Here is a 72,089-nt window from a genome sequence, read left to right as displayed (position 1 = left end):
CCTAAATGTCGGATCGAATCTTTTGCAATCTTGAACGAGTCTTGAATGTGGACGACTTCCCGCTGCGTGAGCGATATGTTCAAAATTTCGGATTTTTGAATGTTTACTTTGAAGTTGCTTAACCTCCCAAATATCTCAAAGGACCGAAGAGAGTCCAATCCTCGGGGAGGAGAGATAAAGGAGCAGGTCGTCCGCAAAAAGGGAAAGTTTATGTTCTACTGAGCCAACAGTGACTCCTTTTATAGACTGATTATTCCTCAGGGCATTAGCGAGGGATTCCATAGTTAGGATATAAAGGAAGGGGGAGAGCCCCTGGCGTGTTCCGTTTTTTATGACAAAGGACTGCGACAAAAGGCCATTGACACGGACCTGGGCTGAGGGAGAGGAATATAAGGCCATAATGCGGTCAAGCATTTTAGGGCCCAGACCTATGTGTTCTAGAGTCAAAGCCAGGAATCTCCAGTTGACTCTATCAAAGGCCTTCTCTGCGTCCACTGAAAGTAGACACAAAGGAGATCCGGTAGACCTAGCTCTGGCCACAATGGCGATAGATTTCAGGGTACTATCTCTTGCCTCCCTGCTGGGGACAAAACCCGCCTGTTCTTGGTGGATACATTTCGTAATGTGGGGGTTTAATCGCAGGGCTATTAGCTTAGCGTAGATTTTTAAGTCCACATTTAGGAGGGATATTGGTCTGTAATTGGCACAATGGGAGAGATCTTTGTCGGGTTTAGGTATTACTGCTATGTGTGCCTGCAGGGATTGAGGCGGGAACGGAACATCCGATGTGATGGAATTAAAAGCCCGGAGTAGGACAGGGGATAATTCCTCAATGAGAAGCTTGTAGAACCTGACTGTCAGACCATCCGGGCCCGGGCTTTTCCCATTCATGAGATTATTTACAACACATATGAGTTCCGATTTAGAGAAGTCATCTTCCAATTCTGATAACGCCTCGGCAGGGAGGCGCGTAGGGCCAAACTGATGGATATAGTCACGGGTGTCTGACACCAGCTGATCAGAGGCAGGGTCACTCCCTGTGTTAAGGTGATGGAGGGCTCCATAGTAGGATTGAAATTCTGACGATATGTCAGAGGGAGAATGTACAAGGCCTTTACTGGGGGAATTAATCGAGGGCACATGGGTCTGTGGGAGACGAGGGTGGAGCGCCCTAGCTAACCATTTTCCACTCTTATCCCCATACTCGAAAAAACCATATTTAATTTTGTCTCTGAGACACAGGGTTCTCTGGTCTAGAATTTGAAGTATCTGTTGGCGGAGAAGAGAGATATCAGCTTTCAATTGGTGTGATGGGGTGAGCTTGTTCAGTGCTTCTTTATCGTCGAGAGGAGAGCAGAGAGCTTTGCAGAGCGCGCCTTCTTAAGCCTAGTGCCATGGCATATGAAAAGCCCCCTTAGGATGCATTTCAGGGCTTCCCATTTAATAGGAGGTGAGGACGAGTCGGTCTGGTGGTTATTGATAAAGTCTGCAATGGTGGTACGAACGTCCGCCAGGTCATTTAGGAGGTTGTCATTTAGCCTCCACGTTAAGGGGCGGGGGAGTGGTGGACGGGTTCGGAGGCGGCCATATACAGGAGAGTGGTCAGACCAGAGAAACCAATCCATCGAGCAATGGGGATCAAGGTCTAACAAATTGTGGGAAACAAAGAGATGATCTAGCCTAGCGTAGCTGTTGTGGGCCAGGGAATGGAAGCTGAAGTCCCTGACTCCTGGATGCAATACCCTCAAAAGATCAACTAGGCAAAGGGAGGAAAGGTCTTTTCTGAATCGGTGTTGGGATGCCGGGGAGATAGAGGACTTATCGAAGAGTCTACAGTGGGATCCATCACCATGTTGAAGTCACCACCCAGTATGATGGAAGAGCCGTCCGCAAAGCGGGCCAGATTCCTCAGGATCTTGGAAGCGAAAGGTATCTGCCCCTGGTTGGGAAAATTAGACATTAGCGATTGTGAAAATGTTTTGGCCCTCTGATAGCTTAAGAAAGATATAACGCCCCCTAGTGTCGGTCTCCGAAGATAGGACAGTGGGGTGAAAGGCTATAGACACACCACCAGCTTTTTTGTCCGGGTGGGGGCTGTGGAACCAAGTGGTGTAATACCCACGATCACACTTAGGAACTGAGGATGCTTTAAAATTAGTTTCCTGGAACATGGCCAGCATGACACGTTTCTTGTGAAGGCGATACATAATCTGGCTACGCTTTTCAGGTTCGTTAAGGCCTCTAGCATTGTAGGTACAGAAAGACAGAGAGGTCATCACGTGCGAGGAGTGAGACCTTTATGTGTATAAGGGATGGGGTAGGAGCAAGAAGGGTAAGGACAGGAGGGAGGAGGTAAGACACGGGACAAGACAAACAAACAGTTAACAAATAAACACAAGTAAACTCCTAAAGGAGAGAGCCAGAAGCCGGCCCAATAGTAGACTAAAGTGTGACAACAATCACTATTAACACTAAGTGTCGCAATCCCTATGGGGGGAGTGGAGAGGTTAAGGACGAAAGCGGCAACCTTACTGACCCCCGACACAGAAACAAACTGAGAACAATAAAACACAAATAGCGTGTAACACATGAACAAATAAGAGAACAATTGCTGAACACTTAAAAGAGGAGAAGATCCCGAGTCAGCTAAACGGGTTTAGGCAGTCGGTCTCGGATGGCGTCTGGAGGGTTTCTGGGGTTTCGGTGCCGTTGTCTGCCACTCTTCACGGTTCCCAGGGGGAGGAACTAGTAGGGGTTTGGGCCAGTCCGGGAGATCCACATTGGGCAGGTCAAACGTGGCCAAGAACTTGGAGAGATCGTCCATTGATCTGATGGTAGCTGACTTCCCATCTTTCCTTGCGGTGAGTTGAAAATCATAGCCCTATCTATATACAATGGCGTTGTCCCTTAGTATGGACAGGAGGGGTTTCAGGGCCTTCCTGAGTTGTAGAGAGGTCCGGGAGGATCTGGATAGGGTTAGGATCCATTTCAGTGCCAGCTGCCTCCCGAGCTGCTTTAAGGATAGATTCTTTTTCCCTATAAAAATTATGTCTCTAGGGCGATTCGGGTCCGACTGCTTTAGACCAAGCGCCCTATCAATGCGATCAATTTCAATTGTGTTGGAAGGATCCGTATGTAGGAGCGCTGAAAAATGGGCCTGTGCCCAAACGGCCAGATCGACGACGGTTTCAGGGACCCCTCTGACGCGGAGGTTGTTCCGCCGGTTCCTATTTTCTATGTCATCAATATGGACCAAAATGTCCTGCAACTGAGCAGCGTGCGCGTTTATGATCTTAGAATGGCAGTCCAGGGAGGTGAGGATCTGTTCTTCCTTGCTTTCAATGTCCTCTACTCTCTGCCCCACATGCTTGATATCCTGATGCAAAACCGCCATGTCCTGTTTATGGGAAGCCTCCATTTTGCTTAACAGGGCCCCCACTTCAGCGGTGGTAGGGAGAGATTTAAGGTGCTGCTTCCAGTCCCAGTCATCCAGCTGGGCTGGCAGAGGGAGAGATCAGCCAGAGGAGGCCGATAGGGCTGGGGAGCCACGCAGGCTGAGCTGTGGATCCGGAGACTCAGCAGGGCTTCTAGATAAGGGGGGAGGATGCCGCCATAGATGCTGGACTCACCACTGCTGCATAAGTGACAGGGAGTCCTCCGGTGTATGTGTCCCCCTGGACATGTGCGCTGGAGACTGCCAACTTCCCTCTGGTCACCGGCGGCGAGGCGCCGGAATCTTGTACTGCCTCCGCCATCTTGGATGCTGCGGTTCCCGCGCCTGAGGCCCCCGGCTGGCTGGAGGGACCAAAGAAGCGCGATATATCGCCCGGCTCACGTGCTGCAGGTGCCTTTCCTGCGGCCCATGCTAGGATTAGCGTTCAGCCTTGCGCTATGGTGGCGATTATTGAGTCGGTGGTGGTCAGGAGCGCAGGCCGTGTGCTGCTTACTCCGCCATCGGCAAGCTACATAAGACTTTTTGATTGATTTGATATGTTTGTGAGGTGACAAAAAAAAAACTGTTTTTTTTACACCGTTCACTTGATGGTGTAGGTAATGTGATATTTTTGTGGAGCCAATTGTTATGGTTGCGGTGTTATGAAATATGTCTCTTTTTTTTTTTTTTACATTTTACACAATAAGAGCATATTTAGAAAAAAAAAATCATGTTTTTGTGTTGCAATTTTCATAGAGCCATATTTTTTTACTTTTCTGGCTATGGTCTTGTGTGGGGGCTCATTTTTGTGGGATGAGGTGATGTTTTTATTGCTACCATTTTGGAGATACATAAGACTTTTTGATTAATTAACATTATGTTTTTTGGGAGGTGAGCTCACCAAAAAAAATCTGTTTTGGCGCAATGTTTACTTTTTTTTGGCGTTCACCTGATGGGGTAGATCATATGATATTATTATAGAGCTGGTCGTTGCAGACGCGGTGATACCAAAACTAATATTTTTCTTCAATTTTTTTACATTTTTTTTAAATGACTGATTTTGGGGGAAATATTTTAAATTTTTTTATTTTTTTAAATGTGAAAGTTTTTTTTTTTTTTTTCAAAACACTTTATTTATTAATTATATTTTTTTTTTTCATTTTTTTTTTTTCATTTTTTTTTTTACACTTTGTAAGGTCATACAAGACCTCTGGGGGACAATTTACCAGGGGAAATACACCTGCCAGAGAGGCTGTACAGCATAATACAGACCTGCACAGCCTCAGTGCAGGGCTGATCGAGGTCCAGGAAGACCCAACAGCTCCTGTACTCACCCGGCCCCAGCGATCACATGACCACCAGGCCGGGACAGGAAGCAGCATAGTGCTTCCTGATCTGTATACACAGTGCTCATTGTGCGCTGTGTATACAGCGATCTAGAAGGCAGGGACACCCAGGAACAGTGCCTGTCTTCTCTCTGGGTTGCCCTGCTGTCACTGACAGTGGACCCCCCGCTCGGCAGATGCACGATTAGCATGCTGCTGCCATCTCTGAATGGACGTTTCAAAATGTCCATTCAGAGATAAACCGACCGCCCAAGGATGTTTATAGTCAATGGGCGGTCGGGAAATGGATAAAGAAGCATTCTCTACCAAGAAATGCCTATGATTAGGGATGAGCGAACCCAAAATTTACAGGTTCTGGTTCGGTGTTTGGGTGGTGTAGGGATTCCGTTATAAGGAATTCGTAGAATGCAAAATGGAAGCCTTTAAGAGGCATTCCGTTTTGAGCCGCCATATTAGAAGTCTACGGTCAAGCACAACGGATCTGTCTGGTTTTCGTTATGCAGGACTGAAAACAAAGTCCTGAATAACGAAACCAGACGGATCCGTTATCCTTGGCCATAGACTTCTATTATGATGGATCAAAACGGAATGCCTCTTAAAGGCTTCCGTTTTTTCATTCCGTTATAACTGAATCCCTACACCACCCAAACACCGAACCCTACCTGTAAAGTTTGGGTTCGCTCATCCCTACCTATGATATATCTTAAGGATAAGATTTGTTGGTGTATTACAGATATGCAAAAATTACATGGCTGTACACAGACAGTCTACTGCCATTTGGGATACTGCTTGGTTTCCCAATTGCCTAGCCTTTTGGGATTTAAGGATTGGAAGAGGTCTGGTTTGCTCCACATTCAGTCTGCAAATGATTAAACTGTTTAACACCTTGAGAGTCACTCTCAAGGTGTTAAACAGTTTAATAATTTGCAGACTGAATATGCCTAGCCTCATGCCCAATTCTATAACTATATGACCTTAACAGCATGGCACACTTTCAAGACTACGACCCAAGATATGACATGTGGTCAAGCCACATTCTTCTGCAATAGCCAATGGCTACATCATTTTGCCACAAACCCGTGTGGCCATTGGTTTCAGAGGGTGGTTGCGGCAGGCTGGACCCTTATTGGTCCAAACAGGAATACTGATTTCACCTCAGGGCTGTCTTAAGTCTTCTGGTGAAATTTCTTGACAACCTCTCCCTTATCATAAGGCCTCCTGCATACGACCGTATCTATTTTACAGTCCGTGTGCATCCTGCAATTTTCGAGGGACCCACGGATGCTGTTCTTTTTTATTTTTTTTTGGGGGGGGGGGGGACCCATAGAAACAAAATACAGACCAAAAATGCTGCATGAGGCATAACAGGGAAGTGTGGTTGAGATTTGAGCCCGATTGAGGACCACTGGAAGGATATTCTGCAAAGGGGAGCAAAACTTTCAGTAAGTGAAGCACATAAAAATTTTTTTTTGCCATACAGGGTGTGTAAAACTCATGTTTTCTTGCATGATATTACAGATGGGGACAAACGACTCTGTCCTAGATGTAAAGGTAATGTATGGCTTTTACTGGATATGATGTGGGACTAGCCTGACATTCAAGACTGCTGATGGGCAGAGAAACACAATTGACCCCATGTTCACTGATTTAGTGCATTCTGCATGTGGAAGATGTATCTACTTGAGAACATGCTCTAATAGCTTTGGCTAGAAGGGCAAATTAAATAATTATCCTGCCGCACACTTTAAAGGGGTTATCGGACCGGGCCGGACCCCTCACACCAATTGTACTTACCTCGCTCTCCGACACCCAGGTCACTTCTGATGCCGGCACGGCTGCCGCAGAATTGTGCGGATCAAAACATCTGTGTGTGAGGGGGGCAGCGGCAGCCAATAGCAGGCCACAAAAGGAACAAGTCTCTTTAGCGTCACCCTAGATCAGGGGTGGGGAACCTTTTTGCTGCTGAGATATTTGTGACATCGTTTGGGGGCCATGCAAAATTCTCAACGTCTAAATTCGACTGCTATATTTGGTCAAACCTCTAAATAACTTAGGGGTAAGTTCCAGAAATTGCGCTTACATTGAAAAAAAAAATCTAGACCGCTGTATTTTTGAAGCACAAAATGGCGCTTGCACTATAGATTACAAATAGTACAGGTGCCATTTTGACCACATATAGCAGTCTAATTTTTAAGTTGAGAATGTTATATATTTAGTTCTTTATTTGGCATTAATGGCAGCCAAGCTAAACTCAGAGGGGTCCACCCAGATTTCACTCTCCCTGCCTTTGTCCCTTTCTCAGCCTCAGATCTGCCCCCCACCTCCATCAGCCTTCTATCAGACCCCCCAGCCTACATCAGCCTCAGATCAGACCCTCCCCAGCCTTAGATCAGACCCCCATCAAACCTTTCCTAGCCTCAGATCAGACCCCCATCAGACCTTTCCTAGCCTCAGATGAGACCCTCAATAGGCCCCCAGCCTCAGATCAGACCCCATCAGAACCCCAGCCTTAGATCAGACCCTCTCCACTCTCAGATCAGACATTTAAAATAAATAAATAAACGTACCTCTCCAGCTCTGGACAGCGCTGCCACTTGGCAGATTCACTTACCCTCCCTGGTCTTCTTCCTGCCGCGCTGTACTGTGACCTGACAGCGCACAGCGTCAGGTCATAGTGTGCGTCTACTTGCACTATGTACTGACACTGTACGTATCAGGACTTAGTGTGGGGCCGGAAGAAAACCAGGGAAGATGGGTACAGCTAGCAATGTGCTGTTCTCACCTTCTTGTACCTCCCGCATGCTAATCGATATGACAGGCGGTGTTTCTCTAAGAAAAACCTAGACAGGTGCACGATAGGGTAATAACGTCAGACAGAAGGTATATTAATGACTCCAAATTGGAGGCTCACCTTATCAGGTTTTGCAAGTGATAGGCACAACTCTAGTGTAGGCTTAGCAGAGGGTGTGAAAACCCAAAGGTTTGATGGTCATGCAGCCATGGATACAAACGCTTCGATGTAGGGATGCCTGGAGTCCCCAAGGAGGCAAATAAATCCAAAGGATAAGGAGATGATACCACGGCACAAAGAACCAGTCTATGGGGACGTGGCCAGCCATGCAGGAGTGAAGACGCTCGTGCAGCGAGCTCCTCCACAGCCCCAGAGAAAACACTGTCCAGCCACCCACCACCGATGGGCAAAACATTGAAAAAGGGCAGAGCCTGCTCCGTGGCTCCCCTGGCATCCTCCCAAGGGGACTTACCGAGGCTCTTTGCCAAACAGCCAGCTGTGCTGGGTCCCGACACGAATGAGTGCACCAAGCGCCTGCAAGATGATGCTGCTGGCCCTGCCGCGTGCTCGCCTGAAGTGCCTCCAGCTGCTCCCGGGTCTTCTTACCCCTCACCTGACTAGCGCAGATCCCGGTCTGCATCTGTACTGACCCTGTGCACCTCTCTCGATCAAGGCCAGCAGCGCCGGACCCCGGAAGATGCCATCCCTGAATCTCCTTACTGGCGGGAATCCCTGACAGCCGCTGCGCTCGCCATCCCCACGTCCTTCAGCACTCCAGGTCAGTGCAGGGGGATCTTCCCCTACCACAGAGGTCTCCTCAGCCGCTCTCTCACCCACCCTGTCATTCTGGGACCCAAAGCCCTCAGGCCATCCGCAGCATCATTTTACCCCGTGGCAGGGACACTCACCAGACCCCCCCCCCCCCTCCCCTGGTTATGCGCTCCAGATAGTTAGGTTGTGCCCTCCTGGGAGCACCCCTTCTCACATGAGACCTCCCTCACCTGGATTAGCGCCGGAGTGATCACCGGGGGACCCCGATTGAACCACAGAATGTGGCCTCTTCACACCTGTCGCAGGAGCCCCTTTGCCCCCTTCCCACTCCCCTGGGCCATCCCTGGCGGCGTCCCTGCACTGGTCCACGGGCTCCTCATGGGACAGATCCCATCCATACCTGTATGGCACCGCTTCACCTGGCCCACAGGCCCCAGTCGTCTCTGTAGCTGCAGCCCTTCAGGGATCTCTACAGTCCTTTCAGAGGCTTCCATCCCTGCCCCTCTGTTTGATGAGGACTCTTGGCCACCCACTATGGTGGACTTATGCAACCTGATATGTTCGCTACCTTCCAAGGCGGACCTCTCCAGCTTTGCTGCCAACATCTTACAAGAATGTAAAAGAGAGTTTACTCAAGTACGCTCTGAGATGGCCCTACTCGATACAAAGGTGAACTCAGTTAAACAGGACCATGCTTCCTTGTCCGCAGCTGTTCAAACCTTGTAAGACAAAGTACAGTCCTATGATGCACAACTGCACGCTCTGCAACATCATCTGGATGACATTGAAAATCAAAACCGTCGCAACAATCTGCGGATCAGAGGCCTCCCAGAGTCAATAACACAGGCGTTCCTCCTACCCACAATTGTAAAAATCTTCACTAGTCTCTTGGGACAACCGCCAAGCTCCAACATTGAAATCGACAGGGCTCACAGAGCTCTGAGACCCCCCCCAACCCTCACCCCTTGAAACCAAGGGATGTCATTTGCAGAATTCACTTCTATGCCACCAAGGAACAGACCCTGCTTAAAGCTTGACAGATGTCCCCTCTGTCTTAAGAAGGGACCCCCTTTGTTTTGCTACAGGACCTTTCCCATCACACCTTGGCGCAACGTGCTGCCCTGTGCCCGCTCTTGAACCTCCTCAAAGATCGTGGCATTCCTTACTGTTGGGGTTATCCTTTTGCTCTACTTGCAGGTCCCAAGGAGCAGGTTGTCACCCTCCGTGACCCTTCAGATCTACCCCACTTCCTACAACAGCTGGCCCTGCCACCAGTCGATTTGGGACCCTGGCCATCTTTCCTTCCACCTGCTCCTGCGTCATCGGGACGACCCCGTCCACCACCTACTGACGGCGCTTTTAGATCTTCTGCACCGACCCCACAGGGAAGACGACAGAAAAGACCAAGCAGCCCAAAACATGGATACCCATCCCACCTCGTCACCTGAAGAGCTTCCTGTGATACCTTTGGGACTTCTAACGCCTATACATATTAGTCTCTCCCCTTTACTTACTTGATATTTGCCTATCCTCTTCACCGGTTCTCCTGCTCTCAAATAGCTGGTGATCTTAATTTTCTTTTAGCTGTAGCTGTTGGGGCTGTGGTAGGCCATCTCCTGTCTGGCTACTACTTTCCCCAAATAACCAGAGACTCTCACTTGGGGTGATATAGTCCCGAGTGCTAGCCTCTTTAGACCTCTTGGTCACTCTAACTACCTTATCTCTCTTCATCTGTTTTTCGCTTTCCCTTTATCCTTCTTACTCTTCGTAATCGTTTCCTTTTAGTTTTTTGTCGACCGTCCTCCCTTCTCCTCTTGTGTTTTTTCCTCTCCCCGCAGTAATGGCGTCACTGAAGGTTGCATCATTTAACACGAAAGGCCTTAACACCCCCCGAAAAGAGGGCCCAGGTACTCCATCACTTTCATCGCCAAAAGGTACATGTTGTTTGTTTTCAGGAAACGCACTTTAAGGAGGGTAGCGCCCTGAATATACGCCATCAGCACTACACAACCTGGCACTTTGCAAACAATTCGGTGAACAAGACAAAAGGAGTCGGCATAGGGATCCACAAGTCTTTACCTCACCAGGTGCTGGGATGTACTGTCGATGTACTGTCGAACAAAATACCTGGTCCTTGTACTACTTATTGGAGGACAAGAATTCACCTTCCTTAACTTGTATGTCCCCAATCAGAACCAAGCATCCTTCATCGTAGACCTAACTGACAAAATCGCACCCCTGAACCGGGGGACTATTATACTTTGTGGTCACCTTAACTTGACCCTTGACCCTACACTTGACAATTCAACCGGGCACGCTTCCCTCACATACTCCACTATTAAAAAGGTCAAATGGGCATTACTTCAGCTGCAATTACGAGACCCCTGGCGTCACCAACACCCAGCTGATAAATATTACACCCTTTTTTTTTTTTATTCGCTTTATTGAACACACAAATCAAATAATAATGGCAGTCTCAGTACAAGATCCAATATATAAAAAGAACATCAGGGGAAGCGGGCAAAGCTGTTTTGCGAGGGAAAATCATGGCATTTATGGCATCTCTAAAAAAGAGGACGATGGGGGCACTAGATAAATGTAGCCACAAACTAAAAGAGACATACACATTATTCCAAACTCTCCCAACTGAACAGCATAAAAAGGCTTAGACACAGGCGAAATTAGAATATGAGGAGTGGGTAAACAAAAGGGAAGCACTGTTCCAGTCAAAGTTTGAAGCCCAGCTATTTAAGTATGGGAATAAAGCGGGAAAATTGATGGCGAGATTGGTAAAAGGCCCATATAAGAATAACCCAATATTAGCACTAAAGGATAACAAGACATTCATACGTTGCCCTCTAAAATTAACGAGTTCCTAAAGGATTTCTACGTAGATTTGTACTCAGATAGACCAAGAAGCGAGCCGTTACTAGAGAAGTGGTTAAATAATGTACACCTACCAACGATCAATAGGGAGGATCTAGAGTCCTGAATAAACCAATCACGCAGGAAGAAGTAATAGAGACCATAAGTCACTTAGCAACGAATAAAGCCCCTGGACCAGACGGTTATATTGCTGAATTTTACAAATTAATGAAAGAAAAGATAGCGCCAACCCTGGTAAAGTTATCAAATGACTATATGACAGGTAAGCAGATGTCAGAGTCGGCCAAAACTGCATACATTAAAGTTCTCCCAAAACCAGGGAAAGATTTGCTCTCCCCAGCTTCATACAGACCAATCTCCTTGATAAACGTGGATATTAAAATAATATCAAAAATCATGGCCAGTAGGCTGGCGAGATTAATGCCAGGACTTCTGTCAACCGCACAGGCAGGATTCACACAGAACAGAGCAGCGGTAACAAACATTCGTAAGGTGTTGGCGGTACTCGATGGGTTGAAAATGAGACCTAGGTTGGGCCAGTCCCCGGCCATTGTGACAATAGATGCTGAGAAAGCGTTTGATAATGTGGCCTGGGACTGGCTAAACCGGGTCCTAGACTCAATAAAACTAAAGGGCCCTTTTAGGCAATTCCTCTCAGCGTTATATCAGTCACCAGTAGCGCAAGTATATACACCAGGCTATCTGTCATCTAAAATTGCCCTACAAAAAGGAACGCGTCAGGGATGTCAGTTATCCCCTTTATTATTCAATCTAGCCATTGAACCAATATCTAGAGCCATAGCTAGCAATGAAGATTTAAGAGGGATTGGAATAGGCAATGAAACGGTTAAGCACGCCCTGTTTGCAGATGACCTGCTAATCTTCATGGCCCACCCCCATAATGATTTGCCCAAACTTTTTGAGATGTTAAGCAGCTTCGGCTCAGTGTCAGGCTTCAAAGTCAATGTGTCGAAGTGTGAAATGCTATACCTTACAAATAATGGGCACTCGAGACTTAAGAATGATCCAGTGAAAATTGTACCAACTTCGATCAAATATCTGGGAATTCACATAGGAAAGACGGCAGAATCCTTATACGCGCTAAACTACCCAACTTTAATCAGACGCATTAAAACAGATTTAGAAAGGTGGTCACACCTTCCGTTGTCGCTGATGGGCAGGTGTCACCTGATAAAAATGATAAGCTTCCCGCAACTATTATACCAATTACAGACAATACCTGTTCTATTAAAGCACTCGGATGTCAATGTCTTACATAGCGCTTTCCGAAAGTTTATATGGGCCGGAAAAAAATCTAGAATAGTACTGAAAACACTTATGTTTACTAAGGAAGAGGGAGGCCTAGGTTTCCCTGATATAAGGCATTATAACGTGACTAGCCTAATGAGATATGGGGTAGACTGGATTAGAGGAACCTCTTATTTCTCCAACTTCTCACTGGAATCGCAGTTAGCAAAGCCATGGAGCCTTAATGCTCTACTACACGCTAAATATTCGGCTTTTCCCTCGCAGATCAAGCACAGTGTGCTTATTAAGGATACAGTAGCGGCGTGGAAGGTAGTCAGGAAACTGTATAAACTTCCTTTCCTGTTATCCAAATATTTGTCACCATGGAGACATCCGGAATTTCAGCCAGGGTCATTGAACAGACAATTTATAGAATGGGAAAGTAGAGGGATAACTAAGGTCTCGGATTTGTGGGACAAACAGAAAAAACAATACTATTCATTCATTGATTTGCAATCAATATATGGGCTACCCTCGAAGCACTTCTTGGCATATCATCAGGTCATGGGTTTCTTGAAAGAAAGGCTCAAGAATACTGTGAGCGAATTTTCACTAAATGATTTTTATGGCATACTGTCTCCCAACTATGGCAAACCTTCCATTGCCTCCCTTTATCAGAGGGTGAGGAAATCACTCTCATCTGGCATAGTGGACACCCTCTTTAAAAAGTGGTCAAGGGAACCAAGCATTAAAGTAAAAACCGAAGATGTATTGCGAGGGTGGGAGAATGTGCGGAAAGCGGTGTCTAGCGAAATATGGAGAGAGACACATTTTAAATTGATGCATAGAGTAATATATGGATTTGATTTCAGAGGCAGCACTACTGTAGACACTAGCGAGAGGTTGAAAGCTTGCCCTAAATGCATGTTTCCGGAAGCAAACATGTATCATTGTATTTGGGAATGCAGGGACATTGCGGAATTATGGCAAAAGGTAGTCACTTGAACTGAACAGTAAACTAAAAACGCATCTATCCATGGATCCGAAAGAGTTATTGTTCCAGGATACAGGCCTTCGAGTCCCCTTAGCAGTGCAAGTAGTTTTGCTAGCCACAAAAAGATGTATCTTAAGACATTGGCTGCAGCCGACAACAGATAAATGGGCGGCGGACAGGGAGGGACAAAAGGCTATAAAAAGATATCCGGCAAAATGGCTTACGTTCATACTTACAGCCCTAGAAGGGGAGGACACTAGGGATTTAATATGACAAGACGTAGAGGGTAGGACAGCTCAATGAATATATATACAACACAAATTTTCTAAGCACAAGTGAGGACAGGCTCGTAAGTCTAGGTTCCCAACTTAGTTGGGTGAATATGTGATGCAGGCTCAGCAGTTAGGGAGGGGGGAGGGTCGGGATTGTTATGTTATACACTTAAGTGATATGTAATACATGATTGTACTGATCGCATGACTATTTGTAATATTGTACAAGATGTGTATGACAGATAATATTTGGAAAATTAATAAAAATTTATGTACAAAAAAAAAGTACATCAGTGGCATCTAGAAGAGACGTACATAGGACGTGTACATTGTAAATGCATAAAACAAACAATAAACACTTGTGCTGTATCTTCACATTTGCGTTTGTACATTAAGCAAAAGGTCCCCCGGAATACAGGAACTACACAGACATGGTATACCGGCCCTAGCTGGGCCAATTCAATATGATCAGCTTCGATCCCCCTCACACATCAGAATCACTGCTGTTCAGCCTGTTCTGCCCTTAATGCCTCAGATAATCGATGAGCTGAGTAAGCAGTACTCGGAGAAGCACACCATATCCCTCATACCTTTTGAAATTTAGGCATACAACCCCTATTTTGTTCTCATATGGTATGATAGAGTTGACTAGTTGTTTCCATTGCGCCAAGGTGGGAGGTCTATAACCCATCCACCTCATGGTGATCGCCTTCCGCGCCAGGAACAATACTTCCCTCAGGAATATCCTAACATGATATGAATAAATAGTCTCATCCAATATTCCAAAGAGACATATCTTCGGGTGTAATAGCACTACACAACCGAGGAGATCAGTGAGGAGATCCAGGAAAGCATGAACATAGGGGCATTCCCAAATAAGGTGCCAAAAGTCAGCATCCACTGACGCACATCTATGACACTCAGAGTGGGTAAGACTACCCATTCTATGCAGCCGTAGCGGGGTCAGGTAGCTCTGATTTATTATGCAAACTTGGATAAACTTATTGTTTATGGCAGGTGACACTAGTGTGGGGGATTCTAGGATATCCTCCTCATCTTCATTAGTTAAGTCTGAGATTTTAGCCTTCCATCTACCTAATGCTTGAATTGGGGCACCTTTTAGCCTAACAACAAGGAGGTGGGTATAAAATACTGAAATGAAACCACGTGGTCCCTGGGAGCGAATAACTCCAATCATTGGAAAGTTAGACAGTAAGATTGGGGTATCCCTGTAGTGGGTCTGTAGGGCATGTCTCAACTGTAGAAATCTATAAAACGCCTGTCTAGGTAAATCATGTCTACGGCTCATGGATTCATAATCATTAAATACATTATTGCTGTATAAATTGCCCAGTGTGACAACCCCATGTTCCTTCCAGAACGTCCCTTCTCGCATCTATAGTAGATCAGGAAACATGGGGTTATCCCAAATAGGAGTTTCCAGCAAATCCAACTCTATATTATGCAGTCTCTTACTAGCTTTCCAAACCTGTACGGCCACCCTATGAATTGGTAGTAGCTTACGAGAGAATAGGCCAGGTTGTTCTAACACAGGCCATAAGTTGGCTATACCCAGACAATCGGCCAGCTGCCTCTCTTGCCTACAGAGGCTGCCTCCCGTTGACAACCAAGTTTTGATGTTCCTCAACTGCCCAGCTAAATAATATAGATACACATCGGGCAAGGACATGCCCCCTTCCTTCTTAAAATGGGTTAGATTAGTTATCGAAAGCTTGGGCCTATTTGCGCCCCAAGGGTGACATCAGAGAGGTGAGATTCTGAAAGAACTTTTTTGGAACTGCATACGATGCATGCTGTAGAATATATAGGCATTTTGGCAGGACAATCAATTTTATCAGATTGAGCCTCCCTGGTACAGACAGGGGCAGGTTCTGCCATATCCTGAATTTCTCCTTACAATACGTTAAGAGAGGCTGGATGTTTAGTGTATGGAAGGACGCAACATCTTTGGTGATATAGACACCTAAATACTTATAGCTATGCACAATGGGCAACTCTCCTGAGTTGAACGTGTCCTCCAGTTGGTATAAAGGACATAGAGTGGATTTGGACCAGTTTATCCGCAGTTCCGAGAATTCAATTGTGGCGATGGCTCTGGGGAGTGTGCACTCTGTTCGTGACATAAAAAGCACCATATCATCGGCGTATAACCCCACCCTATCCTCCTGTTCTCCTATTTGGGTGCCGTGATATTGTGGGTCTGCCCTAATACGCATGGCAAGTGGCTCTATGGCTAAAGCAAACAGTAAGGGTGACAGGGGGCAACCCTGCCTAGTTCCTCTCCTCAGGCAAAAGCTGTCTGACAGCAACCCATTCACCAATACACCTGCTTTGGGACTTTTATACAATAATTCCACCCAGCGTCTGAACTTGGGTCCAAAACCAAACTTCCTGAGGACCTGGAATAAATATGGCCATTCAACCGAATCGAATGCCTTCGCCGTGTCTAATGACGCCAAAGCCCATTTCTCCTGTTTCTGAAGACCAAACTGGGTCACCACCTGCACCCTCCTAATATTGTCAGTGGTGGACCTGCCAGGCATAAATCCAGATTGATCCGGATGTACCAAGGAGGTGACCACTCTGCCAAGACATACGGCCAATATCTTTGCTACAACCTTATAGTCTATGTTTAGTAAGGATATCGGACGATATGACCCGCACTCGTCCGGCTCCTTGCCAGGTTTCAAGAGCACTACTATGGTTGCGTCATACATCGATGGCGGGAAGCATCCATCCCGGATAAGTAAGTATCTGTCCATCCAAAGCTTTAATGCGTAGTATAGCGGGGGGTGCCTGGCTCTGCCTAACGATGTGAGCTAGCAGTTTACTGGACTGATTGCCCAACTCAAAATACGTTTGCTTGGAGAAAAACATCTTCCTTTGAGCTTTTTCCTTAAGCAGAGTCAGATATTGTCTCCCTTTAGACAACCACGCCTCCTTATTCAGATCATTGGGATCGGCAACATATGCCGCCTCCAATCTAGAGCAATCTGCCGCTAGGCCTTCCTCCTGCCTAGCCGCTGACTTTTTAATGTATGATATAGTAGATCTGAGGCAGCCTCTAAGATATGCCTTCATAGTTTCCCATAATAGGGTATTATTCGGCTCCTCCACATGCCCTTCCATAAATACCTGCAATTGATCGGGGATACGATCAGATGATGCAAACAAGGTCAACCAAAAGGGATTAATCCGAGTCGAGCGTCTGATCATATCCCGGCCCAGCCTCAAGGTTAGTTGCACAGGGGCGTGGTCAGATATACTCCTCGGTCCATACTTTATATACTATATATATATATACGTTAAAGAGCACATAGCCGAGTTGCCCAGAGCGTAATCTATTCGGGACAATGCATTATGACTAGCAGAATGGCATGAGTATTGTCTGACATCAGGGTGTTTCAGTCTCCACATATCCATCCACCCCACCTCATCCACTAATTCAGCTAGGGACGTCTTGCTATTAGAGCGGCTATCAGCAACTCCTGCCAGGTGATGCCTATCCAGGTCCCTGTCTAAAGTCATATTAAAGTCACCTAGGCTAACTACGCGGGCTGACGGGTATGAGGCTGCAAAGCTCACTGCCTGCTGAACTACCTGCAAGGAGAGAGGTGGGGGGATGTATACACCAAGGATAACATACAATATACAGTTAATATATGCAGCTACAAACACAAATTTTCCCGCGTGTCTATCTGATATGCTTCTAACTCCCACCCGAGGGATTTGTGTACGATGAGAGACATGAGTGTTGCGCCCATTGAGCCCAGGGCTTTTGTATGCGCCTCGTATTATCCGCTGTTAAATGAGTTTCCTGCAGGCAGAGGATATGTGGGTTGAATCTCCTGACTGCAGAAAACACCATGGCTCGCTTCCTAGCAGCACCCAATCCCCTGACATTCCAAGACATTACACGCATTTCTGACATGTTGATCTGATGTAAAGTACTTGGATTGGACGGCACTCCTCTAGAGTCCTTTTTTGTACGGTGCTCAGTGGTAATTTAAAACCATATGTAGTGAAAGAGACCACGGCACTCGTTTTTTATATATATGAAGATTATTTTATATTTTCAATTTTCATAATTTTCATTCCATGATAATATTTCATTATTCATAATTTTTCATAATTTTTCATAGTTTCATTATTTGTAAGCATCCAGGAATGCATAGACTTGGCCAACGTTTAACGTTTCGGTCCTTGTATGGGACCTTGATCACGGCCTGGAGTAAGATACAATATAATGTGTAAGACAGCTTTATACGTGATTAAAGTAAAGTAAATTGAAGTATAATTCATTACATTTATAATTCATAGTATAATTCATAGTATATACAACATGTCATATTGTCTACTGGCGATTTGATGATATCGCAGAGGGTAACAGGTAAGTATATTATCATTCCAAACATAGTTCGTACAGATATTCTCAATTATGGAGTTGCAACGTACAACATTAAGTGGCAAGTATAAGAGAAAACATAGGAAAAGGCAGACAGAGTATGGCTGAAATCCACAGTAAGTGAAAAATAGTAATGTCTCTCACAGAAAATTCATAATTATCAAGGGCCACCGTAGGCAAAATCCATAACAACCATAACATAATAGAGTAGTGATATTTCACACGAAAGTTCATAATTGTCGGAAGCAACAACGGGCAAAGTCATGCAGGGAAGCGGTGCTTCTACAGGATGGTGAGACCTGTAAGGTTTCAGAGGTTAAAGCAATTGTCATAAGGTTCAATAGCGTGCTGCAGTATAACTGGGCAAAATAGGCATCTAGGTATATATCAAATAGAAGAAAGGCCTCTGGTATAGTGGTAGGTAAGAGTCTGGGTCCCATAGGGACATCTTAGTAGAAGCTGCCGTTTGAGGAGTAAATGAGCACCGCTTCCCTGCATGACTTTGCCCGTTGTTGCTTCCGACAATTATGAACTTTTGTGTGAAATATCACTACTCTATTATGTTATGGTTGTTATGGATTTTGCCTACGGTGGCCCTTGATAATTATGAATTTTCTGTGAGAGACATTACTATTTTTCACTTACTGTGGATTTCAGCCATACTCTGTCTGCCTTTTCCTATGTTTTCTCTTATACTTGCCACTTAATGTTGTACGTTGCAACTCCATAATTGAGAATATCTGTACGAACTTTGGAATGATAATATACTTACCTGTTACCCTCTGCGATATCATCAAATCGCCAGTAGACAATATGACATGTTGTATATACTATGAATTATACTATGAATTATAAATGTAATGAATTATACTTCAATTTACTTTACTTTAATTACGTATAAAGCTGTCTTACACATTATATTGTATCTTACTCCAGGCCGTGATCAAGGTCCCATACAAGGACCGAAACGTTAAACGTTGGCCAAGTCTATGCATTCCTGGATGCTTACAAATAATGAAACTATGAAAAATTATGAAAAATTATGAATAATGAAATATTATCATGGAATGAAAATTATGAAAATTGAAAATATAAAATAATCTTCATATATATAAAAAACGAGTGCCGTGGTCTCTTTCACTAGATCTGATGTAAAGAACCTCAGACACCTCCCCTTCTCCCCACCACTTTGCAAAATGACCGATACAGCACAGAATACAGAACATTTGAACCGACAGGTACAGCCTGTCACATACTACAAGTGCCTGCATGGTATAACCTTGAACCATTCGCAACACACTTGTCGCATAAAGAAATGAAAACAACAAACCTCATCTGTTAAGGTGGCACTTCAGGTAAACGGGGTGTGCTTATGGTAATTAACCAGTAGCACCTTAAGGCCTCATGCACACGACCGTTTTTTTTTTAAGGTCCGCAAAAACGGGGTCCGTAGGTCTGTGATCCGTGACCGTTTTTTTCGTCTGTGGGTCTTCCTTGATTTTTGGAGGATCCACGGACATGAAAAATGAAAAAAAAAATCTAAGTCAAGTTTGCCATTGAAATGATAGGAAAAAACAGACACGGATCACGGACACGGATGACAATCTTGTGTGCATCCGTGTTTTTTCACGGACCCCCTGACTTGAATGGGTCAGTGAACCGTTGGCCGTGAAAAAAATAGGACAGGTCATATTTTTTTCACGGCCAGGAAACACTGATCACGGATGCGGCTGCCAAACGGTGCATTTTCTGATTTTTCCATGGACCCATTGAAAGTCAATGGGTCCGCGAAAAAAAATGGAAAACGGCATAACGGCCACGGATGCACACAACGGTCGTGTGCATGAGGCCTAAATCTTACAACTTGTACAGAAGTGTTTTTTGACACAACCAGGGACCCAATCCCCAACTTCTGATGGGATCTCTGGACCGAACATGAACATCTGGGCCAACGTGGACTCTCTTTAGTGAACTGGGCGACATATGAGCCACTCAATACCTCCCAACATGTGTGACAACCTCCTACCCAGATTATTATCTACCCGTCACATTTAAACACTTATAGCAGACCATGAGCTGATCTGGTCTGGCACACCAAAGAATCAAAGCAGACAGGCATTAATCAAACTCCCGAACGTTCAACCGATCGTATACTTAGTCAGTCCAGATGTTACCGTTGGCCCCAATGTCCAGCCCTCGGGGTCCTGTCTCCTCGTGCAAACAATGGAACAAAAAAGGGGGGGGGGGGAATATGCACACTGTTATCTTGGGGCTCTTGCATTTCTTCCCCTTCCATCCAGCCAGTTAGTGGCCTCCTCAGGATCATTGAAGAACCGGCTCGCTTCACCATCCACTACTCTCAGACGGGCTGGATACACCATAGAATATGGCAAATTCTTCTCCCGTAGCCTCCGTTTCACCATGCTAAACGTGGCTCTGCGTTTCTGCAATTTGGATGAAAAGTCCAGAAAGACCATAATGGTGCTATTTTCAAATTTTAACTCCTGTTTGGCGCGTGCCATCCGTAGCACATGATCTCTGTCCATAGAGTTCAATAGCCTCGCAAGCAAGGGTCTCGGAGGAGCCCCTGGTGGAAGGGGTTTGGCGGGAACTCGATGCGCTCGTTCAATGATGAATGCCGCCGAGAATGCCGCATCTGGAAAGGAATCCCGGAGCCAGGTAGTGACAAACGCACACGGATCATTGCCCTCTGATTTTTCAGGCATACCAATTATCCGCAAGTTATTGCGCCGTGTACGGTTCTCATAGTCGTCACACTTCTGTTGCCAAAAATTGACTTTCTGCTCCAATTCCTGAATCTTTGCGGGAAGTGGCTGCAAGCGGTCTTCCAAGTCAGAGATCCTGGTCTCTGTCTCTTTAACTCGCTCCCGGATGGCCTGCATGTCATGGCGGAGCAGGCCAATATCCACCTTCACCTCCTCCAATTTGCCCACCATGGACGTGCGGCAGATAGATATCGCTTGCAACAATTGTTCAGTAACCTGCTTGAGAGACGGCTCGGCAGCCGAGTGTTCCGCCTCTCCAGACACAGGATCTTCCCTCGTCCTCTCTACAGACGACGGCCGAGAGCCCACGCCATCTTGGTCTTCCACGTGGGCAAACTCTCGGAGCCGGTCCGCTGCAGATTGCGCTCTGTTTCGGGCCATATTCGAGTTGCGGGTTTTTCCTGACCTCCTACCGGTTCTAGAGGTAATGTTTGCGGCGGTAAATTATCAGGATAATGCAGAAGTTAGGGGAATTGGGTCCGGAGCTTTTCTATATGCGTCCGCTCATATCAAATTCCGGCCACGCCACCCAAATATTACACTTTTTACTCTGCCCCTCATGACTCTTATAGCCGTATTGACCACATTCTTATTCAGCAACCGGCCTTATCCTGGCTGGATACTACACAAATAGGTAACATTTTGTGGTCAGACCATGCCCCCATATACTGCTCCCTGAATCTCCCCTTTCTTGCCAGACAAGAATGGACGTGGCGGTTGAATTAAACTATCCTTCTTGACACGGGGTGTGCTGCTGACCTTACAAGCTGTATAACAAACTTTTTGTCAGATCACAAAGAGGATACCACCCCGCTCCCGGTCCAGTGGGAGGCCCTGAAATGTGTTCTCCGAGGTGTTCTCATTAAACATGGCTCCCGTATCAGGAAGGAGAAAGCCCATTCCCTTAAACTCGCACTGCAAAAGGCTACTTCCCTTGAACTTGCCCACAAACGAGCACTTACCCTGCAAACTCTTCATGACCTCCAGAACGCGCATCCTATAAACGCATGATACAAATATGGAGTAAATTCTATGAATATGGAAACAAAAGTGGACGTATGTTGGCAAGAGCTCTACAAGGAAAACTAGCCTCCTCCCATATTCCCGCTGTCAACAATTCTCAGGACTGTATGGTACACACCACCACTGACATTGCGGCCAGCTTTCATTCCCTTTACTCACAGCTCTATGACTTACCCCAAACATCTTTACAACGAATTGGCAATTCCCCCGATCTTGGCAATTCCCCCGATCCCTCTCTTCTATTTCCCAAATTATCTGCACTTGACTCTTCCATTTGGAGACCCCATTCATGGACACTGAACTCCAAATAGTTCTTAAGTCTCTACCAGGTGGCAAAATTCCTGGCCTCGATTGGTTCATGGCAAGATTCTACAAGTTTTTCACTTCTGCTCTTTCTCCTATTCTGCTCCAGGTCTTCAATACGGTGTCTCCTGGACTTCCCTTCCCGGCGCAGGCCACTGAGGCCCATATCACTGTCATCCCAAAACCGGGAAAGGACCCGCACCTCTGTGTCAGTTATCGTCCTATCTCCCTCTTGAATGTAGATCTTAAGATCTTTGCCAAATTAATGGCGAATAGATTGAATACTTACCTACCAATGACCAGGTTGGGTTTGTGCCGGGGAGGGAGGGCTGGGATAACACTCTCAAAACCTTAGACATTATGCATTATGCTAAATCAAAAAAGATCCCCCTCATGATTCTTTCCTTAGATGCAGAAAAGGCCTTTGACTGGATATCTTGGCACGCCATCCATGCTGTTCTTTCACACATAGGTGTAGGCCCGATATTGCTGTCAAAGATCCTAACACTATACCAACATCCCACAGCTCGAGTTAAAATTAATGGTGCTCTTTCCCCCCCTTCCCAATCCACAATGGGACATGGCAGGGATGCCCATTATCCCCCTTGCTATACATCTTGGTCATGGAGCACCTACTGGCCTCCATTCGCGCCAATCCAGATATCTCAGGAATAAAGATTATATCGCACGAATATAAGTGTGCGGCGTTTGCTGATGGTCTCCTTCTCTACATAACCAATCCATGCATCTCTTTGCCATCTTTGCTTCTGGAGATATCTCTCTTTGGCGCTTGATCCAATTTAAAAATGAATATGTCCAAATCAGAGGCCCTAAACGTCTCCTTACCAGACATTCTGACCTCCTCCCTTAAAGCCTCTTTTTCCTTCGCTTGGCCACCAAATGGAATAACATATACAATTCTAACATTTTTGGCTCTATACACCACCACAATGGATTTGAAATGAAACGAACATGATGTGCTTTAACTGCAGACTGTCAGCTTTAATTTGAGGGTATTTACATCGAAATTAGGTGATCGGTGTAGAAATTATAACAGTTTGCATATGTTCTTCCCACTTATTAAGGGACAAAAAGTAATGGGACAGAATTAATAATCATAAATCAAACTTTCACTTTTTATTACTTGGTTGCAAATCCTTTGCAGTCAATTACAGCCTGAAGTCTGGAAGGCATAGACATCACCAGATGCTGGGTTTCATCCCTGGTGATGTTCTGCCAGGCCTCTACTGCAACTTCAGTTCCTGCTTGTTCTTGGGGCATTTTCCCTTCAGTTTTGTCTTCAGCAAGTGAAATGCATGCTCAATCAGATTCAGGTCCAGTGTTGACTTGGCCATTGCAGAACATTCCACTTCTTTCCCTTAAAAAACTCTTTGGTTGCTTTTGCAGTATGCTTTGGGTCACTGTCCATCTGCACTGTAAAGCGCCGTCCAATGAGTTCTGAAGCATTTGGCTGAATATGAGCAGATAATATTGCCCGAAACACTTCAGAATTCATCCTGCTGATTTTGTCAGCAGTCACATCATCAATAAATACAAGAGAACATGCTTCACTGATGAGGGTGTATGCTTAGGATCATGAGCAGTTCCTTTCCTTCTCCATACTCTTCTCTTCTCATCACTCTGGTACAAGTTGATCTTGGTCTCATCTGTCCATAGGATGTTGTTCCAGAACTGTGAAGGCTTTTTTAGATGTTGTTTGGCAAACTCTAATCTGGCCTTCCTGTTTTTGAGGCTCACCAATTTACATCTTGTGGTGAAACCTCTGTATTCACTCTGGTGAAGTCTTCTCTTGATCGTTGACTTTGACACACATACACCTACCTCCTGGAGAGTGTTCTTGATCTGGCCAACTGTTGTGAAGGGTGTTTTCTTCACCAGGGAAAGAATTCTTCGGTCATCCACCACAGTTGTTTTTCGTGGTCTTCCGGGTCTTTTGGTGTTGCTGAGCTCACTGGTGCGTTCCTTCTTTTTACCAATGTTCCAAACAGATGTTTTGGCCACACCTAATGTTTTTGCTATCTCTCTGATTGTTTTGTTTTGTTTTTTAAGCCTAATGATGGCTTGCTTTGCTGATAGTGACAGCTCTTTGGATCTCATCTTGAGAGTTGACAGCAACAGATTCCAAATGCAAATAGCACACTTGAAATGAATATTGGACGCCATTAGCCTCTGGCAGGGGATCTGTCTGGAGGACTTCCCTCTCCCACAGCCCCAGGAACAAATTGGCATGCGAGAAGTCGGGTCTTGAACCAGTAGCTTGCTTATGTGGTTTTAACTGTCATTTTATATTAACATTGTTGTTATTGTATTTTTAACAGGTTCACACATTGGGATTTCGTACCTGCTGACTACATACATGCCTTGGGCTATCTGGTTGTTCCATCTACTTTGGGGTCCTGACAGTAGATACATGTATATAGAGAAGACAGGACTGTTGGAACTTTTTTTCTTTTTTTTTTTTCAGTTCGACTGACACCTGTGTCCATTTAGGGGGTATCTGCTGGATATATATTCTGGCAATGTATCATCTGAGTTCATATATGATTTTCTGCACTGCTCAAGTCTAACATGTTCTGTATGTATTACTATCATACATTTATCTTATTCACTGCATGTCACTTGCACATCACTTGATCATCTTATGTTGTTTACGTCACTCTGCACTAGTTTTTATATGCATTATTTAAGTATGATCATTGGTGCAATAGGCACTTTCTGAAATATATGCTTATGTGCACGGTTCAGCACTTACTGTTGCGCCTTATGGTTCACAAATTCAGTGTATTTTCATTGAATCATTCCATCCTGCTGTGCATGGTGCACGCATGCGCAGCACGACTGTCATTTGTTTTCACATTATATTCTAATAGTTATTTATACATATACAATGTGGATGGTTCTTTTTTATGGATTTTACATATACATATATATATATATATATATATATATATATATACATATACATCGGTCATATATTTCATATTTGTCACATTGGTATAGCCTCCATCTATGGCTGTCCCCTATGTGTCTTTTAAATATAGCGTTTTATCTTGTAGTTACATGGTGTTTAAATGCCATTATGTCCAGATTTGCCCCATGGTCCGAATAATCAATGGTGTAGCATAATATTTGACTAGGATAGCATATGCTGGGGTTAGACGGAGCGTGAACCTACCGACGACTATGGTGAGACATGGAGCAGGATACGATCATGTGATCGAGATCAGGCCCATGTTTAAGCAGCCTTTTGCCTTGCGCGATGTCTGTTACTCATCTGGTCGCCTGTTGCCATGGTGAGACAGATAGCGGTGCGCGATCATGTGATCGCGATTCCATCCATGCTGCGGCTGTCCCAGTCTCGCGCGAGTATCCTTGGTCCGGCGTGAGGCGGTCATTAGATGGCTCACTCTGGGGCTGAACTCTCGAGAGAATGGCGAGCACTCGCGATGGCTGGCTCTCTCTTCCTGGTTTGCTAGCATACATGTGACCAGTGATGCCGTGATCACATGACGACGTAGTCAGTGATTACTGGCGCTTGTCTGGTCTAGTCCGTGGTGTTATACAATCATTGGCTCAACACCAGGTGAAATGCATTCACTGTTGATTACCCAGGGTATATGTAGGAGGTTAGTAGGTACAAGTGCATACGCCCCCTGAGAAAGAGAAAGCGGAGGAGCGAAACGTGCGTCGGGGTGCGCTCTCTGTCGGACCTGGGTATTGTCTAGTGGTGCCTCCATACAACTTAAGGTAATATGTTTTATAGCTTTCATGATGTATATTGCTACTTCTGTTGATTTTTAACACTGCCCATAGGCTTGGGTTAGGTGCCGGATTATTGGCCCTCTTTTGGCTTGTATGGTGCAGTTATCACATATATGTGTGTGTGAGAGGAGGCCACTACTTATTTCTTGGGAATGGGGTCCTATTGCCTGCGTTATGCAGCACATGTTTGGTCCTGTTTCCCCATTGATCTAGATTCATCATACCCATGGTCTGGCGGACGAGCTGCTTATCGCAGCACTTGCCTGTATTGCTGCTACTCATTTTTTATCATTGTTTATGATCTATTGTAATATTCATTACTTAAATAAAATGCGTTATATATTTGTACATGTGTGTCCTTTGTCTAATTGGTTGTGTTATAACGTATTGGCATACATCAAGTTCATCCTTTGGATGATTTAGTAGGTTGTACCTCACGATATATGAAAACATGGGGCCCCTGGGAAGCATTTCGTTCCTCAAACTCATTTCAGAATGCACAGGTCTAGACTCCCCATGGTCAACTGCAGCCTTCTTTCCATTTCCCTCCTTCCCTTTCCCCTCTCCGATTGTCTATTGTCTTACTTGTATGTTTCTCCTTGTTAGTCCTTCTTTCTATTATCATGTCCACTTAGGGCATTTAACTCCATGCTGTTACGTGGTTCATATTGTTCGACACCGGGTTGTATATACCCTTTACAACTTTATAAGTACCATAACTGAAGTGTTCATGCCACATCACTTTGAAATTGTTCTAATGTGTTATGTTGAATTTTTTTTATGAAACCTAAATGAGAAAGAACCAGCCTATGTCATCAAACAGAAACTTGATTTATTCTAATAGCAGATGATACTCCCGCATGCTAATGACCGCTTCTATAATGGAAGCGGTCATAAGCATTTTCACAATATGTTCTGGCAGGGGCCACATAAAATGGTATGCGGGCCGGAGGTTCCCCACCACTGCCCTAGATGCTAGTGAGGCATTTTCCCGTCGCAACCTGCAATTGGCTGATCCCCCCGTCGTTCCAGATGTTTTGGTAGCATGACAGGGAGATGCAGCAGGCATCAGGAGTGACGCGGGTGTCGGGGTGCAAGGTAAGTACAACCTGTGTCAGGGGCCTGGGCATTTGGGGTGGCATTTTTATTTGGCTCCTAAAACCTCATGCACACGATCATATTTATCATCAGTGTGCTATCCGCACTTTTTTCGCACATACCACACTGACCCATTCATTTATCTGGGGCCAATGCACACATCCATATTATAATTTTTTTGGGCCAATCCCAGAATTATAGAACCTGGACTATTCTGGTCCAAGATAGTGTAAGGAATACAGGTTTTGGAAATAATGTATGCATTATATTGTATAGATTATGAGGGATTTATTTGTGTGAATCGGAGACTGGTAGGTGACTGTATGTGTGTGTATACTTCATTTGTATGTATTTACCTATTTCTGTCTTACTCTGATTCTCACAGATAAATGTATCTGTATCTCTGATTGGTAGAGAACAAAAGGTACCTAAAATGTGTGAATAAGAGCAAAATGTCATAAAATGCTAAATTAACTTGTTGACCAATATTCAGTTTCTGGGAAGGCCCAGAGACTCTCAGATAACTGATTTGGGGCGTTGGCATGGACAGGGGTTGAGAGCTTTCAAGGAATAAAAGATCCATGCTTTGGGGTTTATGGGGGAAGCTGGAGGGGAAACTGAAACTGGAGGAACTTGGAAGGGAGAGAAGGAAGTTGGGGGGAAGCTGGAAGGAACTGGGGGAGCTGCAAGGAAGAGAACTGGAAAGGGCAGAGGACAGAAGGATTGGAGGCCCATGTTTGGTAACTATAAACTGTACTGAATGTTAATGTTGAGTTAAAGTAGCATTATATTGTATCCTGGAATTGTAATTACTGTTATGTGTGTATAAGCCTCTCCAGTTACAGTTGCAAGAAAAAGTATGTGAACACTTTGGAATGATATGGATTTTTGCACAAATTGGTCATAAAATGTGATCTGATCTTCATCTAAGTCACAACAATAGACAATCACAGTCTGCTTAAACTAATAACACACAAAGAATTAAATGTTACCATGTTTTTATTGAACACACCATGTAAACATTCACAGTGCAGGTGGAAAAAGTATGTGAACCCCTAGACTAATGACCATCTCCAAGAGCTAATTGAAGTGAGGTGTCAGCCAACTGGAGTCCAATCAACCAATCAATGAGATGAGATTGGAGGTGTTGGTTACAGCTGACCTGCCCTATAAAAAAACCACACACCAGTTCTGGGTTTGCTTCTCACAAGAGGCATTGCCTGATGTGAATGATGCCTCGCACAAAAGAGCTATCAGAAGACCTACGATTAAGAATTGTTGACTTGCATAAAGCTGGAAAGGGTTATAAAAGTATCTCCAAAAGCCTTGCTGTTCATCAGTCCACGGTAAGACAAATTGTCTATAAATAGAGAAAGTTCAGCACTGCTACTACTCTCCCTAGGAGTGGCCATCCTGTAAATATGACTGCAAGAACACAGCGCAGACTGCTCAATGAGGTGAAGAAGAATCCTAGCGTGTCAGCTAAAGACTTACAAAAGTCTCTGGCATATGCTAACATCGTTGTTAGTGAATCTATGATATGTAAAACACTAAACAAGAATGGATTTCATGGGAGGATACCGCAGAGGAAGCCACTGCTGTCCAAAAAAAACATTGCTGCGCATTTACAGTTTGCACAAGAGCACCTGGATGTTCCACAGCAGTACTGGCAAAATATTCTGTGGACAGAGGAAACCAACATTGAGTTGTTTGGAAGAAACACACAACACTATGTGTGGAGAAAAAGAGGCACCGCACAGAAATATCAAAACCTCATCCCAACTGTGAAGTATGGTGGTGGGGGCATCATGGTTTGGGGCTGCTTTGCTGCGCCAGGGCCTGGACGGATTGCCATCATCGAAGGAAAAATGAATACCCAAGTTTATCAAGACATTTTGCAGGAAAACTTAAGGCCATCTGTCCACCAGCTGAAGCTCAACAGAAGATGGATGTTGCAACAGGACAACGACCCAAAGCATAGAAGTAAATCAACAACAGAATGGCTTAAACAGAAGAAAATACACCCAGTCTGAGTCCTGACCTCAACCCGATTGAGATGCTGTGGCATGACCTCAAGAAAGCGATTCACACCAGACATCCCAAGAATATTGTTGAACTGAAACAGTTCTGTAAAGAGGAATGGTCAAGAATTACTCCCGACCGTTGTGCACGTCTGATCTGCAACTACAGTAAACGTTTGGTTGAAGTTATTGCTGCCAAAGGAGGTTCAACCAGTTATTAAATCCAAGAGTTCACATACTTTTTCCACCTGCACTGTGAATGTTTACATGGTGTGTTCAATAATGCACACATCCAAATTATAATTTTTTTGGGCCAATCCCAGAATTATAGAACCTGGACTATTCTGGTCCAAGATAGTGTAAGGAATACAGGTTTTGGAAATAATGTATGCATTATATTGTATAGATTATGAGGGATTTATTTGTGTGAATCGGAGACTGGTAGGTGACTGTATGTGTGTGTATACTTCATTTGTATGTATTTACCTATTTCTGTCTTACTCTGATTCTCACAGATAAATGTATCTGTATCTCTGATTGGTAGAGAACAAAAGGTACCTAAAATGTGTGAATAAGAGCAAAATGTCATAAAATGCTAAATTAACTTGTTGACCAATATTCAGTTTCTGGGAAGGCCCAGAGACTCTCAGATAACTGATTTGGGGCGTTGGCATGGACAGGGGTTGAGAGCTTTCAAGGAATAAAAGATCCATGCTTTGGGGTTTATGGGGGAAGCTTAGGCGGAGCAGGCACGTGACCTCCGTGAGTTATGGCCGCCCGGCCTGCCTGCTAGCTGCTAGTGCTTACTACAGGAGTGTGACATGTGTACCGGTAAGTATGGCACATGGGGAGCATCATTATCCAGTTTAGATCTGCTGATTAACACTACATATAATACAGTACACACTGAGCGGCGGGGCCAGAGTACAGTGCCTGCACGGCCGCGCCGCTCTCCCCACCTACTACAGTCCCTCCCTAGGAATCTGTGAATGCGATAATGATGGGGGCTGGGGGGACTTAGATGAAGATCAGATCACATTTTATGACCAATTTGTGCAGAAATCCATATAATTCCAAGAGGTTCACATACTTTTTCTTGCAACTGTATAATATCTCTATATGTAATATTTATTTATTTTTGTTTCATCATACTTCCATATATACTCATCAATAATAATTGTAATAATATTTTCCACACTATACACTGTATCTTTTATACGCCCACTCTTGTGTCTCATTTATTGCATCTAACCTTCAAATCGGACCCAGTAGGAGGGTGTATTGTATATAGTATATATTTATTTATAATAATTTCTTACAATTGGAGTGAGAAAACTGTAGAATGGACCCAGAAGGCATTGTTATTTTGCAAATTTGTGGTTTGCGGACCAAGATACAAACAGTTGCGTGCATGAGGTCTTACAAGTGTGTACATTTTAAAAGGGGAGCTATGCATATTTTTAAAAAACTATGGACCTCTTGGTTAGATACACCTGGGCTATCTCCTGAATCATTGGAAACAGGGCAATTGCTAGATCCTCCCTGGGTAATGATTCAATGTTGTTGCATTTGGGAAAATAAATGCTCATCTACAGTATATGACTGATGAAATAACACACTGCAGACATCCAGTAGTCCAGAAAGTGGCACAGTACTTTAAGATAAACTGGAATCCAGAGCAAACCAAGTGATAGCAGCATATTTCAAGGCTATGGACACTATTGGGGGCATTTTTTTTTCTCATCCGTATAATTGGGGACACAGGATTGACCAAGGGAAGAGCTTACACTTTGTGTGCTTAGTGTCCGCCTCCTAGCGGCAACAGCTATAGCCATGGTCAAGCCTGTCCCCACCAATGAACGGAACAGAAACAGATTTTACGGTCAGTACAAAATCTATATTTTTTTTTATTACAGCATTCTACTTATTTTGGTCTAAAAATCATTGTTTCAGGTGGTCTTTATTAAACATTTTCAACAGTCTTTCTTCTACAGCTTTCAATATCAGTGCATTTGCAGACTACCGGGCTCTCTGCTTCTGACTGAATCCGTCGGACAGCTTCTCTGTCGGCTGGCTCCGTAGCCCTTTCTGCACTTTCAGCTCATAAACATTCATTATAGCAGTGCAATCTGCAGGTAGCATGTTATAGAGCAGGAGGAGCTGAGATTTCTTTTACATGCTCTTTCTGATCTCAAGACAGGCCATTCAGCTATTATCAGTGATTGATCACATTTTCTGTGCAAAGGCCCTATTAGACCAAGTGTTTATGAGCTGTCAGGAGTTAAGTTATAAGGCTACAGATCGAGCAGTTCTTTTACACATTCACAGTGAAGCATAGAGCCTGCTTAGTCTGAAGATGTACTGAAACTGCAAGTTGTAGAAGATAAACTTGAAATTTGTTACCCCAGATTATTACGCAGCTAAGTTCCTGAGTATTGGAAGCCTAATAATAGAAAATAACACAACTAACAGAATTAATTCCATACATATACTGCATTTATATAAAACCAGTAGATAATAGAGGGAGACAGGAGTCCCTCCCTCCACTGCAAGGCTGGGTAAACATCATTGTTTCGTTTTCCATTCTTTTGATCCATCAGAACAACAAAAAAACAGATCCTGTATTTTAAAGGCTATGTACACCTTTGGAGGGACTTTTTAAATTATTATTGCATTGTACTTATTTTGAGCTAAAATCATTTATCAAATTGATCTTTATTAAAAATATGGAATTCTTTTTTGTGTACAGAGCTGAGATGCTCTACTAGCTGCCTGTGGATTTCGGTCATCTGGGGAGCAGACAGACTCCTTATCGCTGCTCTCTCACATTATAAACACTCATACTAATGAGAATGTTGCTTAAATACGTTTTTATGACCTCTTGGTAGTTTCAAGATAAGGATTATTAGATGACTGCACAAAGCGAAAGTACCAGTTACACAGCTAGGAAACAGTTAACCCTTTGTGACAGAATGGCTCAATATTTTTAATAAAGGCCAATTGCAAATATGAATTTTAGCCAAAAATGAGTAAAATGCAATCATAAACAAAAATTGCCTCCAAAAGGTGTACATAGCCTTTAAGCATCTGTTATGCTTAGTTATGCAAATTTTGCATCCGTTTTAGCCATTTCCACCTGAGATCTGTAATTTTGGACGGAAAGAAAAATACTTTGCGTAGGACTTTTTTTTTTTCTAACATCATAATGGCTTATGATGCTGGTGAGCTCCTGCCCGACCACAGGTCTGCTGTACTGTGTTATGCGAGTACATAAAAATACACTAGACCCACAGTCAGGCAGGAACTCCAGCATCATAACTCATTATGATGCTGTAAGTTCGGGCCAGAGGAGCGGCCGGCCATCACACGGAGCGCTTTTCCCAGACCAAACACATATGTGTGAAATTTTCCTTAGACAAACTGAGCCCTAAAAGCACATTGGTTTAGAGCTGTCCATTTCCAGGGTGGAGTATTCTACGTTATTTTCCTGCTTTAAAACGGCACAAGGGATGTTCCAACTCCTAATCAGGTTTTCACAAGTCTATATTTGGAGAATGATTTGTTATGTATGTTGTTTCTCGGGGATGAAGGTTGTAGGTAAGCACACAGGTCCTGAAGCTCTCGCACATGTCTATGGTTTCACCTGCAGAAGGCGCTAGCGAGCTACAACTCTGACAAAAACACCATCCTTAGGCCTCAGGGTGGACAGTGCAGTGACCTGGAGAGGGATCTGCAAGAAAGAAGAAAAGTGCAGGGGTAAGTTTACATGGGGCATATACTTTGTGGATTTTCTGCTGCAGAATTGTGAACGTAAAATACACAGATTTACTTTTCGTTAAAGGGGTTATCCAACATCACAAACAGCCCCCCCCCCCCCATGCGCTGGGCCCCTCAGAGGGAATATATGTACCCCGCTCCACTGCTGCTTCTCCCTGTACACAGATGAAAACATCCGGTGTCGGGGGGGAGCAGCCAATGGCAGGCGGGGAACGAGAGTCCCCCCTAGCATCGCGGGTGGCGCTAGGAAGGCTTGTCCCTGTGAAGCTCCACCCACTTTCCACAAAGCCTCACCCTCTTGTCGAGCATGTCGGGGAAAAAAGTGTAGATACTCTAGATGCTCCAAATTGCGCCACAGATTTTTGGCACAGATGCATTAGTAAACCAGGGTCACAGCGTTTACAGAAGCAGCAAAGGGGATTATTTCTCATCCATACATTGTGGAAAATAATCCGAGCAGACCTGGGGTGCAGATTTCACCCTTTGGCGATGCATAAATTATGCAGATTTTGCTGTGGATGATTCATTCTTTTTTGTGTTTTTTTTTTTTTTGGTCTGCAGAAATTTTGTTCTGTGTGGAGGGAATGTTCTCATGACCTGTTTTGCAGGAGGAATTTGCTTTCAGTAGGAAGCGGCAGTTTATAGCTATGACCACACCAAAAACTGACATGTCATTGAAAACAATAGAAGGCGGATCCCATGCAGATGATGGCAGCAGCTATGTGGCGCAGAATCTGCACCAAATTCCACTGTGAAAAGCTGCTGTGTGAAGAGGGCCTATCTTTTTTTGCCATTTTCTCCATACAATGCACTTTATGACCACTAGAGGTCACTATTGCCTAGAAATGTCCTCTGTGGTCATAGGAAGAGAAACTGTGTGGCGGAGTGGCAGTTTTTCTTTCTCACCTGAGTAGAAGAGCAAATCTCAAAGCGAAACTTCTGCAGGATCCGGTACAAGGTGATCTTGGCTTCCAAGATGGCAAGTCTCATGCCAATACAACTACGGGGCCCAGCTCCAAACGGTAGGTAGAGAAAGGGGTGGCGCTTCTGCTTCTCTTCAGCTGTAAATCTGCAGAAAGATCCTGACTGATGGCACCATGTAATGTAGATACTACAGCGCAAATGATCATCTGTGCCTTACCTCTCAGGTCTGAAGGCCTCTGGCTCCGGCCAGTATTTGGGATCATTCTGCATACAACCAATAGGAATCTCCAGCACGGTTCCAGATGGTATTTTGCACCCCATCACTGTGCAATCAGCAGCGGCTTCCCTGGCAAACCTGGAGGCAAAAAAGATTCCCATGATATCTTGTACCCCAGTCACATCCAATGCTGGTCTCCACAGAACTTCTCTCTGCTTCACTGTCTCTAAGGCCTTATTCACACAACCGTATTTTGTATCCGCGTTTTTTGCAGATTGTACGTGGACCTATTCATTTCTATGGGTCCACAAAAAAAAAAAAAAAAAAAAAAAAAAAAAGCTGTGTGCTGTCTGCATCCATATGTCTGGTTTGCAAATTACAGAACATGTTCTTTACTTGTCCATATGGCAGACAGGATTAACAGGATTAGTCATTGCTACTGATGGCGGTGAGAAAAATGTCTAATGCACCCAAAGGGTATCTGCATTTTGCGAATCAATAGTTAGTGGACTGCAGTACAGACATGGTCCTGTGCATGAAGCCTAAGGCTACATTCACACTGATCCGCAAAAAATGTGGATGAAGTCCTTTTGGCATCCAAATTGCATCCGTTTGTTTTGCGGATCCATTGTAACAATGCCTATCTTTGTCCGCAAAAGGGACAATAATAGGACATGCTCTATATTTTTTGTGGGGCTACGGAACGGACATATGGATGCAGACAGCACACTGTGTGCTGTCTGCATTTTTTGCGGACCCGTTGAAATGAATGGGTCCACATTCTATCCGCAAAAAAATACAAAAACGCAAGGGACACAGAAACAAAATACATTCATGTGCACGTAGCCTAAAGAGCATGCCTTGCTGTGTTGCATTGAGGCTTGTCCATTACAGATACTACAACTCCCACTATGCACAGCACTATGGTGCAGATAAGTTTGGTCTGTCAGTTCTTTGCAAACAAATTGCGAGTGAATGTAGCTGTGAATGTGAACTGAAAAATCAGGACAGCAGCTCTGGATGTGACTGGAGTAAAATACATGATGTATTGTGAATAGTGACATCTGAAGAGTTAGAGACCAGTTCAAAATGAGTAAAGAATACTTAATGGCACCCACCTAAACGCAGGGGGGTACATGCGCAGGGACTCTGAGATCACCATGTCCATATAGGGCAGATCATGAACTGTGTTGTAGTCTGCACCGTCCTATGGTATGGACAGAGACATAAGAGACTTTAGGCCGTCATTATATCTGATTTGACTCTGCATGGATTGGGGTACTTCACCAGTACCCCACACACTTCTCCTTGTCACTCACATGGTTTTCCGCAAACTTGTCCACTTCTCTTAGAAGCTTCTCCTGACACTCGGGGTGGGTGGCCAACAGGTAGGTAGTAAATGACAGGAGGCTGCTGGTGGTCTCATAGCCGGCGATGAGGAAGATGAAAGCCTGGCCCAAGATCTCCTCCTCATTCAGTGTCTTGGTGGTCTTCTTACTGGGCTCATCCCTAACATGTGCTGCCATATCTGCCTGGTTCACAATATCAAAATTTTCCACAGAAATGTTTGCGGCACAAGTCCTGGCATCCAGCATGAGCTGCAGTAAATCCCGGCGTCTCTGCAACATTTAATATTACCACTCAATATAAGATTTTGGGTGCCTTCACATGCGGCAGATTTCGTTGCTGGAAAGCAGTTCCATTCATCTGAAGGGGATTGTTTTGCAGGAAGCACATGGATTTCTGCTAGCCCCATTATGAAATATGGAACTGATTAGCAATCCGCAGAAAATTTCTGCTGCATGTGAAGGCCCCCTTAGGCCCCTTTAACACGGGCGAGAATTCAGCGCGGGTGCAATGCGTGAGGTGAACGCATTGCGCCCGCACTGAATCCGGACCCATTCACTTTAATAGGGCTGTTCAGATGAGCAGTGATTTTTACGCATCACTTGTGCGTTGCGTGAAAATCGCAGCATGTTCTATATTCAGAAAATCATATAGCATCCGGAAGCAAGTGCGAATGCAGTGCGATTTTCACGCATGGTTGCTAGGAGATGATGTTAGTAAATTGATAAAAGTCAATTTACTGTATTTCCCCATATAACATGGTTATAAAGGAAAATAATAGCATTCTTAATACAGAGGGGTTAAAAAAAAAATAAAAAAAATTAACTCACCTTATCCACTTGATTGCGCAGCCGGCATAGTCTTCTTTCTTCTTCTTTCAGGACCTGCAAAAGGACCTTTGATGACGTAACCGTGCTCATCACGTGGTGAGCGCGGTGACGTCAGCGCAGGTCCTGCTAAATGAAGATAGAAGGACCTGCGCTGACGTCACCGCGCTCACTACGTGATAAGCGGGATTACGTCATCAAAGGTCCTTTTGCAGGTCCTGAAAGATAAAGAAAGAAGATGAAGCCGGCTGCGCGAACAAGAGGATGAGGGGAATTAATTATTATTTATTTTTTAACCCCTCAAGCCACATTTTAGTAAGCATTCTGTATTAAGAATGCTATTATTTTCCTTTATAACCATGTTATAATGGAAAATAATAAAATCTACAGAACACCTAACCCAAACCTGAACTTCAGTGAAGTCCGGGTTCGGGTATGGGTACCACATACAGTTTTTTATCACGCGTGTAAAACGCATTGCACCAGTGTAATAAAAACTGAACATCGGAACGCAATTGCAGTCAAAACGGACTGCAATTGGGTGCCTACTCGTGCGGTTGTCCTGCAATGCACACGGGACGCATCCGGAACGCCCTTGTGAAAGGGGCCTTATACTTTTCATGAGCACAGGAGGCAAGAGGTGATCTGTACCTTGTCTGGCGGCTGCTGGTCTCGCAGTGCGATCATTTCCTTGATGACCTTGCCAAAGAAGCTGTTTATCTGGTCTCGTTTCTTATTGGGAAGGCGGCGAGCAATGGGGATCATAATGGACGGAAATGCCACTGGAGGGAAAGGAACAAAAAGACATGAGATTTTATATAATATGTTATATTCCTTCTGGGAATGTTGGGTGACACCCAGCTGTCCTAGAGTCCTGACTGGCAGATCTGCCTAATTTTGGAGACTCCCCATTCAAGAGCGACTTGTGCTGAGCATTTATTATATAACAAGTCTCATGAATATTAACGAGGTCAGTGCCTCAATGATGCTGGAAAAATTGGCACCTGCATTTTTGATTCGATGACCGGCACAAAGTGTTGAGTGAACTTGTGTTTTCAAGTTCGGATTACAAGGTTCATGTTATCTAAGAATTCTGTTATGGATTCCGCTACCACGGACCATAGCAGAATCCATAATGGATTTCTTAGATAACCCGAACCCTGTACGCCGAACTTGAAACACAAGTTCGCTCAACACTACCGGCAGAAAGTAACTGACATGCGCACTGAGGCCTAGTTCACTCTTCAGTGTTTGGTCAGTGATTTCCATCAGTGATTGTGAACCAAAACTAGATTTTTGTACTTACCGTAAAATCTGTTTCTCTTCCGTTCATTGGGGACACAGGCATTGACCATGGGTATAGCTGTTGCCGCTAGGAGGCGGACACTAAGCACACAAAATGTAAGCTCCTCGCTCTTCAGCTATATCCCTTCCTTCAGGGACCAAGCTAATCAGTTTAGTGCAAAAGCAGTAGAAGAAAACAGACATAAGAAAAATCACATTATGTGCAAACCCAGAACCACACAGGCACGAAAAGGTCCATAAACAAAAAAATTGGTGGGAGCTGTGTTCTCCAATGAACGGAAGAGAAACAGTTTTTACGGTAAGTACAAAAATCTAGTTTTCACATCCGTCTCATTGGGGGACACAGGCATTGACTATGGGACATTCCAGAGCAGTCCCTGAGGGTGGGCTTAATTACAACCCCCCTGTCAATCAAAGAATCGTTGTTTGCAAAACTCTACGCCCCAAAGAAGCGTCAGAAGATGCAAAGGTGTGCACTCTGTAAAACTTAGAAAAAGTATGCAAAGACTACCAGGTTGCCGCCTTGCACACCTGAAGGGCCGAAGCCCCATGATGCACCGCCCAATAGGCTCCCACTGCCCGAGCCGAATGAGCAGTTACCCGGCATGCACCAGATCCAAAGTATGGAGCGACTGTTCTCGAGGATAAGACAGGTCATGACAAAATGAAGGAAGAATAATCTCCTCATTTAGATGGAATTTCGACACCACCTTCGGCAAGAAGGACTGCACAGGGCGAAGGACCACCTTATCCTGATGGAGGATCAGGCAGGGCGACCAACATGACAGAGCCACGAGTTCCGACACTCTACGGATAGAAGTAATTGCAACCAAAAAAGCCAGGAAGACAGGAAGCGCAGCGACACCTGCTGCAAAGCTCAAACGGAAAAGATTGGAGAGCGTTGAGCACTAGATTAAGATCCAAAGGATCCAGTGGAGGACGGAAGGGGGGCGCAGCATGCACCACCCCCTGCAGAAAAGTCCGAACCTCCAAAAGCGAATAATTTAACTGAAAAAGAATGGAGAGAGCAGACACTGGCCTTTTGAGAGAGCTGAGAGCCAGCCTCAAGTCCATGCCTGACTGCAGGAAAGCCAAAAGTCGCGGCAATCAAAAACGAACAGGAGACAGCTGTCTCCGCTCGCACCAACTAAAGTAGGACTTCCAAGTCCGGTGGTAGATTCTGGAAGACGACGGCTTCTTGTCACGAAGCATAGTCTGGACCACTGCATCTGAAAAACCCAGAGCCTTCAGTACGGCGGCTTCAACAGCCATGCCGTTAAATGTAGCAACCATAAATTCAGGTGGAAGATCGGCCCCTGCGACAGCAAGTCCTCCCGAAGAGGAAGACGCCAAGGTTCGTTGGCGAGAAGTGCGACTAGGGATGCATGCCACACCCTGGGGCCTCGAGAATGACGAGCAGTCCCTCGGACCTGATCTTCCTGAGAAGCCGCAGAAGAGGCAGGAACACGTAAGGAAACGTGAACCGACTCCATGGGATCACCAGTGCATCGCATGCCAGGGTCCTGGGGTCCCTGGACCGTGCGACGAAGTCCTCGACCTTGTTGTTGAAGCGTGAGGCCATGAGCCACATCCGGCTGACCCCACCTCTCGCATATGTCCCAAAAGACCTGCGGGTGAAGAGCCCACTCGAGAGGCTTCCGGCTGAGAAATGAATTGTCTACGCCTGGAATGTGAACTGCCGATAGTGCCAGAAGCTGTTTCTCCACCATCTCCTCCATGACTGCCTAGCTCCGGGTGCCGCCCTGGTGACTGATGTACGCCACTGCTGTGGAGTTGTCGGACTGCACCCGCAGCTGACAACCCCTGAGATGGTAGGCCCAGTGTTGCAGAGAGAGACGAATCGCCCTCAACTCCAGAACATTGATTGGAAGGGAGCGCTCCTCGAGTGACCATACCCCCTGGACTGAGAGATTTTCCAACACTGCCCCCCCCCCCCCAACCCCTGAGGCTTGCGTCCGTTAACACCCTTCAACGGAGAGGGAGAAACGAACGCCCCGATGTCAACATCGGAGAGGCCATCCACCATCTGAGGGCCCGGCGCACTAGGGCAAGGAGACGCATTGGCTGATCCAAGGAGTCTGGGGAGTGATCCCAGCTGGACAGAATGTCTCGCTGAAGCGCTCTGGTATGAAACTGAGCATAGGGAACTGCTTTGAAGGCAGAAACCATGTGCCCCAGAGCCTGCATGCAGCGACGAATGGGAACCCGAGCTGGCCGCAACAATGAGCAAATCTGAAGATGGAGAGCGGATATTTTTTCCGGAGGCAAGAGCACCTTGGCCCAACAAGTGTCCAGTACCATGCCCAGATAAGTCAATCGCTGCAATGGATAAAGACAAAATGAGTAAATCAGCAGACCTGCAACACAGGGAGGTCTGCCTCCTACAGACACTAAGCTAAAACTGATTAGCTTGGTCCCTGCAGGAAGGGATATAGCTGAAGAGGGAGGAGCTTACACTTTGTGTGCTTAGTGTCCGCCTCCTAGCGGCAACAGCTATACCCATGGTCAAGGCCTGTGTCCCCCAATGAGACTGATGAGAAAACCAAGAGTGCACCCTCTACAGAAATAAGGTGTAATAGAAAGATCTGCACCGGTTCAGTGTTTGTTTTTTTTGTTTGTCTTTTACCCGTACCTGGTTTTGGCTAACAATCACTGAAATGTGAACTAGGCCTAAGGGCCCTTGCACACGACCGTATGCCCTCCGAGATATACGGTCCGTGAGCGGGCCATATGTCCCGGAGCGGCATTGATCATGCGCACGGGAGTACACAGCATCATAGATTACAATGATGCTGTGCACGTTGGGCCACCCGCGGGACTATTGTCCCGCACTTATAAGATCATATGAGTGCGGGACAATAGCCCGGCGGGTGGCCCAACGTGCACAGCATCATTGTAATCTATGATGCTGTGTACTCCCGTGCGCATGATCAATGCCGATCCGGGACATATGGCCCGCTCACGGACCGTATATCTTGGAGGACATACGGTCGTGTGCAAGGGCCCTAAGAGCGATCATTCCAATTACTATGACCCCATACACACACACACAAAATCCCTTACATGTCAGCAGAATGACAGGCTTGAATGGAGTGAACAGTTCCAGGAACTTTTTGCTGTTCTGCACTAGTGGGTGATCCGGATCTTTCTGGGAATCCACTTTGGTGCCAAATGCCACACTGGCGACAATGTCCATCGTGAAGCAAGCGTAACATCTGGGGAGGTGAGACCCAGGATAAAATATTTTACAAACTGCCTTTAATCATTGTTGAAATAACATAAGCGCACAGGCAATAGCTCTCTGTAATAACATAAGCGCACAAGCAATTGCTTTCTGTAATAACATAAGTGCACAAGCAATTGCTCTGTAATAACAAGTGCACAAGCAATTACTCTCTGTAATAACATAAGCGCACAAGCAATTGCTTTCTGTAATAACATAAGTGCACAAGCAATTGCTCTGTAATAACAAGTGCACAAGCAATTACTCTCTGTAATAACATAAGCGCACAAGCAATTGCTTTCTGTAATAACATAAGTGCACAAGCAATTGCTCTGTAATAACAAGTGCACAAGCAATTACTCTCTGTAATAACATAAGCGCACAAGCAATTGCTCTGTAATAACAAGTGAACAACCAATTGCTCTGTAATAACAAGTGCACAAGCAATTACTCTCTGTAATAACATAAGCGCACAAGCAATTGCTCTGTAATAACAAGTGAACAACCAATTGCTCTGTAATAACAAGTGCACAAGCAATTGCTCTCTGTAATAACATAAGCGCACAAGCAATTGCTTTCTGTAATAACATAAGTGCACAAGCAATTGCTCTGTAATAACAAGTGCACAAGCAATTACTCTCTGTAATAACATAAGCGCACAAGCAATTGCTTTCTGTAATAACATAAGTGCACAAGCAATTGCTCTGTAATAACAAGTGCACAAGCAATTACTCTCTGTAATAACATAAGCGCACAAGCAATTGCTTTCTGTAATAACATAAGTGCACAAGCAATTGCTCTGTAATAACAAGTGCACAAGCAATTACTCTCTGTAATAACATAAGCGCACAAGCAATTGCTCTGTAATAACAAGTGAACAACCAATTGCTCTGTAATAACAAGTGCACAAGCAATTACTCTCTGTAATAACATAAGCGCACAAGCAATTGCTCTGTAATAACAAGTGAACAACCAATTGCTCTGTAATAACAAGTGCACAAGCAATTGCTCTCTGTAATAACATAAGCGCACAACCAATTGCTCTGTAATAACAAGTGCACAACCAATTACTCTCTGTAATAACATAAGCGCACAAGCAATTGCTCTCTGTTATAACATAAGCGCACAAGCAATTGCTCTCTGTAATAACATGAGCGCACAAGCAATTGCTCTCTGTAATATAAGCGCACAAGCAATTGCTTTCTGTAATAACAAGCGCACAAGCAATTGCTCTCTGTAATATAAGCGCACAAGCAATTGCTTTCTGTAATAACCAGCGCAGAAGCAATTGCTCTCTGTTATCTGGAATGGATATGTTGTAGATCAGTCGGCACTGCGGATATGGCGTAGCAGTGCACGTGTTCTCAAATTAGCGTCCCATATAATAATAGTAATAAAGGACCGGCACTCACGCTTGAAATCTTGCAAATATTTCTTTATTGCCACATATCTGTATCAGTGACATGTTTCGGCACAAGCTGTGCCTTTTGTCAAACATTGAAAAACTCCCAATACAAAGCAATTTAAATAACCCGCCAAACAACCAGGTGCTGACGTCATGTAACCATGACGCTGAGATAAACAATCAAAAATGAAAGCAAATAAAAAAAATATCAGATGAAATATCTCAATGTCCAGAATAGTGTCTTTGTTTATGGTACAGATCAAATTGATTCAATTCCGCTGTTGAAAATAATGGTACAAGATAGAAATATAACTTACATAAAAAATTACAAAAAAACAATTGAGCTCATAGTCGCGATTAAGTCGATCCAAGTCGATGGATCCTAGGATGTATTCACTGATCTAGTGTGATAAAAGGCACTCATGTAACTCCCACATACAGGAGAACCAATACCTATACTTGGCCTTTTCACATGTGATAGTAAATTCATTATTTACATTCTTAAATGCCCATGTGGCATACTGTACATTGGCGAGACGTCCACTCGCATGAAGGGAAGGGTAATTTATTGTTACCTATACCATATCATTTTCATCAATATAAACACACAATTGCAATTTCAGATCATTGAAAGTGTATCACAACCACGCCGCTGAGGCGTCAGGAACAAACTACTGATCAAGCGTGAAGCTTTCTGGATCCATCTACTCCAAATGTTGGAACCGATGGGTCTTAGGCTGCTTTCACACTCGCATTTGGTGCGGATCAATCATGGATCTGGACAGACGGATCCGTTCAGATAATACAACTGCATTCATCCGTTCAGAACGGATCAGTTTGTATTATCTTTAACATAGCCAAGACGGATCCGTCTTGAACACCACTGAAAGTCAATAGGGGACGGATCCGTTTTCTATTGTGTCAGTGAAAACGGATCCGTCCTGACACACAATGTAAGTCAATGGGGACGGATCCCCATTGACTTACATTTAGTGTCAAGACGGATCCGTTTGGCTCAGTTTCGTCGAGCAGTGTTTTGGTGTCCGCCTCTAAAGCGAAATGGAGGCGGAACGGACGCAAACTGAGGCATTTTGAGCGGATCCTTATCTATTTAGAATGCATTAAGGGCAAAACTGATCAGTTTTGGACCGCTGGCGAGAGCCCTGAACGGATCTCACAAACGGAAACCAAAACGCCAGTGTGAAAGTAGCCTTAATCGCAACTAGGAGCTCAATAATTTTTTGTAATTTTAACATTTTCATTAATGTAAGTTATATTTCTAACTTGTACCATTATTTTCAACAGCGGAATTGACGCAATTTGATCTGTACCATAAACAAAGACACTATTCTGGACATTGAGATATTTAATCAGATTTTTTTCTTTGCTTTCATTTTTGATTGTTTATCTCAGCGTCATGGTTACATGACGTCAGCACCTGGTTGTTTGGCGGGTTATGTAAATCGCTTTGTATTGGGAGTTTTTCCCTGTTTGATTTGTTAGATACAGATATGTGGCAATAAAGAAATATTTGCGAGATTTCAGGCGTGAGTGCCAGTCCTTTATTACTACTGTTATGTGGAATGGGTCACGCTGATGCTGTTACCTTTGGACGTTACATGGTTCCCCAGAGACGGCAAATTTTTGCAAGTTACTCAGCAGCACATCACATCCCTGGTTTATGAGGGGGCACATCTAGAAGAAAGAAGAGGTGGCTCAGTAGGGACAGTAAAAGAAATATCTGGAGGTAGTCAGAGAATCTAGAAGGGGAAACACTGACTGCTAGAAAATGGGTTGGGCTGTGACAACCTTGTACATGATTAAAATAAAGGCAGGTTGTCAGCATGCAATAACTTATGACGGGGGCTGGATCTTTCTATGAAGCCCGGGTGACTATGTGACCAACTGCTTTATGTGATCTACTTTATGACCAAGAAATACGATTTTAAAGGGGTTGTCCCATCTCAGACATTGATGGCATATCACTAGGATATTCCATCAAAGAGGTCAGGGACCCACATCTATGACCAACGCCTGTCTCCAGAACAAGGCCCCTGAAGTGGAGGAGAGCACACCAGGTATGCAAGGGTGCTCTGCTCTCCATTCACTGCTATGGGAGTTCCGAAAATAGCCAAGTGAGCGCGATCAGCTACTTTTGGAAGTCCCATAGTAGTGAATGTGCCCTGATGTGCTCTCCTTCACTTCGGGGGGGGGGGGGGGGGGGTCCTTTTGGAGATAGAAGCAGGTGTCAGAGGTGGGATACCTCTTTAAGTGCAAAACTGGATAAAGTATGAAGAAAACAGCATGTGGGTATGTGTGTAATGATGAGCCTGGCTGACACAGAAAAAAAAACAGCACACAGTGGTAGAAAATGTAATGCTGACAGGCCTGGCATGAACCTACCTCTTTCATACGCGCTGCACTAAAAGACGGGGTTAGGACGCTGCGCACACGTTTCCAGTGCTCATCGCGGAGGCAAAGGAGACTGTCGCTCATTGGCTTGGTCGCCAGGTTCATCTTCTGCAGGGATCAGATTAGGAGGACGTGATACAATTGACACTCTCAGAAGCATAAATGATAAGTGGCTCCATTCTTCCTATATTACTGCCACTAGAGAACAATATGTACAGGTGATTATCAATAAATTAGAATATAATTAAAAAGTTAATATATTTCAGTAATCCATAAATAAAATGAAACATATATACATTCATTACAGACAGAGTGATGTATTTCAAGCTTTAAAGGGGTTGTCTCATCATGGACAATGGGTGCATAACACTAGGATATGCCCCCATTGTCTTAAAGGTGCCACCGCTGGGAGCCCCACCTATATCGAGAACTGAGCCCTGCAAGTGAAGGAGGGCGCACTGCGCATGCGCAGCCGCCCTCCATTCATTTTCTATGGGCGCTGGCTAAGCTTTTTCCGTCAGTCCCATAGAAATGAATGGGAGCGGGGGCCGCGCACGCGAAGTCCTCCAGCCACCACCTTGCCAGCGGTGGGACCCGCACCTATAAGACAACGGGGGCATATCCTAGCAATATGCCCCCATTATCAATGATGAGGCAACCCCTTTAACTTCTATTAATGTTGAGGAATATGGCTTACAGCTAATGAAAACCCAAAAGTTAGTATCTCAGAAAACTAGAATATTATATAACAGTGATGGCTAACCTCCAGCACTCCAGCTGTTGTAGAATTATGACTCCCAGCATGCTCCATTCATTTCTATGGAGTTCTGACAACCGCTAAGCAAGTGTGCATCTTGGGAGTTGTAGTTTTACCACAGATGGAGTGCCGGAGGTTAGCCGTCACAGTTATATAAGACCAATTCAAAACTATTTTTAATACAGAAATATTGACCTACAGAAAAGTATATACAGTATATGCATTCAATACTTGGTTGAGGCTCCTTCTCCATGAATAAGTGCATCAATGTGGAGTGGCATAGATCAGCCTGTGGCACTGCTGAGGTGTTATGGAAGCCCAGGTTGCTTTGAAAGTGGCCTTCAGCTCGTCTGCATTGTTGGGTGTCTCATCTTCTTCTTGACAATACCCCTTGGATTTTCCAAGGGGGGAAAAAGGTCAGGGTGAGTTTGTTGGCCAATCAAGCACAGTGATACTGTGGTTATTAAACCAGGTATTGCTACTTCTGGCAGTGTGGGCAGGTGCCAAGTCCTGCTGGAAAATGAAATCAGCATCTCCATAAAGCTTGTCAGCAGAGAGAAGCATGAAGTGCTCCAAAATCTCCTGGTAGACGCCTGTGCTAACTGTGGACTTGATATAACAGTGGACCAACGCCAGCAGATGGCATGGCTTCCCCAAACCATCACTGACTGTGGAAACTTCACACCAGACCTCAAGCAACTTGGATTGTGTGCCTCTCCACTCTTCCTCCAGACTCTGGAACCTTAATGTTCAAATAAAATGCAAATTGACTTTCATCTGAAAACAGGACTTTGGACCACTGAGCGGCAGTCCAGTCCTTTTTCTCCTTGGCCCAGGTAAGACGCTTCTGAGGTTGTCTTTAAGTCATGATTGGCTTGACAAAGAAGATGTAGCTCATGTCCTGGATACATCTGTGCGTGGTGGCACTTGAAGCATGACTCCAGCCGCAGTCCACTTCTTGTGAATCTTGACAATCCTTTCAAGGCTGTGGTTATCCCTGTTGCTTGTGCGCACTTTTCTATCACACTCAACTTTCCATCAATATGCTTGGATACAGCACTCTGTGAACAGCCAGCTTTTTATACCCTCCTTGTGTCAATGACTGACTTCTGGACAACTGCAAAGTCAGCAGTCTTCCCCATGATTGTGTAGCCTGCTGAACAAGACCAAGAAGGGACCACTGAAAGGCTTACGAAACCTTAGCAGGTGTTTTCTGTTGGCAGGCTGATTACAGTGTGACACCATGAGTCTACAATATTGAACTTTTTCACCATATTCTAGTTTTACTTACATTAGCTGTAAGCCATAATCAACATTAAAAGAATTTGAAATAGATCATTCTGTGTGCAGTGAGTCTAATATATGAGTTTCAGTTTTTGAACTGAATTACTGAAATAAATTAACTTTCCCATGATACTGTAATTTATTGAGATGCACCAGTATGATGCTCCTACTCAGCTCAGGAGCAGCCTAATACAGTTCACAGAGAATTGTCTAAATTGGATACAATTGTAGCAAATCCTCAGGATTGTTCATCCCCTGGAGGCAAACATTCATGTTTCCATTCACTGACAGCAAGCAGAACTTACCATCCTGTTAGTAAAGTTCAAAAAGTCTTTCTGAAGAACCTGCTTAACGGCCTCCGGGTCAGACAAGAGAACCATCGGACGTCGTCCCAAGTAATACCTATATAATATTCAGATAGAATACGCTCATAGTCGGGTATACAAGGCACTCTGCTGCACTGCATTATGGGAAACGTATTTCCTGGTGTGAACACAGCATGTCCTGCAATGACTTACAGCAGAGCATGATCATGTACAGACACTGAACCCAAAGGGACCAATGAGATTCTACAGCCTGAGCACGAAGAGACGCAAAGAGAATTTCAATGAAGCTCTGAGTGCGACTGGAGTAGAACTTACAAGACCAGTAAAGCAAGAGGATCGGACTACAACGTACTTCACTTACCCAGAGATAGGTCCGTACTTCTTCAGAATCTGACTGGATCCTTCCCAGAAGCCCTTGGAAATTATATTAAGATTTACAGTTACTAAGCAGAGTAGAGGAAAACCAGCTTAGAAGAGCAGCAACTCCCATCATCTTACCTTCCGGAACAGCAACACATTCCCAATGAACGGAGTCGGCTTAGGATGTCTTATCCCCATTTTCTGCAACTGGGAGAAAGCCGATATAGAATACCTGCAGGAGAAGCGGCCATTAAAGAATTCAATCCAGGAACCTCCCCATCCTCCATAAAACCCAGTCATCATACGGTTAATTATATATCATGGACATAACCCTGTAGGCTAGCTGCACATGTCGAAAAACTGCAGCGTAATACAGTAACGGCAAAGCGTATGAGATTGGACAAATCTCCTGCATACTTTGCTTTTCTCTTCTGTGGGGAATAGGACCGCCGTGAGGATTTTGAATCTTGCAGCATGTTGTTTTTTTGCCGATTTTAGTGCAGATTTCACCCTCTGCAATGCAATGGTTGAGATCAGGGAAAAACCACATCAAAATCCACAACATTAGTCCTCAAGTAGCACATGCGGATTTTGGTGCGGAAACACTGAGAAATCCGCACGAAAATCCGTGCAGAATTTCTGTTTTCAAATTTGCCTCTGTGTGCAGACACCCTTCGGGATTCAATTTTTTCATGTGGATTTTGAAACAGAAAAGCTGCAGTGTAATACAGTACAAGTAAAGTGAATCCGATTTGACAAATCTCATCTACGCTTTTCTTTTCTTTAGGCCCCATTCACACATCAGTGTTCGGTCAGTGATTTCCATCAGGGATTGTGAGCCAAAACCAGGATTGGAGCCTCCACAGAAATAAAGTATAAGGCCTTTTTCACACAACCGTATGGCTTTTGCAGTGTTTTGTGGTCCTTTTTTCACGGATCCGTTGTTCAGTTTTTTTTGTTTCCGTTTCTGTTCCGTTTTTCCGTATGGCATATACAGTATACAGTAATTACACAGAAAAAATTGGGCTGGGCATAACATTTTTCGTGAATGGAGCCACGGAACGTGATTTGCGGGCAATAATAGGACATGTTCTATCTTTCAACAGAACGGAAATACGGAAATGGAAGGCATACGGAGTACATTCCGTTTTTTTTGCGGAACCATTGATGCAAATTACTGACCAAACACGGACGTGTAAATGAGGCTTTAGTGGGTAAATTGACCTGCCATGTAGATTTAGAAACCCGCAGCATGTCAACTGTTTGTGTGTTTTTTCTGTGCAGATTTTACCCTTTGCGATACAGAGAATGAGATCTGCGGCAAAATCTGCATCAAATCCGCACCAAAAACTGCAAGTAACTTGATGTGGTGCAGAAACAGAAATATGCAAGAAAATTCATTCTGAATATTTGTTAACCCGCACCCGTGTGCTGGCATCCTAAAAACTGCACACAAAATGCACCAAAACCACAGAAAATAGTGCAAATTTTGGTGCAGTTGTGGTGCGGATTTCATGCTGATTTCCTACATACAAATCCGCATTGGGCACAGGTACTCTTAAAGTCGTTTTTTTTCTGTCTTCCACAGTACCCTGCTCTGCAACATGGCACTGGGTTAGACCTAGAGCACTATACATCCTGAGCTTCCTGGTGTATGAACAAAAATTCCAATGACACAAGCAAAGCAATAACAAAGAAAAGTGTATGTGTATAGTCTCAGGATTTATGCGAAGAGATGAGACCCCTCCCTCAGTAGAGGCACCATTGTAGATTGTTGTGACCCCTCTCCCCTTCTGGAGGGTTTACCAATCCCCTCCTGTTCCCACAGTATGCAGATGTAGAGTACACAGCATTGCCGGGGGAAGGGGGGGTGGGAGACCCAAGAAATAGGTGAATACAGACACCAGCAGAGCCGCCTCCTAGGGGGGCTCCACCCCCACATACAAGTGGCCAGTTACTGTTCACGCCCGTCTTCATGCATAAGAATCATCCAGGAGACGGGGATGGAGACAAACACTCAACTGCCTGCCCACCAAAAAAGATTTAACCCCTGGTCTGCTGGCACATACCAAAATGTCTGCAATTTCTATTACTGCTGACAACAAAGCTCCATCTAATGACCAAAAGGTTGTCACAATCCCACCCCCTGTTACTGACATTATGGAATATAATTACATTGTGGTTAGACATGAGATCCACACACCTTATACTACAGTAACAGCTATTCCATCTATTACTGCTGACAACCAGCCTCTATATCATGTCTGAGAGGTTGTCACAGCCCCACCCCCTGTTACTGACATCACTGAGTATAATAGTAATACAATTACATTGTAATCAGACATGAGATCCACACACCTTATACTACAGTAACAGCTATTCCATCTATTCCTGCTGACAACCAGCCTCTATATCATGTCTGAGAGGTTGTCACAGCCCCGCCCCCTGTTGCTGACATCACTGAATATAATTACACTGTGATCAGACATGAGATCCACACACCTTAGGCTACTTTCACACTAGCGTTCGGGCGGATCCGTTCTGAACGGATCCGCTCATATTAATGCAGACGGTGGCTCCGTTCAGAACGGATCCGTCTGCATTAAAATGGCAAAAAAAAGCTAAGTGTGAAAATAGCCTCGGACGGATCCGTCCAGACTTTCAATGTAAAGTCAATGGGGGACGGATCCACTTGAAGATTGAGCCATATTGTGGCATCTTCAAACGGATCCGTCCCCATTGACTTACATTGTAAGTCTCGACGGATCCGCACGGCCAGGCGGAGACCCGAACGCTGCAAGCAGCGTTCAGCTGTCCGCCTGTCCGTGCGGAGGCGAGCGGAGCGGAGGCTGAACGCCGCCAGACTGATGCAGTCTGAGCGGATCCGCTCCATTCAGACTGCATCAGGGCTGGACGGAGGCGTTCGGGTCCGCTCGTGAGCCCCTTCAAACGGAGCTCACGAGCGGACACCCGAATGCTAGTGTGAAAGCAGCCTTATACTACAGTAACAGCTATTCCATGTATTACTGCTGACAACCAGCCTCTATATCATGTCTGAGAGGTTGTCACAGCCCCGCCCCCGTTACTGACATCACTCACCAGTATAGTAATCCTAGCAATCCTGCAATAAGGGCAAAGGTTACTTTAGTGTCGTCCAGTCCATCCACCCAGGACTCCTCCATTCCTCCTGTGTCCTACAGTCAGTTCCTGTGAAAAATAATGCACATTTCAGCAACAGGCAGCATGTCCAGGGAGCGACGGCAGCCCCCACGGGATGAGGCGGGGTGTCTCATAAATATTTATTTATTACGTTCCTTCTCGTGCAGGAAAACGGAATAAACACTGAATATGATGAAGTTATCATGAGCAGACTGCCCACCACACATAGTACCACTTCCTCTCCACCGATAACACATAGAAAACCAGGACGACTGGCTGGATATGATAAAGAACACGCCATCATATGGCACACAGGACAACTCTACTAATCAGTCTTCTGTAGACACCAATGCATATTCATCGCCCCAAAGACTCTTCATGGATCACAAGTTACAGCAAAAAGTATAATGAGCTACGATCCTAAACTAGGATGAACATGTATCTTTCCTTGTACTGTGTCCACTAGATGTCCCTGCTCTGATCCACACAAGCTATTGAAAAGTACACCCAGTGTACAGTGCAGGAGAAGTGGTACTGTGCAGTGTCCATATATACAGAATAAGAGCAGATACTGAGAATTACACCCAGTATATAGGACAAGAGAAGCGGTACTGTGCAGTGTCCATATATACAGAATAAGAGCAGATACTGAGAATTACACCCAGTATACAGGACAGGAGAAGTGGTACTGTGCAGTGTCCATATATACAGAATAAGAGCAGATACTGAGAATTACACCCAGTATATAGGACAAGAGAAGCGGTACTGTGCAGTGTCCATATATACAGAATAAGAGCAGATACTGAGAATTACACCCAGTATACAGGACAAGAGAAGTGGTACTGTGCAGCGTCTATATATACAGAATAAGAGCAGATACTGAGAATTACATCCAGTATACAGGACAGGAGAAGTGGTACTGTGCAGTGTCCATATATACAGAATAAGAGCAGATACTGAGAATTACACCCAGTATATAGGACAAGAGAAGCGGTACTGTGCAGTGTCCATATATACAGAATAAGAGCAGATACTGAGAATTACACCCAATATACAGGACAAGAGAAGTGGTACTGTGCAGTGTCCATATATACAGAATAAGAGCAGATACTGAGAATTACACCCAGTGTACAGTGCAGGAGAAGTGGTACTGTGCAGTGTCCATATATACAGAATAAGAGCAGATACTGGGAATTACACCCAGTATACAGGACAGGAGAAGTGGTACTGTGCAGTGTCCATATATACAGAATAAGAGCAGATACTGGGAATTACACCCAGTATACAGGACAAGAGAAGTGGTACTGTGCAGTGTCCATATATACAGAATAAGAGCAGATACTGAGAATTACACCCAGTATACAGGACAAGAGAAGTGGTACTGTGCAGTGTCCATATATACAGAATAAGAGCAGATACTGAGAATTACACCCAGCATACAGGACAGGAGAAGTGGTACTGAGCAGTGTCCATATATACAGAATAAGAGCAGATACTGAGAATTACACCCAGTATACAGGACAAGAGAAGTGGTACTGTGCAGTGTCCTTATATACAGAATAAGAGCAGATACTGAGAATTACATCCAGTATACAGGACAGGAGAAGTGGTACTGTGCAGTGTCCATATATACAGAATAACAGCAGATACTGAGAATTACACCCAATATACAGGACAAGAGAAGTGGTACTGTGCAGTGTCCATATATACAGAATAGGAGCAGATACTGAGAATTACACCCAGTATACAGGACAAGAGAAGTGGTACTGTGCAGTGTCCTTATATACAGAATAAGAGCAGATACTGAGAATTACACCCAGCATACAGGACAGGAGAAGTGGTACTGTGCAGTGTCCATATATACAGAATAAGAGCAGATACTGAGAATTACACCCAGTATACAGGACAAGAGAAGTGGTACTGTGCAGTGTCCTTATATACAGAATAAGAGCAGATACTGAGAATTACATCCAGTATACAGGACAAGAGAAGTGGTACTGTGCAGTGTCCTTATATACAGAATAAGAGCAGATACTGAGAATTACATCCAGTATACAGGACAGGAGAAGTGGTACTGTGCAGTGTCCATATATACAGAATAAGAGCAGATACTGAGAATTACACCCAGTATACAGGACAAGAGAAGTGGTACTGTGCAGCGTCTATATATACAGAATAAGAGCAGATACTGAGAATTACATCCAGTATACAGGACAGGAGAAGTGGTACTGTGCAGTGTCCATATATACAGAATAAGAGCAGATACTGAGAATTACACCCAGTATACAGGACAGGAGAAGTGGTACTGTGCAGTGTCCATATATACAGAATAAGAGCAGATACTGAGAATTACACCCAGTATACAGGACAAGAGAAGTGGTACTGTGCAGTGTCCATATATACAGAATAAGAGCAGATACTGAGAATTACACCCAGCATACAGGACAGGAGAAGTGGTACTGAGCAGTGTCCATATATACAGAATAAGAGCAGATACTGAGAATTACACCCAGTATACAGGACAGGAGAAGGGGTACTGTGCAGTGTCCATATGTACAGAATAAGAGCAGATACAGAGAATTACACCCAGTATACAGGACAGGAGAAGTGGTACTGTGCAGTGTCCATATATACAGAATAAGAGCAGATACTGAGAATTACATCCAGTATACAGGACAGGAGAAGTGGTACTGTGCAGTGTCCATATATACAGAATAAGAGCAGATACTGAGAATTACACCCAGTATACAGGACAAGAGAGGTGGTACTGTGCAGTGTCCCTATATACAGAATAAGAGCAGATACTAAGAATTACACCCAGTATACAGGCACAGGAGAAGTGGTACTGTGCAGTGTTCCTATATACAGAATAAGAGCAGATACTGAGAATTACACCCAGTATACAGGACAGGAGAAGTGGTACTGTGCAGTGTCCATATATACAGAATAAGAGCAGATACTGAGAATTACACCCAGTATACAGGACAAGAGAAGTGGTACTGTGCAGTGTCCATATATACAGAATAAGAGCAGATACTGAGAATTACACCCAGCATACAGGACAGGAGAAGTGGTACTGAGCAGTGTCCATATATACAGAATAAGAGCAGATACTGAGAATTACACCCAGTATACAGGACAGGAGAAGTGGTACTGTGCAGTGTCCATATATACAGAACATTTCCATAGTTTACTTACCTTTATAGAACAGTCGCAGTCTGTGTGTAAGGGTTAACGTGTGCCGGGTGTGATACCCGAGGAGTCACTGTGTACGGAACTGTCTGTCAGGCTGTCATAACAGATCTGGGGCAGTATGGTGAGGGGGCGGTCGGATCATGCAGACACCTGGAAGATTGCATCTCACAGACCGGTAGACTTTGCCAAAAATCTGAAGCCAAGGAGTCATTTTCAGTACCCTGACTAATCAGGTAATCCAAGGTGAGTTACGCCCGACATGTCTGCTTTACACAGAAGCATCGATAAGACACAATCGCTATGAACGCTGCTTCCACCATCCAAATGAACTAGAGGTGTCACAAGGTTGGAAGGGAGATCTGCCCTGAAAATGGAGACCTTCCAAAACCTCCCAAATTCTAGTACGCTAAGCGTGCTTCGGCATGTTCATGTTTATAGAAGGTTATGAATCTATTGTTCTAAAGCAGGCACTATTCACTACGTGTTGTAATACAGTGCTTATACATGTCAGACCATCTGCCTGTCAGAAAGAACATCTTCTGGGAGATCAGAGACGTCTCCATATTATAAACCAATGCCTTGCCAAGAGATTAGATAAACACCACTGAAAACCTTCATACCAGTAATCAAAACCTAGCGGAAAAAAACTAGAATGAGTGATGAATGTCAAAGAATATTCTAATGCCTTATTTTGTTGCCGTACATTATGCTTAGCTTTGCCCATCTTATAAGCTCCAGTCACATCCAGAGCTGCATTCACATTCTGGCTTTTGTTATATTGTATTATTGTTGAGTTACTTCCAGAGCTGTATTCTTAATTCAGTCCATAAACACAGTGCTGTATTGTGAAAAATGAAGGTTACCTATTGGCATGTGTATAGATAGGTCAGGAGAGATAGTGATTAACAAAACAAGCATTCGAAGGACGTGCATATGGCCAGCCTTAACACACTACTCACAAAAAGTGGGTATTTGGCTTTCAGGTGAAATTTATGGAAAATATATAGAAGTTCACGCTACACTGATATATCATGACAGTAGGCCATTTAAGTAGAAGCAGCAATGGTGATTTCCTCATCTCAAACAATTTATGGAAACAAAGGCCAACCCCAGTGGTGGGTATACCCCCACAAAAATGTCAGTCTCAATAACTTGTCATGTGGCCTTAAGCATCTGTTACAGCTTGACAACGTCTCATGCTGTTCACAAGTCACCTTATTGTCTGCTGAGGCATGGCACCCCCCTCTTTTGAAGGGCGGCCCACAGGTCATTGAGGTTCTGGGGTACAGAGTTATGAGCCTCTACACGGCGACTCAACTAATCCCATAGGTTTTCAATAGGATTCAGTTCTGGAGAAAGTGCAGGCCACTCTATTTTAGGTTCCCCAGTCTCCAGCAGCTGTTCCCTAATGATGTGACCTCAATGAGCTGGCGCATTATTGTCCATGAAGATGAAATTAGGCCTTGTCGCATTGTCTTAAAGGTGCGGGTCCCCCCACTGGAACCCACACTTATATAGAGAATGGAGCCCCGAAAGTGGTGGAGGGTGCACTGCGCATACGCAGCCGCCCTCCATTTTCTATGGCTGAGCACTGGCTTGGCTATTTCCGTTGAGGTCATAGAAGTGAATGGGAGTGGTGGGCGGTCATGTGCGGTACGCTCCCATTCACTTCTATGGGGAGAGCCCTTGGTGGTGGCCAGATCGGAGTCCTCCAGCCACCACTTTGCGGGGCTCCATTCCCGATATAGGGGCAGATCCCAGCGGTGGGACCCACACCTCTAAGACAATGGGGGCATATTCTAGCGAAATGCCCCCATTGTCTGTGATGAGACAACCCCTTTAAGTTCACCTGTAAAGGTTAGAGTGCATTTTAGGTTCATCCTGAAATTTCACCCACAAGCCAAATATCCCTAACTTTTTGGCCTCTTTCACACGGGCGTCAGTTTTTTTTCCCGGATAAGAGGCGGGTGCGTTGCGGGAAAATGCGCAATTTTTCCGCGCGAGTGCAAAACATTGTCATGCGTTTTGCACTGAAAAATCGTGCAGGTTTGGTACCCAAACCCGAACTTCTTCACAGAAGTTCAGGCTTGGGATTGATGTTCTGAAGATTGTATTGTATTGTATTGTATTATAACCATGTTATAAGGGAAAATAATAGCATTCTGAATACAGAATGCATAGTATAATAGTGCTGGGAGTGTTAAAAATTTTTTTTTTTAAGTTAACTCACCTTATCCTCTTGATCGCGTAGTTCCCGGTCGGTCTCTTCTTTAGCTGTGGGCTAAATGACCTGTGGTGACGTCAGATCACATGCTCCAATCACATGGTCCATCACTGTGGTGATGGAGCATGTGATCTGACATCACCACAGGTCCTTGTTATAAGGGAAAATAATACAGTGAATAGACTGTCACATAGAACCCATCCGTGAAAATCGCACCGCATCCACACTTGCTTGCGGATGCTTGTGATTTTCACGCAACCCCATTCATTCAGTGAAAAACGCAGAATATGGCCTCATGCACACGACAGTTTTTTTTCACGGCCCGCAAAAACGGGGTCCGTGGGTCCGTGATCCGTGACCGTTTTTCCGTCCGTGGGTCTTCCTGGATTTTTAGAGGATCCACGGACATGAAAAAAAGTCATTTTGGTGTCCGCCGGGCCGTGCGGAGCCAAACGGATCCGTCCTGAATTACAATGCAAGTCAATGGGGACGGATCCGTTTGACGTTGACACAATATGGTGCCATTTCAAACGGATCCGTCCCCATTGACTTTCAATGTAAAGTCTGGAGTTCTGTTATACCATCGGATTGGAGTTTTCTCCAATCCGATGGTATATTTTAACTTGTAGCGTCCCCATCACCATGGGAACGCCTCTATGTTAGAATATACTGTAGGATATGAGCTACATCGTGAAACTCATTTCCGACAGTATATTCTAACACAGAGGCGTTCCCATGGTGATGGAGACGCTTCAGGTTAGAATATACAAAAAAACTGTGTACATGACTGCCCCCTGCTGCCTGGCAGGTGCTGCCAGGCAGCAGGGGGCAGACCCCCCCCCCCCCCCTGTTTTTAACTCATTGGTGGCCAGTGGGCCCCCTCTCCCCTGTTGTTAACTCGTTGGTGGCCAGTGTGCGCACCCCCCTCCCTCCCTCCCTCTATTGTTTTAATACATTGGGGCCAGTGTGCGCGCGCCCCCCAACCCCCCCTCCCTCCCTCTATTGTTTTAATACATTGGGGCCAGTGTGCGCGCGCCCCCCCAACCCCCCCTCCCTCCCTCTATTGTTTTAATACATTGGGGCCAGTGTGCGCACCCCCCCAACCCCCCCCCCCCCTCCCTCCCCCCATTGTAATCATCATTGGTGGCAGCGGAGTAGAAGATTTTCCTACTTACCTGGCTGCTGGCTGCTGCGATGTCTGCGTCCGGCCGGGAGCTCCTCCTACTGGTAAGTGACAGCAATGCGCCGCACAGACCTGTCACTTACCAGTAGGAGGAGCTCCCGGCCGGACGCAGACATCGCAGCAGCCAGCAGCCAGGTAAGTATGAAAATCTTCTACTCCGCTGCCACCGATGATGATTACAATAGAGGGAGGGAGGGGGGGGGGGGGGTTGGGGGGGTGCGCACACTGGCCCCAATGTATTAAAACAATAGAGGGAGGGAGGGGGGGGGGGGTGCGCACACTGGCCCCAATGTATTAAAACAATAGAGGGAGGGAGGGGGGGTTGGGGGGCGCGCGCACACTGGCCCCAATGTATTAAAACAATAGAGGGAGGGAGGGGGGTGCGCACACTGGCCACCAACGAGTTAACAACAGGGGAGGGGGAGGGGGGGGGCCGCACAATGATATTCAAACTGGGGAGGGGGGGGTCTGCCCCCTGCTGCCTGGCAGCCCTGATCTCTTACAGGGGGATATGATGGGGTTAATTGTACTATCATATCCCCCTGTAAGAGATCGGGTGCTGCCAGGCAGCAGGGGGCAGTCTTGTACACTGTTTGTAGTGTATTCTAACTAGAAGCGTCCCATCACCATGGGAACGCCTCTGTGTTAGAATATACTGTCGGATCTGAGTTTTCACGAAGTGAAAACTCAGCTCTGAAAAAGCTTTTATGCAGACGGATCTTCGGATCCGTCTGTATGAAACTAACCTACGGCCACGGATCACGGACACGGATGCCAATCTTGTGTGCATCCGTGTTCTTTCACGGACCCATTGACTTGAATGGGCCCGTGAACCGTTGGCCGTGAAAAAAAATAGGACAGGTCATATTTTTTTCACGGCCAGGAAACACGGCTCACGGATGCGGCTGCCAAACGGTGCATTTTCCGATTTTTCCACGGACCCATTGAAAGTCAATGGGTCCGTGAAAAAAAACGGAAAACGGCACAACGGCCACGGATGCACACAACGGTCGTGTGCATGAGGCCTGAAGAACATGCTGCAATTTTCACGCAACTCATAAGTGATGCGTGAAAATCACTGCTCATGTGAACAGCCCCATAGAAATGAATGGGTCAGGATTCAGTGCGGGTGCAATGCGTTCAACTCACGCATTGCATCCGCGCGGGAAACTCGCCCGTGTTATAGGGGCCTTTGTGAGTAATGTATAATACAAATTAAGTATGTTTAGATTGTACAGAGCATCCTCTGCAGCAGTAACAATCATCTTTATTTATACAGTGCCACCATATTCCTCAGCGCTTTACAATTCAGGGGGTTCATGTACCAATCAAAATAGACATCACATGATTGCAGGCTCATATACAATTGAAACTCTAGGAATGAGGGCCCCACTCTCAAGACCTTACAATCTATGATGTAATGGGGGTGACACAGATGGTAAAATTGTTTTTTAAAGAGGCCCAGTCACCTTCCAGCTAATTAGAGAAACGCAGAAGGAGCTGCATGAGCTACTGCATAAAGTGCGGGGATTATTGGCAGACAATGGCTTTTGGGGAGGGGAAACGGTTTAACAGGGAAGAGTCAGTTTAGGAAACCTGATAAGCCTGCCTAAGGCTACTTTCACATGTGCCAACCTTGCCCATGTTGCGGTCCGCAATGCACAGGCACCAACTGTGTTCTGCGGACGCGGAACCAGTCACTTGAATGGGGTCCGAAATCCGCATGTTACTACTTTTTTGCAGTGCGGAGACATGGACAGAAAACCCACGGAAGCACCCCGTAGTGTTGCTCCCGCCTCCGTTCTGCACCTTCCGTATTGCAGACCCATTCAAGCAGGCCGCAATACGGGCGCGGCCGGGCAATTGTCGTGTGCCTGAGCCCTTAAGGTGCATGGGCCGATGAGCAGCAGATATTTGGGAAGGAACTGTTCCTTCCCGACAATCGGCTGCTTGTTCAGTGGAAGCAAAGTGTCCATTTACATGCAGCAATCTCCTCCACAGTATGAGAACAAGGGATGGCTACTGCGATCACTCGTCCTCATACAGCAACATTGTTTCTGGACAGCAGATCGCTGTTTGGACCAGTCGATCTGCTGCCCAGAAACAATAATTTAGCCTGCATGAATGACAGTTTCACCCGATGAACGCATGATCAGCGGCACCTTTACACGGGGAGATTGTTGGGAGTGTTCACAGGACTCTTCATTCCCTATAATCAGCTCGAATATCTGGTTGTCTCAATCCTTTATTCACACATCAATGTTTGGTCAGTGATTTCCATCTGTGATTTTGACATGGAAAGATTTGCTTCAGTTGTGTGTTTTTGAGCTACATCTGGTTTTGGCTCACAATCACTGACCCTAAGTTCAGACCTGAGCGTTTTACAGCGCGTTCCTACTCGCTGTAAAACGCTCAACAAGTAGAAACCGATGATTCCCTATGGGAATGGTTCTCACCTGGGCGTTTTACAGCGTGTACGATCGCGCTGTAAAACGCACATAGATATTCGGGAACGCGAGACAATGTGTGCACGCCTGTCTGTAGGGTCGTCGGAACCATGGAAACGTGCAGTGTATAATGGGATGGAAAAATGTATTCAGCCAGCAAAGGAGGCAATATGGACAATCACAATACATTAGTAAATGCCTTGTATTACAATCTCTACATAATAAATGCTATTTGCTGAAGTGAGACAACCCCTTTAAGGTTGAAAAAAGACATTTGTCCATCCAGTTCAGCCTGTTATCCTGCAAGCTGATCCAGAGGAAGGCAAAAAAAAAAAAAAAAAGGTAGAAGCCAATTTTCCTCATTTTAGGTGAAAAAAATTCCTTCCCGACTCCAATCAGGCAATCAGAATAACTCTCTGGATCAACGACCCCTCTCTAGTAGCTATATCCTGTAATATTATTACGCTCCAGAAATACATCCAGGCCCCTCTTGAATTCCTTTATTGTACTCACCATCACCACCTCCTCAGGCAGAGAGTTCCATAGTCTCACTGCTCTTACCGTAAAGAATCCTCTTCTATGTTTGTGTACAAACCTTCTTTCCTCCAGACGCAGAGGATGTCCCCTCGTCACAGTCACAGTCCTGGGAATGAATAGATGATGGGATAGATCTCTGTACTGACCCCTGATATATTTATACATATTAATTAGATCTCCCCTCAGTCGTCTTTTTTCTAAAGTGAATAACCCTAATGTTAATAATCTTTCAGGGTAAGTAACTGGCTCAGTGATAGAAAACAGAGGGTGGTTATTAACGGTACACACTCACTGTTACTAGTGGAGTACCTCAGGGGTCAGTACTGGGCCCTATCCTCTTTAATATATTTATTAATGATCCGCAAAACACCGGACCGGCACCCCAATAGAAATGCCTATTCTTGTCAGCAGCTGCAGACAAGAATAGGACATGTTCTTTTTTTTTTGCGAAGCCACAGACCGGAAATGCGGATGCGGACAGCATCCGCATAGGACATGTTCATTTTTTCCTTCCCTACTGAAAATGAATGGGTCCACATCCGTTCCGCATAACTTACGTGGGCATAACCCAGAGGCGTATCAAGGAGGGGGGGGGGGGGCTACAGAGGCTGGGGGGGGCGCACCTGCTGGGCGGCTCATTTCCATAGTAAAGCAGGGAGCTGTCCGGAGCTCCACTACAGACCGCACATCTAGGTTAGAGGTATCAGTGTAGTGGGTGGACAGATAGGAGCCTGGCTGCTGCATTTAGGACAGACTGAAGGGGGGGGGAGAGTTTAGGGAGGAGAAGAGTGATTAGTAATGAGTTATGGAGAAAATTAATCAAAGCAACAAGAGTTTCGGCCATTTTCACCTTGAGGAATTCTGGAGATGATCTTGAGGTGGAAATAACATAAGCATGCCAGTGATTGAATATTGGAAGCAAAGATCAGAGTGTAACAAAACATAACATAAATTAATTAGTAAAACATAACAGTAATACACTATGATAGGCAGATTGTCCATGCAGAAAATCTGCACTGTAGGTCATGTACTTTGTACTCTATGAGAATTTGAAATTTTCATGTAAAAGATGCAAATTATTTTATTTTTTTATGTGGATTTTGACCTGTGGTGCGGATTTTCAAATCTGCGGCATGTCAATTTATTTTACTTTTCCTGACTGGATTTTCTCCATTCACTTCAACTAAGAGAGGAAAACCCGCACCAAATCTGCATGTAAGTCCACACCAACTGATGCGGATTGTCCGCACGGATTTCCCTGCGAACACCTGTGGATTTCAGTGCAGATTCTCAGCACATAAATCCTGAACATGTGCATTTACCTTAAGATGCCGTGTATGCTCTGCTATAGCACTGATGGCAGAAAACTTGTGAATGCAGCTTTGGATGAGATTGGAGTATAGCATATGACATAACTGAAGATCATTACAAGATAAGTAAAGCAGTGTTGCCCCACAAGGGGTTAATAACAGGAGGCAGTACTATAGTAGTTATATTCTTGTACATAGGAGGCAGTATTATAGTAGTTATATTCTTGTAGCTAGGAGGCAGTATTGTAGTAGTTATATTCTTGTACATAGGAGGCAGTATTATAGTAGTTCTATTCTTGTAGATAGGAGGCAGTATTATAGTAGCTATATTCCTGTACATAGGAGGCAGTATTATACTAGTTATATTCCTGTACATAGGAGGCAGTATTATACTAGTTATATATAGGGGCAGTATTACAGTAGTTAAATTCTTGTACATAAGGGACAGTATTATAGTAGTCATATTATAGTAGTATTCTTGTACATAGGGTAAAGTATTACAGTAGTTATATTATTTTAGCATATTCTTGTACAGTGGCACACTGGAAACACACTAAACACTAAATGTGGGCCCATTTTGTAGGTGGTCCAAACTAATAGAAGGGAGAGCCAACAAAAGTAGTTGGGAATCAACACAAGTAGGCAGAGCCAGCAATACCATTTTGCAGCACAAAATACCACCCCACCAAAGCCAAATACTACAGGGCAGCAAATTACACTGCCCCAGAAGAACCAAATACCACCGTACACCAAAAAATTATGCAACAGCAGCACAAAATACCTCCCCTGAAGATGCCCGACTGTGGAGGCCAGCACCATATTCTGTCCTCCTACTCTAGTTGCCTCAGGATGGCAATACAGTTGAATTCAGGGCAAGAGGGCAGCTGCCAGCCAGGTACATAAGTACATGCTCCCAGCTCTAGAAGTGTCAGATCATTACTTACTTGGCTGGTGGCCATGAGGAGGGCTTAGGCGGCCCACTGGGAAGGTTTACCTGTAGGGACTGTGGCCAGTCCACCCCTGTTATGGTACATAGGAGGCAGTATTATAGTATACAGTGGTAAATCACAACTAGCTCCAGCAGGAATCCTGGGGCATGGAAATGATGTGGAACACCAAGTAACAGCAGGAAAAAGCTGAATCCAGCCACTGGATAAAACACATGGAGTAACTTTATTTCATCTTCAAAGAATCTAAGTAGGAAAACGGACACACTGTGACAATACAACTTGTGATGCGTTTCGAGTGGAAACCCCACTGTTAGTCAACTGTGGTTTCCACTCGAAACACGTTACAAGTTGTATTGTCACAGTGTGTCCGTTTTCCTACTTGGATCCTTTGAAGATGAAATAAAGCTGCACCATGTGTTTTATCCGGTGGCTGGATTCTGCTTTTTCCTACAGTACTGACATAGTTATATTATTGCACATAATAGAAGATTATTATAGTAATTATAATATTTTTGCATATCAGGAACTATTATAAAGGTTAAATTCTTGTATATGGGCAGTATTATACTAGTTACAGTATATTCTTGCACTCCGGGAGCAGTATTGTGGTAGTTATATTCTTGTACATAGAGACAGTATTATAGTAGTTATATTCTTTCACATAGAAGCATCACAGCAGTATTATAGTAGTTATTATTATATTGCAGTATTTCTATTATAAGGTGATGTTCTTGGAGCAGTATAAAGTACTGAAAGCAATCTAGCTTACAATCTAAATCTAAGTTAACTAGTACCTTATGTGTTCTGTGAGACCATTTGACCTGCCTGAGCATGCAGTGCAGGGAATGTAGAAAGAGGAACACACAAAACTTCTGCAAGTGACTTTCTCTACGCCCGCACGTCACCCTCAAGACAGCTGCGTCATGTGCCACACTCACATGAAACTGAAGAAAGTATGACTGCTTCCATTGTTGTAATAAGGAAGCATAAAGTTCAGTTTTTATGTGAAAACTATAGTATAAGTGGATATGAGCCACAAGTACTAGCCCCCATAGTCTGTAAAGTATAGGTATATACATCATTATTCTAGGACTGCACACAGCGTCTCACCTCCTTAATGAGTCACTCTACTTTAACACACATTTCATTTAATAGAGAATAGTATAACTAACAAATTTCTAAATCAGTAACAGAGAAGGAAGTATGGGGTGTCAGAGCTAGCTCAGATTCTGAGCCTGATCAAAGAACTGCTTCTAAACTGCTTCTGAAATCATAGGAGCCTCCTGCCTTTCAGTAAGGCCCATCCACAATCCAAGCCGTAGATGCAGACACCTTCACCTCAAAGGGGCCGCAAAAGATGCGGACAGCACGCTGTGTGCTATCTGCATCCGTGTGTCTGTTCCTCAGCCCCACAAAAAAAAATTTGAACATGTCCTATTCTTGTACATATCACAGACAAGGATAGGACTCCTCTATTGAGGGCTTGTTTTGCAGATCAACAATTTGCGGACCACAAAACGGACACGTTCGTGTGCATGAGGACTTAATTTGATTTATCCCTCCTATTCTATGAGCCCTGGAGAGCTGAAAACATAGTGGGAATAAGTGAAAGGACATCACAACAGTACAGTGCTGGCACACTTCACAGAAGGGATACACCCCCCCCCCCCCCCTGCTTCTGAGAGAAATGCATCTAGTTGTGCTGCTGAAACAGGGAATAATATTGCTGAAAAATAAATTAGGTAAGATGACACATAACTGTTCCTTCACAAAAGAAAAAGGAAAAAGTCTGGTACCGTGTTAGCCAATAGAAAACTAGTTGAGTGTTTTCATTAAGACAAACAAAATAAGAGTATTGCAGGTTTGAAACCTTTTAATGGCTAACAAAAATAGAAGTAATGATGTTACATAGCGAGCTTTCGAGACATCACCAGTCCCTTCATCAGGCGTACTACAAGAATATATGAAGAAACAGCAATATATATACACAATAAGAACAGAGGCATGGGAGGAATGAATCAACATTTAAAAAATAGCACCTAGCCATGCAGTATACCTTTACAAAACGTGGTGAAATAACAAGTCATTCTAAAGAGCCCACTGAATTCCAGCATGGTACTGTTATAGGATGTCACCATTGTAATAAGTCAGTTCCTGGAATTTTTAACTCCTAGATATTCCACCATTAAAGGGGTTGTCCACTTTTTATACTGATGACGTATCCTCGGGACAGGTCATCAATATGAGATAAGCAGGTGGCCAACTCCTGGAACCCCCACCAATCAGCTGTTTAAATGCAGTACTATTACGAGCACTGCCTTCTCGTCACTGTTTAACTGCTCGCCATCAACATTGCAGCAGTAAGCAGGTTTAATTACGTCGCCATCCCATTCACTTCAATGGGACCACCCTGTCCTATTCATTTCAACAGGAAGGAGCTGTCCCATTGAAGTGAATGGGACGGCAGAGTTGTAATTACATCTGTTCGACGGTGCAATTGTGACTGGGAGCAGGTGAACTGATTGGCAAGGGTTCTGGGAGTTGGCCCCCCATGATCTGATATTCATGACCTATCCTGAGGATAGGTCATCAATATAAAAAAAAGCTGACAACCCCTTTCAGAGATGGATGAAGTGGTGTAAAGCACGCCACCACTGGACTGTGGAGAAGTGGAGACATGCTCTGGGGAGTGAGGAATAACACTTCTCTGTCTGGGTCTAGTGAATGTTAAGGCCCATTTCAGGGGTCTGTGCTTTCTGGTTGCTGATTTTTTCTGCTTTTCTCCCCCATTCCCCTTCTTTCTTTCTATGTATGTAAGGTCTTATTTTACAGGTATGGATCCCAATGTGGATGGAGTCACCCTGAAGTCAGCTGTACTGAAGTACGAGACGGTTTCCTTAAAAGGGTTATCCAAGACTATTAAATGCCCTGGGTCCCTCACAATGAATCTACTTACCTGGCTGCTCCTGGTCCCCGCACCGCCGCCACTGCTTCTCCCCGTGCGCGTATGAAAACATCTGGTGTCGGGGGGGGGGGGGGAGCAGCCAATGGCAGGCGGTGACAGGAACAAGCCTTCCTAGCATCGCGGGTGATGCTAATAGCGGGAGAGAGACCCCATTTTAAACCGCTCCAGTGGAGCTCCGCGTCAGTTTGAGTGCTTAAGAGCTATAATACGGTGAGACGGCAACCCTCCCTTTCTAGTCGCGATGTTTATTGTAGGGGTGTTGTCGCCCAGCAAAGGGAACCTGTCACCAGGATTTTGTGTATAGAGCTGAGGACATGGGTTGCTAGATGGCCGCTAGCACATCCGCAATACCCAGTCCCTATAGCTCTGTGTGCTTTTATTGTGTAAAAAAACCGATTTGATACATATGCAAATGACCTGAGATGTGTCCTGTCCCTGACTCATCTCACATCTCAGGTTAATTTGCATATGTATCAAATCGTTTTTTGTTTTTTTTACACAATAAAAGCACACAGAGCTATGGGGACCGGGTATTGCGGATGTGCTAGCGGCCATCTAGCAACCCACGTCCTCAGCTCTATACACAAAATCCCGGTGACAGGTTCCCTTTAAATCCCAGGCCGATCTTTGCAAATCTGACATGTGTCACTTTATGTGCTAATAACTTTGGAACGCTTATCCAAGCCGTTCTGAGTTTGTTTTCTCGTGACACACAGTGGTAAATTTGAGTTGATATATTTCACCTTTATTTAAAAGAGAATCCAAAATTGGCTAAAAACTCACAATTTTCGAAATTTTAATTTCTCTACTTTTAAGACAGATAGTAATACCTCATTAAATAGTAATACCTCATTAAAGAGTTATCAATGAACATTCCCCATAGGTCTGTTTCATGTTGGCATCATTTTGTGAGGCTGGTTTTACACGCGTTTTTGACGCGCATTTTTATGCGCGTTTTTGTAATAGTAAACGCGCGTTTGACGCGCGTTTGTGTGATTCACTACAGTGTCCTATGGCCACAAACGCCCCAAAAGTCGCTCATGTACTTTTTGGAGCGTCGGGCGTTTTACAGCGCGATCGTACGCGCTGTAAAACGCCCAAGTGTGAACCATTCCCATAGGGAATCATTGGTTTCTCCTTGTTGAGCGTTTTACAGCGCGTAGGAACGCGCTGTAAAACGCTCAGGTGTGAACCCAGCCTCAAGGTAATTTAGGACGTTAGTACGGTACTGTATGGCTTAAAGGATATATTTATTTATATTTAACCCAAAATAAATATCACAGCCAATTTTATCCACAATCAAGTGTCTGGTGTCTTTATTTTATTTGATGATTTAATTGTTACTTATTACTTAATACGAGGTATGCTGCCATGACAGAGAACGTTACCTGCCTGACAGCATTGTGCCAACAGTAGTGATAGGTGAAGAAGGAATATTGTTATGGGGTTGTTTATCAGGGGCTGGCCTAGGCCCCTTCGTTTCCGTGAAAGAAACCTTAATACTTCAGCGTGGAAGAACTTGACAGTTGCACACAAAGCCGTGACCTCAACTGCATAGAACACCTTTGGTATGAACTAGAATGGGGAGTGTGAGCCAGGCCTTCTCATCCAACAAGTGTCTGACCTCACGAATGGTCTTGAGGATGATTGGGCAAAAAATGCCCACAGACACACTCCAAAGTCTTTGTAGAAAGCCTTCCCAGAAGAGTGGAAACTGTTTACCTGCAGAGAGGAGAAACTCCATGTTAATGCCTATGGATTTAGAAGGAGATGTCATAAAAGCTCCAGTAGGTGTAATGTGTAGGTGTCCCAAGACTTTTATCCGTGCAAGTCATCAATATTTAAGTCTCATAAAAACTCCTTTAAGAACATCATCATCACTGAATAACGTGTAATAAACCAATCGTGTGGGGGCAAGTCTAGGTAAGGAGGGATTTTCAGTCACTGTAAGCAAGAAAGTTCTCATTTACTGACAGTAGTCAGAAAACTTGAAAATCACACAGACATGATGGAACTTCGAGGGAAGTCTATTTTGTGTATCTCACCGTCTTTCATATGACCACTCTGCTGGCACTATTACAGGGGTACTCGGTTATAACAAGTTATCCCCTATCCACAGGATAGGGGACAACAATCAGATATCGTGGGGGTCCTGTTGCTGGGGCCTTCACCAATCATGACAATGGGGGATCCGGACCTGGTGAAGCCCCCCCCCCCCCCCTTTATTTTTATGGGAGCACTGGAGAAAGCCCAGTTATGACCGGAATACCCCTTTAATATTGATCGTGTAGATCACACTATTACCGGGGGATTCTGGTTGTGTCTATGGGGTGTGGCCAGTATTTGTGAGTGGGGATTGTGAGATCTTCCCCCAAAACAGCCAACTGTGACTGCGCCAATTCTCCATAGTGACGTCATTTCTGGGTCCCACAGTAAGGAGGCATTCCGTAAGGGTCACCTGGGAAGGTTTATCCTGCAGGCATGGAAAGAGTCGACACTCGCTATCTGCTGGGAGATTCTGACTCTCTACATATACTGTAGATTTCAGGGCAACAAGTCACAGAGAATGTGAAGAATGCGACCTTCACTCGTACATGGCGCCGCAGGGCGACAAGAACACAGTAAGCACGAAGAAGAAATAAATGGTTAGTGCGACTTCTGGAAAACACGGAGAGACAGAGCTACAGGCATATAGGAAAGTTGACCAGTAAGCAGGTGGTGGATGAAAATGCTTCTCATGGACAAGACCTCCATAAAATGGGAGGATGGTGATCACGTTGGTGGCAGACACAGGAACAGGTTACTGACCACCAGTAGCCAACTATGACCACACTTACTCTAAACATCAAAAACCCAATATAGGGGCACAGAAGATTTCAGTACAAGTGGCGGAAGGGACGTCAGCTGTGGCGCCATCAAGGTACACAATGATTTACTGATAAGGATGAATGTCTGGACCTTCTCTGACTGAAGAGGGCCCCACAGCACAGACTCCAAAGAACAGCAACACCTACAGCAGGGGCATATCTAAAGGCTCACGGGCCCTGGTGCAAGAGTTCAGCTTGGGCCCCCCTTCCATCAGTGCTTTCTGGCCAGGGGCAGGGAAGCACATAACCTTTGTGCTGCCTAAGGCAAAAATTGATATGCCCCCCCCCCCCCCCCCCATGCCCAATTCTTGACCTAACCCCTTCCCTCCAGTCAGAGGTGTAACTTGACCAGCGTGCACTTTCTATAATAACGGTTTCTTCTTATAAGACACAAGGGTCTTTGGGCACCCTCAGGCTCCTGGGCCCGGTAGAGACCGCTACCTCTGCAACCCCTATAGCTACGCCTCTGACCTACAGCACAAATTGTCATGAAAAGAGTTTCCCTCATGAAAAACACAGGGACAGATTAAAGGGGTTTTCCGAGATTCTGACGCTTATGATGTATCCTCAGGATAGGTCATCGATATCAGATCGTCGGAGGTCCAACTGTCCAACTTCAGCTGTTTGAAGAGACTGCAGCGCTCCAATGAGCGTTCTGGCTTTTTCCTAGGTCAGTGATGTCACATGGACACATGAAGCTCAATATCATTCCAGTGAATGAGGCTGAACTGTAATACCAAGCACAACCACTTTACGATGGACGGCACTGTCCGTGGTAAGCAGCGAAGAGGCTGCAGCGCACACTCGGTCTAGTGAGCGGGGGCTCATTCCTATGCCTAGGTCTCCATCTCTGTGTTACAGAAAAGGTACATTTAACAGAATGGAACTTTTTAGAAATGTTCCTAGCAGTGAACCTCAGCATCCAGAACATTTACATCGTGCATCAGGTTGACCCATTGCCTCCCAGCAACTACTAACTCAATGTAGGAAACTTAGGGCTCATGAACATGAGTGTATGTGCCCCATGGCCATATTGCGGAGCGCAAACAGTGGGTCCGCAATATACAGGCGCTGGCCATATGCACTCTGTTTCAAGACTTGAATGGGTCCGCAATCTGGAAGAGACGGAAAAGGTGCGGAGCAGAGGCGCAGATCGGAAGCCCATGGAAGCCCTACGGAGTGCTTCCGCGGGATTTCAGTCCGCGTCTCCGCACAACAAAAAAATAGAAATGGACGGTATAAAGTTAGATGAAACTGTCTACACCAAATGCACCATCTAGCCTGAGACACTGATTACATTTATGATTACAATCTATGGTTGCCACCTGGCCGGTGACTTACTGGCAAAGCAGGTAATTTAGTGCCCGCTTACATTGTGGAGCGCTCATTAGTTCAGCCTTTAACTAATCTCATCCATTTGATGGTGCCGGGGTAAGGACGAAACATCATCAATCCTCCAGTGAGCAGCTCACGGCGGTGCGATCAAATGGATGAGGTGAGTTTTTTTTTTTGCACAAGCAGAGAAGGGGGCATTATTAATATTGGAGGATGGGGGGCACCAATGGGGGCATTAGTAATTCTGGAGGGCACTATGGGGGCATTAATATTACTGGGGGCACTAATATTTTTGGGAGCACTAATGGCGGACATTATTATTATTGGGAGGCACATTATGACATACTTAAAGGGGTTGTCTCACTTCAGCAAATGGCTTTTATCACGTAGAGGAAGTTGATAGAAGCCACTTACTAATGTATTACGATTGTCCATAATGCTTCCTTTGCTGGCTCGTCACTGCGTGTTTCCATGGTTACAGACCACCCTGCAAACCATCAGTGGTGGTCATGATTGCACACTATGGGAAAAAGCAGTGGCCTCTCTGATGGCCAGGACTGTGGGAACACAAATAGGCTAGTGCTTTTTCCTATAGTGTACAAGTATGACCACCGCTCCTGGATTGCAGGGTGGTCTGTAACCGTAAAAACGAGCAGTGCATAATGTGATGGAAAAATGAATCCAGCCAGCAAAGGAGACAATATGGACAATCACGATACATTAGTAAGTGGCTTGGACTAACTTTATCTACATAATATTATTAGCTGAAGTGAGACTACCCCTCTAACACTTGTGTTAAGCCACGCCCCCAGGAAAATGGCAACCCTACATAAAATGTAAATCTGCCCCTGTCCCATTAACCCACTGCTCCCAGCTCCTGTTAACATATGTCTTTTGTTAACTCTTTGTCTCCCAGCTTTCATTAACCCATCATACGCCTGCAAAAGTTGGAAAAAATACAAAGTGGCATGCAGTAAGAGAATTATTCTCATCACAGAAAACCCCGACCCGCTGCAAATATGAGGCGCACCCGAGCAGTCCGACACCTCTGTTGACAACACCCCCGAGCCGCAGCAGCGCTCCCTATCCTGCCGCCCCCGGACCCTAGCCCCCTCCTGTGTTCTCTTACCTGCCACTCTCCGAATGAAGAGCAATGAGCTGCAATACCCATCCCCGCCACCAGAGGGAGCCCTTACCGCGTTACTGAGGGCCTCTGGGATACGTAGTTCTGTGCACGCATCTTAAAGACGGGAGTCAGCAACTGTGAAGACTACAACTCCCATGCTGCTCGAAATTCCAGCGGAAGCTGGAGCGAAGGATGCTGTGAAACGTAGTTTATGAAGACTAACATGTACTGTATAACTAGATAGAATCAGGGAGGTGTGAACAGAGCTGTGTGCCCGCCTTCACTTCTGTGGGAGTTAGGATAATGCAGCCTCTTATGATTAATCAGATCTCAGCCAGGAAAGGCTAAAGCAGGAATAACTGCACTCATCCTCCTCTGGATCCTTGTTCTGAGGAAAAAGAGAATCATTTCTGGTGGAGTTCCCCTTTAATTTTACCTATATTGTCCTAGGTCAGCGCTTGGAAAAGTCAGTACTGGTGCATAAATCCAACAACTTCTAATCTAGGTGGACATATCTCACTGACAGAATATAATGCATGGAGGCACATCGCACCCTCCTCATAAGAACTTCCTAGCAATAAATCCACCATCTGGGTTGGATAAACAATGGCCGCAATGCTTTATTATGGGTTACCTTAATTAAATTAACACCAGAATAAATGATCGTAAATAGTTATAAATACTACTCCAATAAATAATGAATTCAATAACCCATAAGCATAATCAATTAATTAGAACTACATCCACCCAGCTACATTGAGTGATTCTGCCCCACCAACTCAGCAAAGCGACAAAACCTTTTTTTTTTTTTTTTAAAGGGGGTGAGGGCTCCTCTTCACTCTTCAGACTGGCCACGAACCACCGGAGCAGCTACAATATAAAGGGGACAAGATTCCCGCCGCAATCACCAGAACAAATCAAATCTCCGGAATTCTCCCCCAGCAACCGCTCTCCACCAATCAGCTTCCAGGATTCTTCAGCCAGCCAACATCCCAGGACAGGAAAAAAAAAACGGTTACCTCAGAACACCTTTACAGGTACCCTAAAACAAAAGAGCGGGAAAAGAGAGAGAAGGGGGGTGGGGGGGGGGGGGGAGGCACTGGACTCTTTGGACGCGGTGGTGAAGGAGCTAGTACCCAGCAGTGGGGAGCAGGCAAGTTTCCCTACGCAAGTCTGGCCTTGAGGAGGGTCTGCCAAAAGACTCCCAGAAGATGAACAACCCCTTGAAGACCAGTCATAATAATGTCCTCTGTATTTCACATGCCGAAACCTCTGCTACAGATTCCAGCATAATAAGTGGAATTTGGTCCAGCAGAATGCCCCCATCCATGCTGGAAATACGGTGGAAGTTACTCTGAGCATATTTACCAAGCCTGTAAATACCATCAATTTAGGGGGTATGGTATCAAATAAAGGGCCAGATTT

At 44.9% G+C, this 72,089-nt stretch overlaps 1 protein-coding gene across 6 annotated transcripts; it reads right to left on the bottom strand.

Annotated features, from left to right (window-relative positions):
- Positions 1–32,318: 32,318 nt before the first annotated feature.
- Positions 32,319–70,685, bottom strand: TBXAS1 (thromboxane A synthase 1). Of its 6 annotated transcripts, none has more exons than XM_044281330.1 (14): positions 70,668–70,685; positions 50,466–50,573; positions 47,505–47,598; positions 47,368–47,420; positions 46,986–47,082; positions 44,631–44,747; positions 43,834–43,922; positions 40,663–40,814; positions 36,925–37,055; positions 35,419–35,718; positions 35,218–35,306; positions 34,100–34,237; positions 33,865–34,027; positions 32,319–32,911 (listed from the first exon to the last, which is right to left on the bottom strand). In XM_044281330.1, exons 2-14 carry the CDS (start codon positions 50,546–50,548, stop codon positions 32,837–32,839), a joined length of 1,581 nt encoding a protein of 526 aa, XP_044137265.1. In that variant the 5' UTR covers positions 50,549–50,573; positions 70,668–70,685; the 3' UTR covers positions 32,319–32,836. The 6 variants fall into 6 exon arrangements, with proteins under 6 accessions (XP_044137265.1, XP_044137263.1, XP_044137264.1 ...); XM_044281328.1 differs by lacking the exon at positions 70,668–70,685 and adding an exon at positions 63,166–63,391; XM_044281329.1 differs by lacking the exon at positions 70,668–70,685 and adding an exon at positions 62,366–62,442.
- Between the last annotated feature and the right edge of the window lie 1,404 nt (positions 70,686–72,089).

The sequence above is a fragment of the Bufo gargarizans genome, chromosome 2 (genome assembly GCF_014858855.1).
Source record: "Bufo gargarizans isolate SCDJY-AF-19 chromosome 2, ASM1485885v1, whole genome shotgun sequence".
In the NCBI taxonomy this organism is placed as follows: domain Eukaryota; kingdom Metazoa; phylum Chordata; class Amphibia; order Anura; family Bufonidae; genus Bufo; species Bufo gargarizans.
This window is presented reverse-complemented; position numbering and strand designations above follow the sequence as displayed.

Coding starts and splice junctions, on each gene's coding strand:
- TBXAS1 (XM_044281330.1), bottom strand. CDS start 50,548: ATGGAGGAGTCCTGGGTGGATGGACTGGACGACACTAAAGTAACCTTT. Junction 43,923..44,630: donor GTGCAGCGCGTATGAAAGAG/GTAGGTTCATGC, acceptor TCTTTCTTCTAG/ATGTGCCCCCTCATAAACCA. Junction 34,238..35,217: donor ATGTACCCCCCTGCGTTTAG/GTGGGTGCCATT, acceptor TTTTGCCTCCAG/GTTTGCCAGGGAAGCCGCTG.